The 70,836-nt window shown below is 51.0% G+C and overlaps 2 protein-coding genes across 3 annotated transcripts; one reads left to right on the forward strand and one right to left on the reverse strand.

The window, feature by feature from the left end:
* The first annotated feature begins 11,740 nt into the window (after window positions 1-11,740).
* Window positions 11,741-16,191, forward strand: LOC112060693 (uncharacterized). The gene is made up of 3 exons (XM_024112340.3): window positions 11,741-11,822; window positions 12,361-12,482; window positions 15,279-16,191. The coding sequence occupies exons 1-3, from the start codon at window positions 11,811-11,813 to the stop codon at window positions 16,189-16,191; spliced, it is 1,047 nt and encodes a 348-aa protein (XP_023968108.2). The 5' UTR covers window positions 11,741-11,810.
* Window positions 16,192-23,395: 7,204 nt separating this feature from the next.
* LOC101932660 (epididymal sperm-binding protein 1-like) lies at window positions 23,396-37,880 on the reverse strand. 2 transcript variants are annotated; one of them, XM_065571738.1, is made up of 9 exons: window positions 37,401-37,880; window positions 34,980-35,126; window positions 34,294-34,458; window positions 33,726-33,881; window positions 30,159-30,323; window positions 29,572-29,736; window positions 27,903-28,067; window positions 26,879-27,032; window positions 23,396-24,679 (listed from the first exon to the last, which is right to left on the reverse strand). In XM_065571738.1, exons 1-8 carry the CDS (start codon window positions 37,408-37,410, stop codon window positions 26,884-26,886), a joined length of 1,122 nt encoding a protein of 373 aa, XP_065427810.1. In that variant the 5' UTR covers window positions 37,411-37,880; the 3' UTR covers window positions 23,396-24,679; window positions 26,879-26,883. The 2 variants fall into 2 exon arrangements, with proteins under 2 accessions (XP_065427810.1, XP_023968112.3); XM_024112344.3 differs by lacking the exon at window positions 37,401-37,880 and adding an exon at window positions 36,721-36,982.
* Between the last annotated feature and the right edge of the window lie 32,956 nt (window positions 37,881-70,836).

Raw genomic sequence — 70,836 nt, forward strand, 5'->3', positions numbered from 1 at the left:
TCCTTTGGGATCGAGAGAACCTTTTTTCTTTTACTGGGGTATTGGTTTTCATAACCATTTGTCCCCATAACGAGTGGCACTGGTGGTGATACTGGGAAACTGGAGTGTCTAAGGGAATTGCTTGTGGTTAGCCAGTGGAGTGAGACCAAAGTCCTCTTAGTCTGGCTGGTTTGGTTTGCCCAAGAGGTGGAAAAACCCCAGCCTTGGGCTGTAACTGCCCTGTTTAAGCAATTTGTCCTGAATTGGCACTCTCAGTTGGGTCCCCCAGAACCAGCATCGTTACAGGGGACCTGGGGAAGGAGGTGCACCTGAGGCAGAAGTCCATGGGCAGGACTCATAGTTGGGTGGGGGTCCCAGGGCAGGGGACAGCATCGGCTGGGGGTGGGGGGGTCTCAGGGCAGGTGTTCCATGGGGTTGGGTGTCTCCAGGCAGCAGGTGCAGAGGGTTGCTGGTTCCAGGGCAGAGGGTGCAGTCGGGTTGGGGGTCCCTAGGGAAGGGGGTGCCATCGGGGTAGTGTCATGAGCAGTTTCCATCACACTCTGTTCATTACATGTGTGATGGATGAAGTTGCTGATTCTCTGCCTGGCGACCGAGGCCAATAAAGCTCCCATGGTCCCGGCCCCTGGCATCTCTGCCCGGAGGTTGGATGCCAGGACATCTTCATCCAGCTCTGCCCAGAAAATCTCTTCCCGGGCTGGCTCCCAAGTGGCAGCAGCTTGTGCCTGTAGTGCAGGAGACCCAACTCAGCCCCTGGCACGGTGGCCGGGACAGCAGCCGGCCCATCAGCACCTGGCCCAATAGACCAGCTTCTGTTTATGATCCAGGGGTTGAGTCAGACGGGTACGTGCTGTGTGAGACGCCCGTCACTTGTTCCCTGGTTCTGACCCAGGCCAAAGACCATTCCAGCTGAATTCCTCTGGAGGGGGTCGGGTGAGCAGATGTCCCGATTTTATAGGGACAGTCCTGATTTTGGGGGGAATTTTCTTATATAGGTGCCTATTACACACCCCCCCCCCCCGCTCCCTGTATTGATTTTTCATACTTGCTATCTGGTCACTCTAGGAGGGGGCTGGGGGCAGGGCGGTCCCTTTGTCCCCACAGAAAGGATGAGGGGCTTGGGAGTGAGGCCCTCGCCCGCTGCCCACTCCCTGCCACATACAAGGTCACCAGAGTCTGGTCCCTCAGGGGCTGGAGGCTGTCGGCCCCGCGGCTCTTGTGCCACCAGCACGGCCACAAGGGCCGTTTCTTTCTCAAACCAAGGTTAGGCCACAGGGGAAGCTCAGCCAGGGCTGAGGCGAGGGGTTGGCGTAAGGCTCAGGAGCGAGGCCTCCCAGCCACACAGCTCTTGCACCACCGTCACCACCGCAAGGGGCCGTTTACTTCGCAAGCCGCATTTGCGACAGCGGGGGGAGCTTGGCCAGTGGGGACGCCCTGTGTCTGGCATGATGTGGTGGTGGGGGTCTCAACTGGGCAGGCTAGGCCATGAATCCCTTTGTCAGGGCAAGCACCCCACCAGGACAGGCCCCAGCCCTGCCAATGAGTGACACGAACCTCCCTGCCCCATTGTCCCAGCCGGGGGCCTGCCTCCCACCCACAGTCTCCCTGGGGTGGGGGCACCGGTTGGGTGCAGATGGGGGACACAGCATGATGGCTCCCTGGTGGTCCCCACAGAGATGTCATTGGCAGGGACAGCACCAGGAGCTCCTGGAGGGTGGGGGGCTGGCGGGGAGCCCAGCCAGCATCCTGATCTCAGTGCGGGGTCCACGGCCAGGACAGGGCTGGAACCATCCAGCCGGACTCCTGCGTCCTGGGCCTGCTTCCCCTGCATCCAGCCCAGGCCTTGGGCACAGCCAGAGCGACAACACTATTTACCTCTCTCCATTCTGAAAACTGACCATTTATTCCTACCCTTTGTTTCCTATCTTTTAACCAGTTACTGATCCACCAGAGAACCTTCCCTCTTATCCCATGGCAGCTTACTTTGCTTAAGAGCCTTTGGTGAGGGACTTTGTCAAAGGCTTCCTGAAAATCTAAATACACTATATCCACTGGATCTCCTTTGTCCGCATGCTTGTTGACCCCCTCAAAGAATGCTAGTAGAATGGTGAGGCGTGATTTCCCTTTACAAAAACTATGTTGACTATTTCCCAATAAATTATGTTCATCTATGTGTTTGACAATTTTGTTCTTTATGATAGTTTCAACCAATTTGCCCGGTACTGAAGTAAGGCTTACTGGCCTCTAGTTGCCAGGGTCACCTCTGGAGCCCTTTTTAAAAATTGGCATCACATTAGCTATCCTCCAGTCATTTGGTACAGAAGCTGATTTAAACCTAGTGACAGAGGATGTGGAAAAAGCTAATGTATTCAATGCTTTTTTGCTTCTGTCTTCATGAACAAGGTCAGCTCCCAGACTACTGCCCTGGGCAGCACAGCATGGCAGGGGGTGACCAGCCCTCTGTGGATAAAGAAGTGGTTCAGGATTATTTAGAAAAACTGGACGAGCACAAGTCCATGGGGCCGGATGCGGTGCATCCGAGGGTGCTAAAGGAGTTGGTGGATGTGATTGCAGAGCCATTGGCCATCATCTTTGAAAACTCATGGCGATCGGGGGAGGACCCGGATGACTGGAAAAAGGCTAATGTAGTGCCCATCTTTAAAAAAGGGAAGAAAGAGGATCCGGGGAACTACAGGCCAGTCAGCCTCACCTCAGTCCCTGGAAAAATCATGGAGCAGGTCCTCAAGGAATCAATTCTGAAGCACTTAGAGGAAAGTGATCAGGAACAGTCAGCATGGATTCACCAAGGGCAAATCATGCCTGACTAACCTAATTGCCTTCTATGATGAGATAACTGGGTCTGTGGATGAGGGGAAAGCAGCGGATGTAGCAAAGCTTTTGATACGGTCTCCCACATTATTCTTGCTGGCAAGTTAAAGAAGTATGGGCTGGATGAATGGACTATAAGGTAGATAGAAAGCTGGCTAGATCATTGGGCTCAGTGGGTAGTGATCACTGGCTCCATGTCTAGTTGGCAGCTGGTATCAAGTGGAGTGCCCCAAGGGTCGGTCCTGGGGCTGGTTTTGTTCAATATCTTCATTAATGATCTGGAGGATGGCGTGGACTGCACCCTCAGCAAGTTTGCTGATGACAATAAACTAGGAGGAGTGGTAGATATGCTGAGGGTAAGTAGAATACAGAGGGACCTAGACAAATTAGAGGATTGGGCCAAAAGAAACCTGATGAGGTTCAACAAAGACAAGTGCAGAGTCCTGCACTTAGGACCGAAGAATCCCATGCACTGCTATAGACTAGGGACTGAATGGCTAGGCAGCAGTTCTGCAGAAAAGGACCTAAGGGTTACAGTGGACAAGAAGCTGGATATGAGTCAACAGTGTGCTCTTGTTGCCAAGAAGGCTAATGGTATTTTGGGTTGTATAAGTAGGGGTGTTGCCAGCAGATCGAGGGACGTGATCCTTCCCCTCTATTCAACATTGGTGAGGCCTCATCTGGAGTACTGTGTCCAGTTTTGGGCCCCACACTACAAGAAGGATGTGGAAAAATTGGAAAGTGTCCAGCAGAGGGCAACAAAAATGATTAGGGGGCTGGAGCACATGACTTATGAGGAGAGGCTGAGGGAACTGGGATTGTTTAGTCTGCAGAAGAGAAGAATGAGGGGGGATTTCAACTACCTGAACGGGGGTTCCAAAGAGGATGGATCTAGACTGTTCTCAGTGGTACCAGATGACAGAACAAGGAGTAATGGTCTCAAGTTGCAGTGCAGGAAGTTTAGGTTGGATATTAGGAAAAACTTTTTCACTAGGAGGGTGGTGAAGCACTGGAATGGGTTACCTAGGGAGGTGGTGGAATCTCCTTCCTTAGAGGTTTTTAAGGTCAGGCTTGACAAAGCACTGGCTGGGATGATTTAGTTCGGGATTGGTCCTGCTTTGAGCAGGCGGTTGGACTAGATGACCTCCTGAGGTCCCTTACAACCCTGATATTCTATGATTCTAAATGATAGGCTACAGGTGACAGTTAGTAGTCCTGCAATTTCACATTTGAGTTCCTTCAGAACTCTTGGGTGAATACCATCAGGTCCTGGAGACTTATTACTGTTTAGTTTATCAATTTGTTCCAAAACTTCCTGTAATGACACCTCAGTTTGGGACAGTTCCTCAGATCTGTCACCCAAAAAGAATGGCTCAGGTTTGGGAATCTCCCTCACATCCTCAACAGTGAAGACCAATGCACAGAATTCATTTAGTTTCTCTGCAGTGGCCTTATTGTCTTTGAGTGCTCCTTTAGCATCTCGGTCGTCCAGTGGCCCCACTGGTCGTTTAGCAGCTTTCTGCTTCTAATGTATTTTTTAAAAAATTTGCTATTACTTTTGGAGTCTTTGGCTTCCTCAGATTCTTTTTTGGCCTTCCTAATTGTATTTTTACACTTCATTTGCCAGAGCTTATACTCCTTTCTATTTTCCTCACTAGGATTTAATTTTCACTTTTTAAAGGATGGCTTTTTGCCTCTCACTGCTTCTTTTACTTTGTTGTTTAACCACGGTGGCTCTTTTTTTGGTTCTCTTACTATGTCTTTTAAATTGGGGGATACATTTAAGTTGAGCCTCTATTATGATGTCTTTAAAAAGTTTCCACGCAGCTTGCAGGGATTTTACTTTTGGCGCTGTACCTTTTAATTTCTGTTTCATTAACCGCCTCATTTTTGTTAGTTCCCCTTTCTGAAATTAAATGCTACAGTGCTGGGCCACTGTGGAGTTTTCCCCGCCACAGGGATGTTAAATTTAATTATATTATGGTTACTATTACCAAGCGGTCTAGCTATATTCACCTCTTGGACCAGATCCTGTGCTCCACTTAGGACTAAATCAAGAATTGCCTCTCCTCTGGTGGGTTCCAGGACCAGCTGCTCCAAGAAGCAGTCATTTAAGGTGTCAAGAAATTTTATCTCAGCATCCCTTCCTGAGGTGATATGTACCCAGTCAATATGGGGATAGTTGAAATCCCCCATTATTATTATTTTTTTATTTTAATAGCCTCTCTAATCTCCCTGAGCATTTCAGAGTCACTAACACCATGCTGGTCAGGTGGTCTGTAATATAGCCCTACTGCTATAGTCTTATTTTTCAAGCAGACTGAAAACTAAAATCAGACAGGAAGAGCAACAGGAAATTTAGGAATAGAGAAAGTATCAGACGCAAACACAGTTGCCAAAAATTCAGGGGAGGGGGAAGCGGGGAATCTGAAAAAGCTGTTAGTGGGGAAAAAAAAGCAGGTCACAGCCAGTGTTAGTGAAAGTTTTGATCAAAACTTTATTAAAGGATTAAACCAGAAAATAAAGATAACGACAATTAATATCTATTGTGAAAGAGTGGGGGGAAAAGAACAAAAATGGGAAAGCCAAATATCTTGCAAGCCCATCCACAACAGGGTCATTTATTGCAAGAAACTCAGGGAACTGTAGAAGTTGCTGTAAAAGCCTGTAAGGATGAAATTCTGGATATCAGTATCTCTCAAGAAAGACAAAAGTCTTTGCACTCTAAAAGTAACTGTAATATCGCTAAGCCAATCAAGTCAGAAGCCATAATAAAAAGAACAAGTGGCATCATTCAGTTTAAATCTAACATGTCCATTGTACCCCAAGACACTTTAGAGCCCAAACCAGAGCCTCCACAGAAACCCATGCCACTGCCGGACTTTTCAAAGGTGCAGGCACCTACCCCAGCCAAACGAAAATGTAAAGGGTTCCAGCAAAATTCCCTACCTAAATTGTCCACTGTTAAGTTGCCCAAACTTGGGAGATACCAATTCCTCTAGAGGAAGAGGAACCCAGGCTCCCCAATGTAACTGTAACAGAGAAAAAAGAATCAATTTCTAATGTGGAATCTATAGAACCCAGTAACCATGTCTCTCCAATAGCCGTAGTAAGAAGTATAAAATCCTTAGAAGACGACTTCAGAATGGTGGGGCCAAAAAAAAAAAAAGCAAATCTGGTGGCTGCTCACACAGTACATTTAGAAACTGTAGTCACATTGTTTCAGGTAGATGAAGAAGACAAAGTTAAGATTTTACAGTTAACTGCAGACGGGGCTTTATGAAATACACTGCCCCCAAAGTTTCAAAACAAGACAAGTCATTTAAAGACACCGTAGGGTTGTTAAAAAGCAACATGTCCCCAGGCCAGGCAGGAGTGACTTTGGTAGCTTACATGAAGCAATGGGAAGGCAAGTCACCACATACATTTCACAATAGATTTTCAGCCGCTTGGCTCTCTAATGAAATGCCTGGTCAGGAAACAAACCCACAATGTATTAATTTGTTTGTTAACAATTCTTTACCAGCAGTTCGGGGTAAAGTAATAATGCATGTTAACCCTGGAAGCACTCTTCCAGAAGTGCTGGACTTATTGTCTAAAGCTTAGAGTTATATTGAAACCCAACAAAAAAATCCCAAGAAAAATCGTCCTCCTGTAGCAACTGTTCAAGGAGCTTCTGATAAAGCAATAGTTAAAGTAGAAGGCTCACAGACTGAGACACAAGGCCAATCGTCTAGTCCAAGAGGGTTAAATAATATAAAAATCAAATCAGACCAAAAAGGGGCCATATCACGACATCCCCAACTTCAAAATCCCAGATATTATAACCCTAGAAACATGAATGATGGGACAGGGACATGCTCCGTACCATCTTCACCAATCACAAGCAGGAAACAATTCATGCCTGACATGAATCGTTACCGCTTCCGTCTGAGAAGCCCAATTGATCAACCCCCCTAGTCCAAAAGACCCCATGTAAAATTATAGCCTCATTAGAAAGAAATGTAAATGGAAAAGCTACATTCTCAGCAATGGTGAGGGGTCACCATTTTCAATTTATTATTGATACTAAAGCCTCAATCAACATAATCAATGACAAAAATCCAGAATTATCCCCTTTATCATCAGGACAACCCGAAGTGTTAGCAACCTTTGCAAGTAACCAGATCACAACTGTATTATCAAAACCAGTGGTGATAAAAATAGAAGACTTAAAAAGGAAATGTTTGCACTAGCAAATCTAAAAGAACCTTATAACTTACTGGGAATAAACTTTCTAAGGAAACATGGATACATTATGGATCTGACCAGTTACTTGGTATGGTTTCTGCACAAAACAAATTCCTACCCCCACAAAAAATGCTCCTTTAAGATCTCAAATATATAAGCGCCCATGGCAAGCTTTTCAAAATGATTTTGTGGGATCTTTACCAAAAACTCCAAGGGAAAACCAAAACCTTTTGGTTATTATTAACTCAAGTGGGTAAAAGCATTTCCTTTAAAAGCAAATACTGTTGTAGCTACTGCAAAATTCTTGACTGAACAAATATTTTCTCGCTGGGGACTCCCTGCTGGGGTAGAGTCAGACAGAGGAACACATTTGACTGAACAAGTGTTTCCAAAATGCCTACAATTATTGGAAGTGCAACAAAAATTGCATATTCCATATAGACCTCAATCATCAGGGATGGCAAAGCAAACAAATCGCACCATCAAACTTATGCTGCGAAAACTGGTAGATGCCAGTAAATGGAACGGGAACACCCTAATTCCTCTCATTTTAATGGCCGTCAGGGCAACTCCAGCTGCCTCCACAGATCACACACCCTTTGAGGTGATAACTAAACAAACTATGCGAATGCCAGAGCATCTTTTGTGGTATACCAGTGACTCAGAGGGAGAGGAAATAAAATTAAAAGCCTACCTGGAAGCATTACAAAAACATTTAGATCAAGCAAGATTGGATTGCGGCTGTCTGTGCCAGCAGCACTGTGCAACGAAATGGGACGTCGGTCAGGTCCCACCGTGTGCCAATTGGCCCCAAGCCATTGGATTAAATGGGGCAGGTCCCAGTGGGTGCCAATCGGCCCCGAGCTATTGGAGACAATGGGGCAGGTCCCAGCGGGTGCCATTTGGCCCTGACCTCAGTGGAGCTGCTCCAGCTGGGAATCCTCACTCCAAGTTCACCCCGGGGTGGGGAGAGGTTCTAGCGGGGAGCTTGGAGTGAAGTGGGGTGGGGGTTCTAGACTGGAGTTCAACACGTGCTCGGGGAAGGGGCAGAGGTTCTAGACTGAAGCACAGAGGTCGATAAGAAGTGAAGGGGTTCTAGACTGGAGTGTGGGACAGAGTCAGGATGGGGTGTGGGTTCTAGATTTGAGCCAGGCGCACACTCCGGATGGGACAGTGGCTCTAGATAGGAGCCACATTAACATGGAGGCAGGGGTTCTAGATCGGAGCCAGGTGCACACTCAGGAGGGGCAGGGGTTCTAGACTGGAGGCTGTTACACACTCGGGGAGGAGGGGTTCTAGATTGGAGCCTGGCACATATGTGTGGGTTCCATACTGGTGCTCAGCAGGGGCAGATTTTCCCTCTGGAAAGCGCCCTGCAGGGATTGGCAGAAACGCAGCACCACCTTTGCCAAACCAGACGGCGTTTCGCTAGGATCCAGGACTGACAGAGGTTTTGGGAGGGTCCAGGACAGAGAAATGTAACCAAGAACCCCACGCCAGCAGCATCTCCGCCCCCTACCGCCTCCTGGGGATATTGGGATGAAGGTTTGGCTTGTGATGGTCACAAGCTTCCCCTGCTGGCGCAACCACAGCTTGAGAAATAAACGACCCTTGTGGCCATGGTGGTGGAACAAGAGCCGTGGGGCCGGCAGCCTCCACTCCTGAAGGACCAGCCACTGGTGGCCTTGTCTGTGGCAGGGAGTGGGGAGCAGGCCAGGGCTTCCCTCCTGAGCCCCTCACCCTTCCTCTGGGGGCAAAGGGACCCCCCCCCAAGGAGAATGTGGCCGGGATCCGGGTGAGAAGGAGGGACCAGGGCGGAGTGAGGATGCCCAGTGGGCTGGACAAGAGGGGGTATAGCAGCACGGTGATGGGGTCTCCGTAGGGATGCGGAAAAGGTATTTCTGGCAGTTTGGGGGAGAGCAGGAGGCTGGGGGCAGAGTAGGGGGCATGGAGGAGAGCAGGAAATGTGGGTGTTGCTCAGTCTGCCCCGCAGTCCCTCAGCTTGGTCCCTGGCTCCCAGCCTGGCCGCCCCTTCCCAGGAGGGGAGCTGTGACCCCTGAGGATCCCTTCCCCTGGGCCCTGGCCACCTGGAGCAGGGCCCCAGGGCTCTCGAGTTCCTGTGGAGCCAGGTGCCCATGGGCCAGCGTGGGGAATCGGGTTTCTATGTTTACTATGGTTCCACGTGTTCTTTATGGTTTCATGTGTTTTCTATGGTCCTGGGGTTTGGCACCAGATCGGTCGCCTTTCATTCTATTTAACGTTAATCACATTTCCTTGGGTTCAGCTCTGGTGGCTACAGTCTCAGGTTCAACAGAATTGTCTGACTGTTCTCAGTGGTACCAGATGACAGAACAAGGAGTAATGGTCTCAAGTTGCAGTGGGGGAAGTTTAGGTTGGATATTAGGAAAAACGTTTTCACTAGGAGGGTGGTGAAGCACTGGAATGGGTTACCTAGGGAGGTGGTGGAATCTCCTTCCTTAGAGGTTTTTAAGGTCAGGCTTGACAAAGCCCTGGCTGGGATGATTTAATTGGGAATTGGTCCTGCTTTGAGCAGGGGGTTGGACTAGATGACCTCCTGAGGTCCCTTCCAACCCTGATATTCTATGATTCTATTTCTCTGTTCTAGATTTGGGACCCACAGGAAACCACAGGCAAGTAACACATACAATTACAAGAGCATCTATTTTTTAGTAGTTTTATTAAAGTTGCCAATAAAATCAAAAACTTTACGACACATATAATTCCAAATCAAGATATGTGCCATGCACTAATTATAACTATAGACATAATTCCATCCTCCTAGGTGGCGTTAGAATCTGTCGGCCCTCTCAAAGTCTGTCGGCCCTCGCATGGATTGATTGTCAATATGGGAGTGGTTTCTGCTGGAGTTTCCCATAGGAAGCTCAATTTGCCTACTTTGGGCATCCTTTTTGATACTGTGACTCTGTCTATACCTACCTTCTGCACATGTACATGACAGCAGCGTCCCTCTCTTTCTTATCGGTCTATATTCCCTGCAGACACAAGGGACCCCAAATTCTATAGGCTGGGTAGGTCGATGTACCGCCTTGGTCTTGCGGTTTAAGGCACGTGTTATAAGCTCATTTTGTTGTTACAGCATTTTTATGGTTTAAATTTAACTTTCCCACTTTTACTTTCTCAATATTACCAGTTTCTGCCTCTTTTCTTAGAATTTTAGGGGATCCGGTTATTTTTAGGTCGCCAGCTTGTATCCAAGGCGTAAAATAGCTAAGCTAAAGTCTATCAGCCGGCCTCAGCTTTCAGTCTTCTTGTGTTTCAGCTTGTCTGACTTATTACCTAGTTCCTCGAAATATTGCTTAATCTTATACTATTATAATCCTATAAATCAATTCTGATTAACATATAATGAGCATATAGAATGTAATCGTAACATCACGCGATAAATGAATACCAAACTGTAATCATTGGCTACACCCGATAGATGGTCTAGTTCCTCAGTGCATAGGCTGGGATTCTCCTTTGCAGCCTGAAACCACCTCCCCTGTTCACAGTCTTTGTTCTACCACCTAGGGAGGTGGTGGAATCTCCTTCCTTAGAGGTTTTTAAGGTCAGGCTTGACAAAGCTGGGATGTTTTAGTTGGGGATTGGTCCTGCTTTGAGCAGGGGATTGGACTAGAACCTCCTGAGGTCCCTTCCAACCCTGATATTCTATGATTCTCCAGACGTGCTTCCAGATGTTGAGTTGTGGGGGGCGAGAGGCCAAAAGTCACTTTCCTTCCTTTATAGGTTCTTCCAGCTTGCTGGAAAGATCTTTTGCTATGACATGAATCAAGCCATGTCCATCGTCTACGGGCTCCCTCTGAGAAGCCTTCATTGAACACATGTGATAGTCCTTGGGAGTGTGCATTCCCCTTAATGGGCCATCAGCACTGTCTGGCTTCTCCACTGTTGTCCCTGAAAGACTGGTTGTGGGTGTTCCCAACCTCACAATATTTTCCAGTGACACACACCGAGCACAACTTCATAACTGCCCATACAATGACAGCACATAGAATCCACCAGGACATTAATGTTGAACAGATCAAGCCTTTGTGAATGATGCCTCACAAGGCTCCCTGTGTACAAAATATAGCATAATTATATCACCATGATAACTATGGGGGCGCCGGGGTGCTACTTTGGAGCACAGAGGGTCACAGCGCCAGGGACAGGGACAGAGATGTGAGGCCCCAGGCCTTGCTCATGAGGAGGAGAATCAGGAACTTCATCCCGTTGACCCCCAGCGTGAGATAAACCAACCCCACCCGGACAGGGCCAACGCTCCAGCCTGGAGTGTGCCCTGGCCGGCCTTCACCACCGCCCATCCCCCACTGCTTTTTGCCCTGGCCCTCACCAGGCCCCATCTCTCACCCCCATCTGTACTAGCCCTCATCACCTCTCCTCCCTCTCCCCATCTGCCCCGCCACCTCCCATCCCCCACCGTGTCTGCCCTCCCCCTGGCCACCTTCCATCCCATTCCCCTGTCTGCCCCACCCCTCCTGGCTCAGCCCCATGGAGTTTTCTTTCAAGGAAATATTGAATGAAGTAGCTGAGTCCCACTTCCCCTGCTGCTGGGCTGGGCACGGGGACAGCAGGAGTGGGCACCACCCCTCTGCAGCAAGGGAGGGGGGAGAATGGGGCTATAAGAAGAGGGGCTGGGAGCTGAGAGCCCATCACTGGGGATCCGGTGTGAGCCTCTGCCAGTGAGGGACAGCACCCCCTGCTCCGGCACCATGGAAACCCTAGTGAGTCCTCCCTGACCCCACCTCCTCCTGCCCCATAGAAACCCTGGTGAGTCCCTGCTGCCCCTCACCTCCTGCCCCATGGCAACCCTCATGAGTCCCTCCCGCCTCCTCCTGCCCCACAGAAACCCTGGTGAGTCCCTGCTGCCCCTCACCTCCTGCCCCATGGCAACCCTTGTGAGTCCCTCCCGCCTCCTCCAGCCCCACGGAAACCCTGGTGAGGCGTCCCCCCCACCTCCTACCCCATGGAAACCCTGGAGAGGCATCCCCCACACCTCCTGCCCCACGGAAACCCTGGTGAGGCATCCCCCCCCCACCTCCTGCTCCATGTAAATCCTGGTGAGTTGCCCCTGCCTCCTGCCCCATGGAAACCCTGGTGAATCCCCACCGCCTCCTCCTGCCCTATGGAATCCCAGGTGAATCCCCCTTGTCCCCCACTCCTGGCCCATGGAGCCCCACAGAAGACCTGTCTGCCATTCACACCCCACCCCATCAATCTCCACCAGGCTCGGGGGTGCTGACGCTGTGGGGTCCCGTGCAGGTGTCAGGATGGCTGCCCAGGGCTGGACTCCTGCTGCTGCCCCTTCTCCTCTGCTTTGGGCCAGAGACCACCAGGAGCATCAACCCGGCTGCACTCAGAGACATTGTGGATCATGCAGATAAGTGAGTGAGCATTTCCCATGTGACCCCTCTGCTCTCTCCGGGTGGTAAATGAAGGAAGATGCTTCACATTTGCCCTATGTGATTTTCTATGGCACAGGTGGCTCAGTGCATGGCAGAGCTGGGAGGGGTGATTCTGGGGTGCAGGGGGAGCTGGGGCTTGGAGCTGGGAGGGGTGATTCTGGGGTGTAGGGGGAGCTGGGGCTTGGAGCTGGGAGGGGTGATTCTGGGGTACAGGGGGAGATGGATCCTGGAGCTGGGAGAGGGGTAATTCTAGGGGTGCATGGGGGTAGGGGGTGGGTCTCATTACTATTGTTAAAAACTGGTTGGAAACTGGAATTCCAATTGCCTCGGAAATTCTAAAATTTCTATTTTCTTTTCAGTCCGAATTAGTACTAAACTTTGAAAACTTACACGGAACGGGAATTCCAAATTTTGTTTTGGAAAAATTAAAAACAGATTTCAGTTGGACCATATCTGAATATTTCATTTCAGTAAGATCAAAATATTTCCATTTCAGCTTTAGCAACTTGAGTTTCCTGCTATATAATATAATATAATATAATATAATATAATATAATATAATATAATATGAAAGTCCAGATGTTTCCACCTGTATATTATAAACAGTAATATAACATAACAAAAGTAAAAAAAAAATAAAGTCATAACCAAATGTTTCAATCCAAACAAATTGTTCTGATAATTTTTCATCAGAAAATTACACAAAATCGATGTATTCCCTTGGAATGATCAGATTTTGTAGAATCAGCCTTTCCCTAAGGAAAACTGTTCTGTCAGAAAAAATTTGACCAGCGATAGTCATGTGCTTGCTGTACACTCCCTTTGGAATAAATGAGGACCAGATACCTTGCACCCAGGACTCTGAAAAAAACTGGCCTGTAGGATAAGTGCCCCCCCCCCCCCCCGCCAGTGTTATCAGGGTGAGGAGGTTAGATTTGGACATGGGAGCCTGAGCATTAGCATGAATATTCGTGATCGCGCTCAGGCCCTATAATAGGACAAACCACCATGAACCCAGCTTCATTCACACCCCCTGCTCCAGAGGCTGGTGGCTGCAGGGGGGGGGGAGCTCAGTTTAGGGGATGAAGGTCTGCAGGGCTCACCCTGCCCCCACAGGTGACACCTGTGCTCCCCCAAGCCCATGCTGTGTCCACCCAGAGCAAGATTCCCTCCCAGTACATGGTAGCTAAGGCGAAGGTGCACTGGGCTGGGAGCCAGGAGCTCTGCTCCCATGTCTGCTGTCTAGTGCACATCACAGCCCTTGTTACTGATTTGTTACCTGCACACTCCACCCACCTTTACCCTTCTGTGGGCTCAAGGCGTAACCCGGTTCATTTAGGTACCCCCAACCTTTCCCACTTCCTAGGGCTCAGGGCCTAATTTTCTGCAGGTTTGTGGGGCCTTTTACCAGTGAAAGAGCCTTGCACAGTCATATCCTTAACCTCTATTTACGAACAGCTACCCAAACAGAACACACAGGGGAAGCAGACAATGCTCACCACTCCCAATAAGGCAGACGGACTTTTCCTGGGGGCCAGCCAGTGTCAGGTCATCTGGGGCTCCAGCTGCTGCATTGAGGGCTGGCGGGGTGCTGAGGTCGGGCAGCTCTGACCTTGGGCTGTGCCCTGGAGTTAGCGTCCAACGAATTTCCTTTTGGACCCCAGTTTCTATAGTGAAACTTGAGTCCTGCTCAGTTGTACCTGACCCAATCATTGTAAACTGAAATACTGCAACATCGTGTTTTTCACCCATCCTAGCCCATTACAAAACAATTCTTTACCCAATCGTAACCAGCCACCTTCGTTGATTTAAATCTTGCACAATTAGTCATGCAACTGACAGAAACAATCAAAGAACCAGACAGAGTCCACCTAGATAAACAGTAGAGAAGTGGGGGACTATAAAGGCAAAACGATAGACGTACAGATTGAACAGTGACAACTGCTGATAAATGGTTTCTTGCCAGACTGCTGAATGCTGTCAAACAAAGTTTTGATTAAAGATCTTAAGACCTGGTGATGGTGGGGACTGTGAGGACAGAAGCGCCTCCTTAACAACCCGATGTTGCATTGTTTTTTATAATGAGGATGTGACTCTCTGTTTCCTGGCTCACGGCTGCCACTGTTTATTGCCGAAAAAGGCCTCAGACCTTACAGATTAGTGCCCTGTCCTCAGTCAGTTATGAGCCCCGAACCCTCCCCAATTCGGCTGCACAAGGCCACTTCAGGCAGAGGTGGGATGAGAACCCAGCTCTCTAACGTAGCAGACACAGAGCCTGTCACACTGAATGTGCCACATATATGTGCCATTGTTAGCCTCCCTTTAACCACAGTCACAGTCCCCTCCCAGAGCTGGGGGGAGAAATGAGGAGCCCCGATCTCCAGTATTCTTCAGCTCTCCAGCAAATCGCTGTGTGTCCCGGGGCCAACTGTGTGTCACGTCCCTCTCTTGGGGTGGCTCCGTGTAAAAGCTCCGGCTTGCTCCTGGAGCTCAAGCGATAACACTCAGCCCTGTGGCGCTGACGGACCAAAGCTCACACCGGGCTGATGATCCCTGGGGGCACCTGTGGCAGTTTCTTTTTAAAACCGCCCTCCACGTTTATTTCATTCTCCCAGGGCACAAACATCCCTTGACCCAGGCTGGAGCCCTGAGAGCCTAGAACCGGCCAGTGACGGCGCCATGTGTGACCCAGCCCAAGTTTGCCGCTCAGGGCTGGGGGCAGAGCTGTTCAGAGCCCCGCGTCCCCTCACTGCCCTTTGCTTTGCCTTCCCTTAGGGATGGGTTGGCTGTTGAATACGCCTTCGCCGTCAGCCTGGAGAAAGCCAGTTGTGAGAACCCATCTGGTCTGGAACAGATGCTGCCCAGGAACAAACTGTGGGAGATGCAGGCAGCCATTAACGCAGAGGGCAGCCTGTATGACCCAGACGAAGGGCCCATTGTGGCTGCCTGGATGAAGCACCTGGGCAGGGGAGGGGAACACGCCGAGTGGCGCCTGCTCCAGGGCGACCAGAACAGCCCCGTGCAGAAGCTCCTAGCCCGGCCCTACAACGAGAGAAGCTGCCTGATCTTCTTCACCGTCCGCTCGCCCTGCGCGGGGACGTGCCTGCTGGTGAAGAGGCCCCACAACATCCTACAGATGGTGAGTGACACCTTCCGCCCCATCGACCACAACTACAAGGCCTTCGTCTTCCGGCAGATCTACCGGCAGGACCGGGACCTGGATCCCCAAAGCCTGCTGGAGGCCTGGCACCGGCTGCCCGACGTGCCCCTGCTGCGCTGTGACACCAAGGGCTGCAGGGACTGCAGAGGGAACGACCCCAACACCGACACCAACGCCTGCCTGGACGAGATGCGAGCCATGAGGCAGCCGCTGCACCCACCTGGCAGGGGGCAGAAGGGAGAGCAAGGGGTAGAGGGGAGAGCAGAGGATGTAGGGGAGAGCATGGGACACCTTCAGAGGGCTGGGGAGATGGTGGGGCAAGGGGCACCATTGGAGGGTTGGGGGAACGGCAGGGCCGGTGGTGCCATCATAACATTGGGGGGATGGCCGGACATTGAGCTTCATCGGAGGCATGGGCAATGGAGGGGTGGGGGGCACCGTTGGGACTGTAAGCCATGGTTGGGCATAGGGCGGAATCCGTGGTGTGGAAGACGGTGGGGCAGGAGGCTTGGGGGATGGCAGGGCTGATGGCACCACTGGAGGGTTGGGGGGATGGCGGGCCAGGGGTTGCCATTGGGGGAAAGTTGGATGGAGGGTTAGGAGGTTCCATTGGAGGGTTGGGGGGGCTATGGGGCAGGGGACACTGTCAGGGGTTGGGGCAGCAGCCACCGTTGGAGGGTTCAGGGACATGGGGGGATGCAGGGAATGGAGGGAGTGGGACATTTCTTCTCTCAAGGCCTGTGATTTTGCAGAGTCCCCCCATCCTGAATGATTAACACGAATAAAGTGTTGGAGCCTCCTGGGGCCTCGTGTCTCTGTCCATGTGTCTGTCTCCCTCCTCTCTGTCCGTGTGTCTGGACTTTCCTCAGTGTGGGAGGCCCCCCAGTCTCCCTGGCAGTGCCCCCTTCATCAGGCCAGGCCTGGGCCCCCACTTGTTGCCTCAGGCTCCCCCTGAGCCCAGACCCCTGGCACGGAGTCACCCCTTGGGAGAGAGGCAGGGCACCCTTTGCCAGACACCCAGCTCGCTATGGAATCTCCTGCCATCTGCTGGTGATGTGGAGATAGACACATGAAAAACACAATGGGCAGACCTCAGTTTGGGGCTCCAGCACTGGGCGCACGTCCACCTGCAGTGGGACGTGTAGGTGGCCCATCACTCCACGGGGACCTGCAGCTCCCCAGACTGATGGGACGAGGTTCCAGTCAGTGGCTGGAGGCTCTGAGGTGCTGCGCTGGGGATGGGGGATGGGAACAGGGGGCAGGAGAGCCAGTTAGACAGAAACCTGGCCCTGCCCGGGCTTGGTGAGTCGTACATGCCTGTTCGTTTCTTCAGCTTCTCTCCTTGAGCCATATTCACCTGCTTGTTAGCCAGGCAGGGATCCGCTGACGTGGACAGGTGTGTGACAAAGGCCACGGCTAGGGTCAGGTACCTGTCGCTAAAGCCCAGGCTTCATAAGACAATTCAGAGGAGAAGAAACAGGTTTCTGTTCCATGAAGGCGGCTCTAATCAAACACAAGAGAAACCCGATAAAGCTTTAAAATCTGGGCAATGCGCAGGGAAGGGATTGTAGCAATCAGAACGAATTCTATTCAATGGAAAATTACAAGGATCATTCAATCGCCCAGGTAGGAAATGACAGGGAAAGACTTGTGCGTCCCTCCCCACCTTCCCATTGCCCACAAGGCTGCCCAAAACTCGCCTTTCACGGCCTTCCCCGACAGACACCGAAGAACAATCCGTCCCCAGCTCCACCGAACCTGCAGGGAAGGCAGCACCGTCAAAGTGACCTCTGCTGGGTCCGGGCACAAGGATGGTGCCAGTGCATGCAGTGTGTGGCTGTGGGACGGGCTGCTGTAATGGAGATACAAGCAGAGGGGTCACTGTTCAGAGGCTGCATTAGTGGGGCACGTATTGCATAATCACTCACCTCCCAAAGCGCTCAGGGAAATTAGCTACGGTCAGGCGCAGCCGGGCCTGCGCGGCACCAGCCCATCTGCCCGGGCTCTCCCCTGCCCTCCCATGTGAACCAAACCTTACCCCCTTGGAGCAGGCTAATGAGGGACACCTGCCACTGGGCTGGCTGCCGCCAAGGCCAACACTAGGAACTGGACCAACAACTCCAGGCTCCCAGGCTGAGCCTTGTCACAGACTCCCCGGGTCTGCGTGTGGGGCCCGGGACAGGAGGCCGACCACACACCCATGCTGGGGCTTCCACAGGCAAAGCGTGCGACAAACACCTGACGTGCATGTGTCAGTGATTCACACTGTAACTGACCCAGCGTCAGAGTTGTGAAGCACAAAACCTGTTTTCAAGGGGGCTTTTCACTGCGTGAATCACATGAAACTAGAGCGTGGTAGCACCTAGGACCCCAGTCCTGGACCAGGGCCCATCGTGCTAGGTGCTGTACAAGCCCAGAAGGAAAAGATACTCAGCCCCCACATAGATCAGCAGCAGGGTTTCAATCCCTCAGATCCCCAGGTTGTTCTCTGAGCTCCAGGAGTAATTACTAGCCCCTTCCTCAAGCAGCCACCGGAGAAGGACGTGAGCAATGCTGTCTCAGTGGGTTACCCAAGCATTCACTTGTCAGCAGTAGGAAGTTGGCACCCAGGAATCCTGGATTCTCTCCCCACCCTGGGTTCTGGGAGAGGAGTGTGGCTTAGTGGTTAGAAATCTGAGACTCCACCTTGGTTGGAAACTCTGACAGACCGGGTGGGGCAGCAGCAGATCAAAGAGGCTTCTGTCATTTTAGAGACCTGGGGCTTGGACATTTTTTGCCATTTTTCACACACCACAAAATTGAAATTTGGCAGCTTCAAACTGAGGCACAAAATTTACCATGCTCCCTTTAAATTATTTTAAAAAAACCACACGCAAGTACCTAACAATGGTATTCTTGGAGACCATAGATCTGGTCTGTGAACTATGATATCTACAAATGTCACACACACACACTCTCTCTCTGTCTCTGTCTCTCTCTCTCTCTCCATCACGGGCCAAAAATTACAACCCAGGTTTTGTTTTATTAGAACTCACTCAGCAACACAAGAGATTAACTATCCATGCCACTGCCCAAACACAAATGTGTTGCACAGAACCCTAGCTCTGGTGTCACTGCCACGGCACCTCATCCAGACAGATTCCAGCCCCTGGTTATGTTTTGCTTCTTGAAACTTGTTCAGGGCATGGACCAGACACCGGCCCTTCCACTGCGGAGGGTGGGAAGAATGATCCTGGGGGTGACACCTGGATCTGGGTGCTAGGACACCTCAGTTCCAACCTTAGCTCTGTGCCTGTCTTTGGCAGGTCCCCTCCTGTCTGGGTGCCTCAGTTTGCCCCTCTCTAAATTTGGATCTATAACGTTTGTGAGGTTTATAAGGGAGTTAACAACCAGCACAAATCTGAAGGCAGCTACGGAAATGACAACCCACCAGTGTGTGCACAGAGCCAGTGCCCACACGTGACTGACGTGACAGGTAAGTGTCTGCACAGCAACTGTAGCATTGCCAACTTTCTAATAGCAGAGAACTGAACCCCTTGACTCACCCCCTGACCTGCCCCATCTCCAAGCTCCTCCCCCACTCATTCCATCCCCCTCACTTGCTCTCCCCCACCCTTGCTCACTCGTTCATTTTATCCAGGCTGGGGTAGGGGGTTGGGGTGTGGGAGAGGGTTTGGGGACCAGGCTCTGGTGTGGGGGCAGTTGGCTGGGATGTGGGAGGGTGTACGGGCTCTGGCCTGGGGGTTCGGGCTCTGGGGTGGGGGCAGTAATGAGGAGTTTGGAGTGTGGGAGGGGGCTCCAGGCTGGGGTAGGCAGTTGGGGTACAGGAGGGGGCTTGGGGAGCGGGCTCTGCGTGGTGCTGATCTCAGGCAGCGCCAAGAAAGTTGCGACATCTTCCTCCAGCTCCTGGGGGGGGGCACGTCCCAGGGGCTCCACGTGCTGCCCCTGTCCACAGGCGCTGCCCTCACAGATACCAGTGGTCATGGTTCCTGGCCAGTGGGAGCTTTGGAGCCTGCATGGCTGCCCCTGTGCCTAGAGGCCGCACCCTGGAGGGACATGTCGGCTGCTTCCGGGAACTGCACGGAGCCGGGTAAGGAGCCTGCCTGCACCAGCAACCGGACTTTTAATGGAGCCACCAGGGTCCCTGTTTGACCAGGTGTTCCTGTGGAAAACCAGACACCTGGCATCGGGCAACACTGACTGGGAGGCGTGACTCTCAGCTCATGTAGAGGGACTCGTGCTAGTGCCTGTAAACATCCCAGCAGTGCCAGTTGTGTGATGAGTGCTTGGCCCAGCTGCCCAAGTAATCCATCACTGTGGTCAGACATCCCCTGTCACCAGACACATCCCCCTCCTACTCTCCCCTGTCTCATCCCCCCCTTCCCCCAGCCCAGGTTATTCCCCAGCACCCCTTCCAGAAGAAAAGACTTTCCTGGTTTTCTCAGGTGTTTGGTTTCTAACAAGGGTTTTAGATGAGAATTTTCTGCTCACAGTGATGGGGCCTCCTCCACCCCCAGGCCTGGCCCAATGTTTCAGATCACAAGCCATGAATGGCAGCAGAAGGGACACCAGGGATCCTTGGTTCGGGCTCTCAGGGCCCACAGTTTGAGGAGCAAGATCCAAAATAACGAGCTGTTCAAATTTAAGGGTTGCCAGGAGGGCTGTCAAGTGAATAAAAAAATTAATTGAATTAATGGCGCGATTAAAAAAATTAATCACGATTAATCGCACAGTTCATCATCGCCGCCCTCCCCCCGGCGGTGCCTCTGGCCGCTGCGGAGAGCGGAGCCCCGGCGGGTCTCGCCGCCCTCCCCCTGGCGCTCTGGCCGCTGGGGCTCCGCTCTCCCTGGCGGGGCTCGCGGCCCTCCCCTGCCGGGGGGGGGGAGGGGGGCGGCGGGAGGCTTTTTGGCCTGGGGCGGCAAAAAAGCCAGAGCCGGCCCTGCTTGTTTATAATGTCACCTAAAAGTGAGAACAGGCATTCACATGGCATTCTTGTAGCTGGTGTCACAAGATTTTTACCTGCCAGATACACTAAAGCAGTGGATCTGGAACTTGGGGTCATGACCCCTCAGGGCGTCATGAGGTTATTATGTGGGGGGTCGTGAGCTGTCAGCCTCCACCCCAAACCCCGCTTTGCCTCCAGCATTTATAATAGAGTTCAATATAAAAAAGTGTTTTTAATTTATAAGGGGGTGTCACACTCAAGAGGTTTGCTGGGTGAAAGGGGTCACCAATACAAAAGTTTGAGAACCACTGCGCTAAAGAGTCATATGTCCCTTCATGCTTCAACCACCATTCCAGAGGACGTGCGGCCATGCTGATGACGGGTTCTGCTCGAGAACGAGCCAAAGCAGAGCGGCCCGACACATGTTCATTTTCATCATCAGAGTCAACTGCCACCTGCAGAAACTTGATTTTCTTTTTTGGTGGTTCGGATTCTATAGTTTCCGCATCAGAGTGTTGCTCTTTTATGACTTCTGAAAGCATGCTCCACACCTCGTTCCTCTCAGATTTTGGATGGCACTTCAAATTCTTAAACCTTAGGTCAAGTGCTGTAGCTATTTTTAGAAATCTCATATTGGTACTGCAGTGGGGTGTCTGCTCCACTCCATGAGTAATTGGGCTGCAATAGGCCAGAGAGGCTGCGCAGCCCAGCAGCCTATCGGCAAGGGCCTGTGGGGAGCCAATCAGGGCCAAGAAAGAGGCAGCCAATCAGGGCCAGGCTGGGCCCTATATAAAGATTGCCTAGCAGAGGAGCAGGCAGTCTCTCCCTGACTAGCAAGAAGGACTGGCTCCTGAGGAAAGGAGGTAGCACCTTGGACAGAGCAGTGCTGGGCAGGCTCTGGGGGAAACAGAGGAGAGCTCTGGCCCAATTACCTGTCAGGCTGCGGCCCCTGCTAAAAAGGGTTGAGAAGGTGCATGGGGCCAAAGGGGAAGTGGCCCAGGGAAAATAGGAGGACAAGAGGGGAGTAAAGGAGGGAACAGAGAGGCTGCCGTTAGAGGGTCCTTGCGTCGGGACCCAGAGTAGCAGGTGGGCCTGGGTCCCCCCTTTACACTGTACCTGGCCACAGAGGAGTGTGGCCAAGATAGACTGCAACTGACTCCTGAGAGAAGGGGCTAGACTTTGGGGTTGTGGTTGGCCACCAAGGCAGGTGCAAGCTGAAAGACCGCTGTTAACACCCCTGGAAGGGGGTGAGACTGGAGTAGTGGGCACTGCCAGAGGGCAGTGTCCTGAAGTGAGGAGCAACGCGGTTCCCAAAGCAGCAGAGCAGGCGACGGATGAGACACCACGCGTCGAGGGCGCTCCATGACTGACAAGAGCTAATTCCCAGAGCAACCAGCGGGAGGCGCCAGCGGTGATGAGTCAATACCCCGTTACAGTACTGCCTGCATTTTGTCAAATCTGCAGTGAAAGTGTCTTAAATGAACAACATGTGCTGGGTCATCATCCGAGACTGCTATAACATGAAATATATGAGAGAATGTGGGTAAAACAGAGCAGGAGACATACAATTCTCCCCCAAGAAGTTCAAAAAAGTCACAGATTTAATAAACACATTTTTTTAATGAGCATCATCAGCATGGAAGCATGTCCTCTGGAATGGTGGGTGAAGCATGAAGGGGGATATGAATGTTTAGCATATTTGGATATAAATTCCTTGCAACACCAGCTACAAAAGTGCCATGCGAACGCCTGTTCTCACTTTCAGGTGACATTGTAAATAAGAAGCAGGCAGCAGTATCTCCCGTACTTAGGTAAAGCACTCGGTTTTGTCTGAGCGATTGGCTGAACAAGAAGTAGGACTGAGTGGATTTGCAGGCTCTAAAGTTTTATACTTTTTTTTTAAAGTGCAGTTATGTAAAAAACCCCTCTACATTTCTAAGTTACACTTTCACCATAAAGAGATTGCACTGTAGTACCTGTTTGAGATGAACTGAAAAATACTATTTTTTTGTTTATCATTTTTACAGTGCAAATATTTTTAATAAAAATGATAATATAAAGTGAGCGCTGTACACTTTGTATTCTGTGTTGAAATAGAAATCAATATATTTGAAAATGTAGAATAACATCCAAAAATATTTAATGAATTTGAATTGGTATTCTGTTGTTTAACAGCGAGTTTAATCACGATTCATTTTTAATTGCTTTTTTTTTTAATCACATGAGTTTTAGTTAATCACATGCGCATTACCTCAATACGGTGCACATAACGAAATTCATTCCACACAAGTCTGGAAAAAATTAGAGGGAAAATTGCTGATAGCCCCGGTGCTTCAAACCAGGTCCCATTCCATGCCTCCCCATTTATCCCCCCTCCATAATCCCCCCACCTCTCACTGCGCCCTATCCCCCCTGTGGTGGGTTATCACCCCTGGGGTGCAGTCTGGGAGGTGCAGGAACCACTGTGGGCTTTGCTGGAAATAACAGGCCCTGAGGAGGCTGAGTGTATCACCCAACATGACAGCAGGTGGTGCCACAAGCCCAAATGACTTAACTGAGTGCTTTACCTAAGCCACTACAGGACATACAATCAAGTGTCCCAGCTTTGCACCCCTGCTGGAGTATAAACCCAGAATTATACTGACTTGCACTGAACAAGGATCTGTACAATGTAGCATATTAATATAGTTTGCTCTATAGTTCCCTCAATGTGGGAAAAATATACACAACAAGCTTGTGTTAACCAAGCTGAGATTTTCCCCAGACACTTCAATCAAAACACATTGATAAAGAGAAAACATAAAACAAGTTTATTAACTACAGAAAAATAGATTTTACGTGACAGCAAACAGATCAAGGCAGATTATCTAGCAAAACAAAACAAAACAAAACAAAAAATGCCAATTAAGCTTAACATACTAGATGACTAGGATTTGAATTAGCAATTTCTCACCCTGACTAATGATACAAGCAGTCCATCAAGTTTTCATACACAGGCTAGAAATCCCTTTAGCCTGCGACCAGCACTTCCCCCAGTTCAGTCTTTGGTCCTCAGGTGTTTCCAGGAGTTCTTTTGTGAGGGGAGTGAGGCCCTGAGATGATGTCACATCCTGCCTTCTATAGATTTTCCATATGGCAGGAACCTTTTGTTCCAAACTCAGTTCCCAATCCAGTTTGTGGAAAAATACAGGTACCAAAATGGAGTTTAGTGTCATGTGGGCTGGTCAAATGCCCTTGCATGTCATAGCAGCCATTATCCATAGGCTGTCTGGAGCATTTTCAGGAAGGCTCACCAGGTGTGGAATACGCTTCTTCAAAGGCCTATTGTTTCCCCTAATGGACCGCTACCTTGAATAGGCCCTTCACAACCAGCTGTCTAAACTGGAAGCATCTCTCCTAGTGGGTGTCAGCCCGGTGTGTCTACATGGACTATAAGGGGTCTACATGACCCACACTTTGCATAATTATAGTAGGACCTCAGAGTTATATTTCATACTTCTAGTTTCAGATACAAGAATGATACATTCTTGCAAATAGGATGACCACATTCAGTAGATTATAAGCTTTGTAATGATACCTTACAAGAGACCTTTTGCATGAAGCATATTCCAGTTACATTATATTCATACTCATTTCCATATTTTCATAAAATCACATGGAGTGCAACGTCACACTGATCACTAAGAATGATCATCTTCAACCCTGAAGCAAGAGGATTTATAACCCTTCCAATAAGCCATGTTCATTGGGAAATGACCAATATGCATCAGAAGCAAAAGCCATCACACTGTCATCCTCACCCCAGGGAAACGGACAGGTCATTTATTGCCCTCTGCCCGGACACAGAACTCGCAGACGCCGTGTTTCAGAAGATGCTTTATTTGAATTTACTAAAATCAACTAGAGAAATGAGCACATTTGGATTTGGATTCAAGGGTGATTATGCCACTGGCATCTGTTGATCAGAAGCGATCTCTGTTGGGAGAGCAGAGGTGTCCAGAGCGGGGCTCATTCCTTTCATTTAATTTCTAATGTCATCGTTCTGTCTCCTCCCAGATCTGGAGCTGTCACCTGAAAAGGACAGAAGGACAGACCTTCAGCGCCACTTTACTAGCTAGGCAGCAGGATGGCAGAAAAGGATCTAGGTGTTAGGGTGGATCACAAATTGAATATGAGTTGACAGCATGGTGAGGCTGTGAAAAAGGCAAATATAATTCTGAGGTGTATTAACGGGAGCATCATGTGTCAGACATGGGAGGTCATTGTCCTGCTGTAGTTGGCAATGGTGAGGTCTCAGCTGGAGGACAGTGTCCAGTTTCGGGTACTGCACTTGAAGAAAGATGTCGGCAAATTGAAGAGAATCCAGAGAAGAGCAACCAAAATGATCAGAGATTTAGAAAACCTGACCTAGGAGGGGAGGTTGAAAAAATTGGGCAGGTTGAGTCTTGAGAAGAGAAGGCTGAGGGGGGAACCTGATAATCTTCCAATATGTGAAAGGTTGCTAGAAAGAGGATGGAGAACAATTGTTCTCCATGGCCACCAAGGGACAGACAAGGAGGAATTGGCTGAGTTTGCAGCTAGGGAGAGTTAGGTTAGATACTAGGAAAAACTTGATAGCTGTATGGATAATTCGGCTCTGGAGCAGGTTACCTAGGAGAGGTTGTGGCATCCCCATCATTGGAGGTTGGACAAACACCTGTCAGAGATGGTTTAGGTATATTTGGTCCTGCCTCAGCATGGGGCAGGGGGAGGGAGGCTCTTCAGGTCCCTTCCAGCCCTATATCACTATGATTCCATAGTTGGGTACCTGGTGGATGTGTATGGGGATCGTTGGGTGGGTGACTGTGGATAGGGATGTATGAGTGGGTGGATGGATGCCTATGGGAATGTATGGATGGGTGTGTATGGGGAAGGATGGATGGATGCATGTGGTGATAGATGGATGGACACAAAGTCGCCAGATTGGGGCCCTGTTGCACCAGGCACTGCCGAGACACAGAGACACAGGTGCTGCAGAACGACCCAGCCTGGAAGAGCTCCGAGTGTAAACAGACAAAAGAAGGAGGATCATCCTGTGATGTTGCACTCCACATGCTTTATGGAAATATGCTTAAGAATATGGCATAACTGGAATAAATACTCCTTCTATGGTGTCATTAGAAAGCTTGTAATCTACTAAGTGTGTTCATCCTATTTGTTTGCATGTATTATTTCTATATCTGGAGTTAGGAGAATAAGATATAAACATGAATCACTGATGTAAACATATTAAGTGGAGGCCATTAAGGGCGCTCCAGAAACAATCAGTTGTAAATGGCCTTAGTTACTTGAAAGCCTTCCTGTGTACGTGTGGGCCAGCCCATGAGTAATGGAGACTAGGGGTCTTACATGTGACCATGTCACCTGATAATGAAATCCATCTTCAATCTGGTACTTTTCCATTTAGAAGGAGGGGTGGGGACCCACAGAGACAAAAGATTCCCGCCTTGTGCCAAAGCTATAAAAGGGGGTGGAACAGAACAAAAGAGGCTGCAGTCATGAGAAAACCCCTAGTTTCCACCTGAGATGTCTGCTGGAACTAACAAGGACTGTACCAGGGGAAAGGATTGGGCCCAGACTAGGAAGGAGTCTAGTCTGTGAAAGAAGCTTATTGGAACATCTCTGAGGGTGTGATTTTACCTGTAATCAGTTTCTTAATGTATTAGGCCTAGACTTGCGTGTTTTTGCTTTATTTTGCTTGGTGGCTTACTTTGTTCTGTCTGTTATTACTTGAAACCAATTGAATCATACTTTTTATACTTAATAAAATCACTTTTGTTCATAAATAAACCCAGAGTAAGTGATTATTACCTGGGGGAGCAAACAGCTCTGCATATCTCTCTATCAGTGTTATAGATGGTGGATAATGTAGGAGTTTACCCTGTATATGCTTTATACAGAGTAAAAGAGATTTATTTGGGGTTTGGTTCCCACTGGGAGCTGGGCGTCTGGGTACTGGAGATAGGTGACCTGCTGAGCAGTTTTCAGTTAAAGTCTGCAGCTTTGGGGGTGTGGTTTAGACTGAGTCGGCGTTTGCAGCAGGCTAGCGTGTCTGGCTCAAGAAGGCAGGGTTCTGGAAGTCCCAAGCTGGCACTGGAAAATGGGCTCAGAGGTAATTTCAGCACATCAGGTGACAGTCCCAAGGGGATCTCTGTGACTGAACCCATTACACACACCCCTGGTCTAGATGGGGATGCCATAATCAGAGACCATCCCATTGCCCTGTCCTACCTGTCTCAGGTAGGGCAGAAGCTCCACTGATGATCCCGGTCATAGTTGTCTGTGGTGGAACACCAGAACTTCCCCTTGGCCTCTGCCAGGTTGGTGCAGGTGAGGAATTTAAAATTCTTGTAGATGAAGGGGAAGACACAGGGCTTGTCAAAGTCTGCAGACCAAACATACCACCAGCAGGTGAGAACCATGGCCGGAATCACAGGCAGCACATAGCAAATGCAGGCAACATCGGACTGGAAGCAAACACTTTGTTAGATAGTTCCCCACACAGCTTAGGGCTACGGGAGAGAGCGCGGCCCCATGACAGGGGTGTCAGGCAGAGCAATGAGAGACTTGGGTGCTATGCCTGGCTCTGCTAGGTGACCTTTAGCAAGGCACAGCCCAGCTCCATGCCTCAGTTTACCCAATTCTGCAACATGGGGCTAACGATCCAAAGATGTCAAGGGGACAGGCAAACAATGTCTCTGCTGTTGGGGGTTACATATGCAAAATGGGTCTGTGGGCATTTTATGTCCATTTAGGCAGTTTATACAGGCACAGGTGGTTAGACACAGCCACACTCCAGATGTGTTTTCGGGATACATCCTCTGTGGTTATTACGTGCATTAGTCAAGGCGTCTAGATACTAGCCTCAGAGTCAATGAGATCGGGGCCCCATCGCGCCAGGCGCTGCCCAGACACAGAATCACCAAGATCGGGGTTGTGCCAGGTGCTGCCCAGACAGATAGAGATGGACAGTCCCTGTCTCAAAGTGCTGCCAATCTAAACAGCCAATAGAAGGAGCCCCACCGCTCTAGGGCGATTTGGGGGATGGTTTTAAGAACTGCTGAACAGCTGCTACCCATGAACTTCAGCTTGCTCAGCTTTTCCTAAAGGGCGGAGGGTGGGGACCAAAAAACCAACCAACCTGCTCTTAAGCGACTCACCCAAGGAGTCTATGACAGAGCCAGGAATTGACCCAGGCCTTGGTGAGACAAACGCCTTAACCGCAAGGTTCAGCTTCCTCCATCCCCTGTCCTACCTGGCGTGGAGCAGTAAGTCCACTTCTTGTCCACGTCATAATTCCTGGTGGTGCTGCACCACAGTTTTCCTGAGCTCGCCCCGTCGCTGGTGCAGGTGTGGTACACTTTCTTCTTATAGACGAAGGGGAATGCACAGCTCTTTCCTACTGCATTCCCACCCAGGACTAGGGAGGCAAAGGGAGGTGGTTATAGACACCGCCAACACGCCCACCTGCCTATGGACTAATGGCTCCCGCATCCCACTCATCACCAACCCAGCTACCCATCACCAACAGCCAAGAAATCTCAGGTAGGCTTTCATAGATCCCAAGGCCAGAAGGGACCATTGTGATCATCTAGTCTGACCTGTAGAACACAGGCCAGTGAATTTCCCCTGGTTCTCTCTGTGTTGAACCCAATAACTTGGGTTTCACTCAAGTATCTTCTAGAACAGCATCCAGTCTGGATTTGAAGACATCATTGTGGCTAATGCTTCTTCCAGGAAAGCCAACACTGGGCTGGGACAGGAACCTGGATTTCCAAATCCCACTGAGGTTTGACCCTCCATCGATTCTGGATCTGATTCTATGGCTGCTCCTAAACCCTGGCTTTGAACCTTTCCTGAAGGAATCCTTAGAGGCTCCTTCAACTGCTGGGAGGGGTGTGTTGTAAGCCACTATCCCACCAACCAATCAGATAGACTCCCACTACCCAACTCCCATTGGTATCAATGTGTCACAACTCCTCATTGGCTCAGGGGCACAGCAGAGATGTGATGAGATCATACAGGAGATCTGGAGGCCCCTGGACAACTGGGTAAATAGAGGTGTATGAAACTTTTCAGATGAAATGTTTTTGGCGAAAAGTAAGGTTTCAGTGAAGCCAAAATGTGTTGTGAATTTGTGTCAGTTTTGTGGGATTGTTCGTGTTGGAAAAATGACCAAAAATGCAGAAAATGTCAATTCTTCAATTTCAAACAACTTCTGCTTTCAAAATCTCCTTCTATTTTATTAAAACCAAAATTTAAAAAGTTTAAAAAATGCTCAAGATTTAAACAAAATGTTTCATTCAACCCAAAGGGATTTTTTTCCTTAAATTTTCAGTTCAATGACAATTTAAAACAAATAATTTTTGGGATCCACCCAAAACAATTTTGTTTCCTGATTTTTTAATTCATGAAAAGTATCAAAGAAAATTTCAATTCCAGGATCCACCCAAAATGTTTTTTCCCCGGTCTTACAAATGATGGAAATTTTTGAACAAGTTTGTTTCTGGGCTCCTCCCAAAACACATTGTCCCCTGATTTTTTTTGATTAATTAAAAACTGAAATATTTCAGTTTCTGGACAACCCGAGACAAATTTTTTTCTAATTTTTTGATTCACTGAAAATTTCAGAAATTTCGTTTTAGGAACGCACTCTAAACCATTTTTATGACTTTGCAATGCAATGACAATTTTAGAAAAAATGAACTTTCACGAGCTACCTGAAATGACCTCCCTCCCCCCATTTTTTGATTCAATGACAATTTCAAAAAAAAATTCATGGTAATCCAAGACAAGCTCCTCCCCTCACCCCGGTTTTTCAGAATCACCAGCAAACCACAAATTAGTTATTTTCCCGGCTGTATGGGAAAAGCCAGAGTCAGATCTGCCCCAGAGGGAATATACGAAGAGACTGGATACATTACTGATATCTGGACAGTAGCTCCACAGCTTATCCTCATTGTAGTTCTTGGTTGTAGCACACCAGAAATTTCCCATCTTGTCTCCAGCGTTGGTGCAGCTGTGATATAGCTGGGATTTGTAGACAAAAGGAAATATGCAGCGCTGGCCATTCGAGTTCCCCCCATAGGCTGCAAAGGCAATGAGTAAATCAGAGTGAACAGCAGGAATGCCAAAGAGAGAGACCGTCGTGGCCGTTTTCTTAAGGAAAAAGAAAAGCCGGGGTAGGGGTGTCTCATCTCACTACTGTGGCGAAAGCCAAAGATAATTTTTTAAAGTGGGTGAATGGCGTTGCGCCTAGGAGCATGGGATCACCCCGGGGCCCATCTAGCCTGGCATCCCGTCTCTGACGGCCGCATCACAAGGAGGTGCCAGGCAATCTGGCTGCACAGGGGAAGCCATTTGTAGCACGCAGCCCCTCCAGCGAGCTCATTTGACCCGCAAGACTGGGTGACAGCACTCCCTGTTCTAGAGCTCCACGTACCGGCATGTCCTCCACAAACCCTTTCCCCCTGTGCCGACACGGAGCGCTCTGGTCGTGACCAGGACTCACCCTTGCTCAAGCAGAAGCGCCAGAGATGGTCTTTGTCGTAGTTGGAAGTGGTAGCACACCAGGGCCGTCCCATCTGGTCATCGACTGCCGTACAGCTGTGGTAGGTCTTGCCCCTATAGATGAAAGGGAAGACGCAAGGGGAGCTGTCTGATTTTCCCCCTGCCGCTGGTGGAAAAAGAGGCAAGGGAGGAAAGGGTTAAAAACAGGGCAGAAGGCAGGACGCAGGGCAGAACTGGGCGCAAATTTTCCCAACAAAACAATTTTTTTAAGTGGAAAAAATGCCAATTCATGGGAATCGAAGTATTTGAGGATGAAAGTTGCTGGTTTTGAAGCATTTCCCTACTTGAAAAAAATGTTGAGGGAAAAAAGCGTGGAAACATTTAGACATGTTTGATATGGAAAAAAAAAATCTGGGTTCTCGGTTGGGAGCACCTTTTTGTTTTGAAATGTAAGCAGAGTCCAAATGAGCTCTCCCCTGACATCTAGTGGTGAGCTGGGGAAGAGGACTTCAGGAGCTGATCTCACTTGCATGGACACACCCACCCTGCCTAGGTGCTCAGCATGATGGGATTGCTGGTCCAAATGGTCCTTTTGGCTGGTGTGGGGGATCCTCAGTCTCCTTGTTTTTGGGGCAGGAGTAATAAAGGGTTGTTATCCTTGCTTGAACCGAGGGCAGCAGAACTATACTTGGCATATCCCAATGGTGGGACTCACCTTCAACGAAACAGCACTCGCTAGGACAGGGACATGGGTTCCAAAGCCCAGTGAACTGAAGGAGGATGGGGATAGGTGCTTGTGTGTGGGCTGTGTCCAAGGCCCCCAGATACCCTGACTCTTCTTCTCTCCACTGTGTAATAATAACACAGCTAATCTGAACTTGATTGAGGGTCTTGTTACATGCTGCAAAGCTAAAATCACTGATATCTATTAGGCTTTGTAGTGAGTCCCCTTACTGGAAACAACTGGGGGGTGGGCGGGTGCCCTGGAAGGGGAAGATCCCATCCGGAGGCTGGAGACAGTGGAGCCAGGGAGTTCTGAGTCTGCCCCTCATAGGGTCAGGCAGCAACCCGGAAGTATAAAACCAGGCCCTCAGAACTCAGTCTGGCCCCAGCAGCCGGAGAGACCAGACGTCTCCAGCCTAGCTTGGGGCTGGGAAACCTCCACAGCCTGCCCTGCGCCCGCTACCCCGAGAAGCCGCCGGGCCTGCCCTGTGCCTCCTATCCGGAGGAGCTCCCGGACTTTCCAAACGATCCCTGGCCAGACGAATCCATGGTCCAGGATCCCCCCGAGGCCGACGCCAGCACCCAGGTAGGTCCAAAGGGGGGGGTCTGGAAGTAGCCCGGGGGCAGCCGACCCCAGTCTGGCTGCAGCACTGCCAGAGCCCATGTCAGTGTGTTGCGGCCAGGATCCCCACTGACACAGCAGCAGGGATTCTGCCGCTGCTAGGGCCCCGGGCTGTGACGCAGTGGAGTGGGAGGGCCTGCATCCCCCCTGCCACCCAACCCGTGGGTGGCAGTCTCCCCCTCTCCCAGGCCTGTTGAGGCTCAGGCCTATTATTGTGGCTCAGCCCTGCCTGAGGGCCTGAGCTCTGCCTCTGTGTTTGTTGCCCTGACCTGACCTAGGGCCTGGGCTAAATACTTTATTTACTGTTGCTCAACCCTGACTAAGGGTCTGAGCCCTGACCGAACGCTGGTGCCCGCCCTGAACCGGGGTCGGGCTGCCTGTATCTTTCAGGACTGCAAGGGCTGCCGGGCGAGACCCTGCAGCCAGACAAAGCACTCAAGCCCCAGCAGGTAGTGAGTCGGTGTGGCTCCCCGCCGCCCAGGAGCGGGTCGAGCCCCAGCCAACTAGTGTACAGGCCTGCTTTGGGACAGTGCTTCTGATGCAAGAGACTGACCCATGTGCACCAGCAGTGAGGCTCCCCCACTAACAGCTGAAATCACTGAAAGCTGTGTTAAGTGATGGGCCCTTAGTGAGTGGCCAGCAGGGCAGCTGGTGGAGAGGGCCAGAGCAGAGCCCCGCAGAGAGGGGCAGTGAGTGAGTGCCTGAGCAGTGGAACAAGTAAGGTGCCTCTTTACCCACCCTCCCTCCACACAGGATGGGAGGTGAACTCTGCAGATGCACGTCTGAACTCTACATCTGCACTGGCCAAGGATAACAACTGTGAGTGGGGTGCAGAGAAGGGATGGGCATGTTAAAGGAACTTTTGGTTGCTGGACTTAAGACCCTGAGAGGAAAAGGACACCCCACAACTTACTTGGGGTGGGTCTTTTGCTCATTGTTTGTGTTTGAGCCCTGTTTGTGGTGTTTTCCTAAATTAACACAGAGTTACTTCCCTCCTTTTATTAAAAGTTTTTGCTACACTCAGACTCTGTGCTTGTGAGTGGGGAAGTTTTGCCTCTTAGGGGCGCCCAGGGGGTGGTGTGTAATTTGTCCCAGGTCACTGGGTGGGGGCTCAAGCTTGTTCTGTGTTGTATTGTTGAAAAGGAACCCCTACATACTGAACCCGGCCCTTGTTACTGCCAGCTCTGACTGGCAGAAGGGTTACAAGAATTTAAGCTAAATTAGAGTAAAAACAAATTAAAAAAAGAAAAAAAGGTTGAAATTGAAACAGAACATTTCAAAACAAAACTTTTTAACTGAGCCGAACTGAAAGAGAGTTTGGCTTTTCAGTTCATGAATATTTTCGAGGTCTCATTTTTTCCCCCTCCAACCCAGAGGGGAAAAATGTTGAATTCCCAAAAATATTTCTAGGCTAGGGAAAAGATCCAAGGTGTCAATTGGCAGCACTGGGCAAAATTTTGGTGTGGTTCAATATGGGCACTGAGATGTTCCTTGCTCCTACAGGACCTATATACAAATGAATGCTTCTTGTCCACTCCTTTTGTTTAGCTGTTCAGATACCACAGTAATGGAGACACACATAGAATAGAATAGAGTAGAATAGAGCATTGCCCAGACACAGTCATTGAGATCGGGGCCCCATCATGCCCGGTGCTGCATAGAAACAGAGCCAAAACCAGGAATGTTGGCAATTAATTGACCTTTGATTATTAGCAGGTAAATATGCCCAATGGTCTGTGATGGGATGTTAGATGGGCTGGGATCTGAGTTACTACAGAGAATTCTTTCCTGGGTGTCTGGCTGGTGAGTCTTGCCCACATGCTCAGGGTTTAGCTGATCACCATATTTGGGGTGGGGAAGGAATTTTCCTCCAGGGCAGATTGGCAGAGGCCCTGGAGGTTTTTCGCCTTCCTCTGCAGCGTGGGGCATGGGTCACTTGCTGGAGGATTTTCTGCACCTTGAGGTCTTTAAACCACGATTTCAGGACTTCAATAACTCAGACATAGGTTAGGGGTTTGTTACAGCAGCAGGTGGGTGAGATTCTGTGGCCTGCATTGTGCAGGCAATCAGACTAGATGATCATAATGGTCCCTTCTGACCTTAAGGTCTATGAGTCTATGAGGAATAGAACGCATGTGTCCTGATTTCCCCCCACCTCCCAGTCTGTGCACATAGCAGCTACAAAGCAAACCCATCCCTTAAGCCTCTCCTGGCCCCACATACCTGCCGTGCCGCAGTACCTCCATTTATGGTCTGCTTCATAGTTGCTAGTGGTGGCACACCAGGGCCGCTTGCTGTCATCCAAGGTACAAGCCGTGTAACTCCTGCCTTTGTAGCTGAATGGGAAGGTACAGGGCTCCTCCGAGTTCCCGCCAAGCACTGGGGGAGATGGGGTTGGGGAGAGAGATGGGATGTGGGAGGCAGAAGAGTCAGAGAGCATGCTGGGTAACACGGCTCACTTTCAAATCAGAATCACCACAAGTTGAGCCCATTTCCAGGTAAATAAAACCCCTTCTCTCCCCTGAGCCCCACAGCAGCCTAGCCACCGCCCCCAACAACCGTGGGGTAGTGCAAGGAATGGGGGACTGGGTTATGGGACACTGGCAGAGCTGTGAGGAGGGTGAGCCCAGGGCTGGGCTAGCAGGGGCAGTGGGTCGGGAGTGAGGGGCAAAGGCAGAGCTGGGGGTGAGCCCAGGGCTGGGCTAGCAGGGGCTGCGGGGCAGGAGTGAAGGGCACCAGCAGGGCTGGGTGCGTGGGGGGACACTGGGCGGGGCCCCCGGAGGCACCATACTTGTGTCGGGACAGTAGCTCCAGCGCTGATCCATGTCGTAGTTTGCCGTGGTGGCGCACCAGGGCTGGGTCCCGTGGCGCTGCTCCGTGATGCAGGTGTGGAAGGTGCTGCCCTTGTACACGAAGGGGAAGAAGCAGGGCTGGCCTTCCGAGTTCCCCCCATAGGCTGAGTGGAAACACAGACAGTGACTGTCAGGGGGTGGGACACCCTGGGTTTAGTGCAGACGGGTGCGGACCCCTCACCCCACCCTGGACAGAGCCTGTGGGGGCGGAGGGGGGGTAAGGCCCACCAGAGATGGGGACTCTGCTGCCACCCTGCAAGGGTCTGACCCATAGACAGACAGACAGACAGACAGATGGGTGAGGTTGTATTGGGCTAGTCAAACAGACCAAGTGGGTGGCTCTCCCCTGCCCAGCTCTGGAGACGTCGCTGGGGCAGGTGGCAGGAAGACAGTGGCCAAGCACCTGGACATTGGCCAGACCCGCCAGCTCTGGGCATGTGGTATCACAAACTGGGAACATGACGCTCCTCCATGCTGCCCCGTGCTGCCCCCCGTTCCCATCCCATCCGCCGGCTTCTTCCCAATCCCCATCCCTGAATCGTGCCCTAGCCACCCCCTTTCCCCATCCCATCCCCCGGCTTCCCTCCCATCCCGTCCCCCAGCTGTCCCACCCCTGGGCACTCACCCGCCTCGGAGCAGACCCTGTAGGCCTTGTCCCGGTCATAGTTGGCGGTGGTGGCGCACCAGGGCCGGTCACGGTCCTCGGTTGTGCAGGCCGTGTAGACCTTGCCCTTGTAGGTGAAGGGGAAGACGCAGCGGGCAGGGTCCGCACCTGGCCATGAACAAGGGGCAGAGATCAGAAAAGGGGACAACGGCTGCCAGCGGGCCCCTCAAAGCCTAGCAGGGAGAGACCTGGCAGGGGTCAGGACGCCTGGGTTCTAGCCGCAGCTCAGGGAGGAAAGGGGACGTTGTGTTTTGAGCAGGGGGGCTGAGAGCCAGAACTCCTGGGTTCTCTCCCTGGCTCTGGGAGGGGAGGGGGTCTGGTGGGGGGGTCTGGGGGCCAGGACTCCTGCTGTCCATCTCCGACCTCCTGCCAGGCTGGTATATTTTACACCGCTTTACAAAACACACTGTGCTACTCTACACAACGACAGCACATCCCTCCACACACACTGCACTACACATGTGTGACGAAGTGGAACTGTTCTTAAGGTTTCCTCTGAATACTAATAAATTTGTTAGTCTCTAAGGTGCCACAAGTACTCCTGTTCTTTTTGGGATACAGACTAACACGGCTGCTACTCTGAAACCTCTGAATACTGTGTGGGTGCCTCAGTTTCCCCTATGCATTTCTTAAGTCTCTAGGTGGTGGGGAAAGGCCAGTGTGCATAAATCACTGACACTCTGTCTCCCTGGCAACAAATGGCCAGGGCCCCTTCCCCCCCTGCAAGGAAATAGCTAAAGGTGAACAAAGAGATCAGGTGACCTCCTGGCTCAGGAAAGAGACAAAGCCAAGAGAAGGAGGGGCTGGAGGGGGTTTGGGAGTTGGAGCTACCTGGGGACTAGGAGTGAGGGCAGACGTGGGTGTCTGGCTCTCTGAACCCCATAATGGACCCAGCCGAGGGGTCCCGTTGCTGCTGTACCTACAAGCTCTGTTTTAGACCGTGTTCCTGTCATCTAATGAACCTCTGTTTTACTGGCTGGCTGAGAGTCCCGTCTGACTGCGAAGTGGGGGGTGCAGAACCCTTTGGCTTCCCCAGGACCCCACCTGGGGAAGCACACGGAGGGGCATATGCTGAATGCTGCCAGGAGAGACCCAGGAGGTGAAGCCGTGTGAGCTTCTTGCCCTGAAGACAGTCTGCTCCAAGGGAGAGGAGGCTCCCCAGGCCGGATGTGGCACACGGACCGGATTTGTTTGTCCAACTCCCGGCCCTTTAACTGTCGGTTCTCCGCCGGCGTCTAATTTTAGCAACAGGTTCTTGCGAACTGGTGCGAACCGGCTCCAGCTCACCACTGCACTGCTCCACAACATGCATTCTATTACACAACACAACACGCACTCCACTGCACAAGAGCACACTGATCGACAACACAACACACCGCTGCACAACATGCACTTCACTGCACTACGGTACACACTCTACTACACAACACGCACTCTAATACACTTCACAACAATACACTGCTCCACAACACAGCAACATACTGCTCCAAAACATGCACCCTACTCCACTCCACAACACACCACTTCAGAACATGCACTCCACTACAACACACTGCTCCACAACATGAACTTTACTACACAACACAGCACACTGCTCCACAACAACTTTCTACTACATACCAACACCCTGCTGCATAGCCACACACTCTACCACACTACACACCAACACACACCGACCTGAGACAGCCCCTGCCTCCCTTACCTTGGGTTCCCTCGCAGAGCAGTGCCAGGGCCCAGGCCAGGACACATGTGGCTGCGGGTGAAGCCATTGTCCCGTCCACACTGCCCCAGCCCTGAAGCCCCAGCCCCATATATACAGCCTCCCTTGGGGCTCCTCCCCTTGGCCGCCCCCTAGAGGATTTCCTGCTCGCCAGATGGCTTGCCACCACACCACCCTGCCACACCCATGGCAAATCATGAACCCTCTGCTTCCTGAAACCTGAGCTCCCTGGGTGCCAGAACCTGTCCCACCCTCCCGGCTTTGGAGCCCTCTACACACCTCACTCCTTGGTCATGACTGTTGTAGCCCAGAGGTCCAGCTTACCTCGGCTTTGCATTATAGTCTGCTTGATTATATCCAGCAGTATATAGACAGGCTTGGCTCCTGTAAGACATTGGCTTCAGCAGCTAGCATGAGGCTTGAGGCCTTTGGCATAGATAAACGTAGGTAATGGATACGTTTTGGAGAACTGGAAGAATGTAAGGGGGGATAATGACATCAGCCAACCACAGAAACTTGAACTGACACCAGCTTCTGGGAGGTTTTGGACAGAACATCCGACCACAAGATTGCCATGAGAGGGGAGATTGCCACCCCAGAAACCCGGCCAGACTGGGGTCAGGTGCCCCTGAGCCACTTGCTCCTCTCCCCTTGGGGTGTACCTGGATCCATGGGGGTCCTCCATCTCCTCAGGGTAGAAGGCCAGTGGCAGGCCCAGCGACTCCTCAGTGCCTTGGTCAGCAAGTGGCTCCAGCAGCTCTGGCCAGTCCTCGGCTCGGCGGGGTTCTGTTATGCAGCACAGTTTCCCCTAATACCCCCTGGGGCCAGCACTGACTGCTGGGGAGAGTGCCCCTACTGAGTCCCCACCCCCTCCCTATGAGCACAATGCCTCATATTACATACATTATGGACTGAAATTGGAGAGAGTCCAGCGGAGGGCAACAAAAACGATTAGGGGGCTGGGGCACATGACTTATGAGCAGTGGTGAACTGGAGCCGGTTCACAAGAACCGGTTGCTAAAATTAGACGCGGGTGGAGAGCCAGCAATTAAAGGGTCGGGGGTTGGACAAACAACTCCGGTCCGTGTGCCACGTCCGGCCTGCGGGACCGTCCTGTCTCCCACCTAAGCTCCCAGGAGTCCTAGCTGGGACCTCCCCCGGCCCCTCCCCTGCTTCCCCCCCGCCCCCAGAGCTGCAGCATGCCTAGCCGCCGGCAGCTCAGCTCCCCAGATCCCGCTTTGAGCAGCCGCTAGCAAGGTAAGGGGGCGGGGGGGGGCTGCGAGCTCCAGGGCCGAGGGGGGGCAAGTGGGGCAATTTGCCCGGGCCCCGCAGGGGCCCCCACAAGAAGCTCTGAGGCTCCCCCCGGCCCCGCCTTCCCCCCTACCTAACTCCCCCATTCCCTGTCCCCGACCGCCCCCAGAACCTCTGGCCCATCCAAGCCCCCCCTCCCTGTTCCCGGGACTCCCTGCCCCTGCCCCTTATCCAAACCCCCTGGCCCTGGCCTCTTACCATGCTGCCTACCCCCGCCTGGCCCCTCTCCCGGGGTGGCCCTGGACAGCTCTGCAGTGGCTTGGTGGGTCCAGCAGGACCTGAGCTTCCGCCGCTCAGAGCCATGTGGTAAGGCCGTGGCGGGGCTGCGAGCTCCGGGCCGAGTGGCGGGAGCTCAGGCCCCGCTGGAGCCACCACACCGCTGCAGCGCAGTCCAGGGCCGCTCCTGGATGCGGTATGCTATGGCTCCGGGAGAGGGGGCAGGTGGGGGTAAGCAGCATAGCAGGGGGCCGGGGCCGGTTGGATAAGGGGCAGGGTGTCCCGGGGACAGGAAGTTGGGGGGGAGTTGGATGGGGAAGAGGTTCTGGGGCGGCGATTAGGGGACTGGAAAGGGGGGGGATTGGATAGGCATGGGAGTTCCAGGGGTCTGTCGGGGTGGTGGTGGTGGATGGGGTTAGGGCAGTCAGGGGACAGGGAGCAGGGCGAGTTGGGTAGGGGGTGGGGTCCTGGATGGCAGTTAGGGTGGGTGGTCTCGGGAAGGAGTGGTCAGGGGACAAGGAGGGGGCATTGATGGGTTGCGGGTTCTGAGGGGGGCAGTCAGGGACAGGACATGGGTGGAGGTTAGGGGAGGGGGGGTGTACTCATTGGACGGTTCCCTACCAGGTCTTCAGCGGTGGGTCCTTCACTTGCTCTGGCACTGAAGGACCCGCCGCCACTGTGCCGTCGAAGACCCGGTAGGGAACCGGTTCCTAAGATTTTGGCAGATCATCACTGCTTATGAGGAGAGGCTGAGGGAACTGGGGTTATTTAGTCTGCACAAGAGAAGAGTGAGGGGGGGATTTGATAGCAGCCTTCAACTACCTGAAGGGGGGGAGGTGTTCCAAAGAGGATGGAGCTCAGCTGTTCTCAGTGGTGGTAGAGGTGCTCCGGTGCCAAGATAGGGATATGCGTTCCATCTATCGCCCCACCACAGTTAGGGAACCCCATTGCAGCAAAGCCGTCCACTATGACCTGCACATTTCCCAGCGTCACTACCCTGGTTAGCAGAAAGTCAGTGATTACATTGGCTACTTGGATCACAGCAGCCCCCACAGTAGATTTGCCCACTCCAAATAGATTCCCGACTGACCGGTAGCAATCAGGTGTTGCAAGCGCCCACAGGGCTGTCACCACTCACTTCTCAACTGTCAGGACAGCTCTCATCTTGGTATTCCTGCGCTTCAGGGTGGGGGAAAGCAACTCACAAAGTTCCAGGAAAGTGGTCTTACGCAAGCAAAAGTTTCGCAGCCACTGGGAATCATCCCATACCTGCCACAGTATGTGGTCCCACCAGTCTGTGCTTGTTTCCCGGGCCCAGAATCGGCGTTCCACTGTATCAACCTGCCCCAGTGCCGCCATGATGTCCCAATTGCCACATCCCATGCAGGGGCGGCTCCAGGCACAAGCACATGAAGCGCGTGCCTGGGGCAGCAAGCCGCAGGGGGCAGCCTGCTGGTTGCTGTGAGGGCGGCAGTCAGGGAGCCTTTGGTGGCGTGCCTGCGGGAGGTCCGCCGGTCCCACGGCTTTGGCGGCAATTCGGCGGCGGGTACGCCGAATCCGCGGGACCGGCGGACCTCCCGCAGGAATGCCACCGAATCTGTGTTACCAGCCAGACCTCCCACAGGCGTGCCGCCGAAAGCCGCCTGACTGTCGTGCTTGGGACGGCAAAATACATAGAGCCGCCCCTGATCCCATGCTTTCAGGAACATCTGTGTCCATGTCCTCCTCACAATTGTTCTCGTGCTGGCGTCTCCTAGCCAGGTCCTGCACATATTCAGGATAATGGGCGAGGTGTTTACAATGCTCACAACAGCAGGGTGAGCTGAGCGGGCTCCATGCTTGCCATGCTATGGCATCTGCACGGGTAACCCAGGAAAAAAGGCACAAAACGATTGTCTGCCATTACTTTCAAGGAGGGAGGGGAGATGACGACATGTACTCAAAACCACCCGTGACAATGTTTTTGCCCCATCAGGCATTGGGAGCTAAACCCAGAATTCCAATGGGCAGCTACGACTGCGGCGATCGTGGGATAGCTACCCACAGTGCACTGCTCCTTGAGTCGATGTTAGCCACAGTATTGAGGACACACTCCACTGACTTAATGCTCTTAGTGGGGACATACACAATCGACTGTATAAAATCTCTTTCTAAAGATCAACTTCTATAAAATCAACCTAATTTCATAGTGTAGACATACCCTTAGAAAAGGAAGTCATTCAGGAACACTTAAACTATGGATTGGCTCCACGCAATCTATCAGGTTTTAAGGCAATATGAAAATTCCCCACGGCCCATGTACATTTATGCTGACAGTCATTTTTGTGTAAAGGGAATACAGTTTTGGATACATGATTGGTATAGGAATGGGTAAAAAGCAGCAAATAAAAATAATATTGCATATTCAAAAAAATGAAAATAAATTTACCAGTGGGTAACCCTAAACAGTTAAAGGTGCGACCTGTAAAGGCACACAGTAAAGGAACGGGCAGGGCGGCCACCTGGAATAATCAGGTAGATACAATAGCCCGACAGCATGACATAGCAGTTGTAACTAGAAATCAGAAAAGAAATGTCTGTGCTGACACATCTGAGCCAACAAACGGCACTACAGATCATCCTATTGGAGTTCCAAGAAAAATAGAGACAAGAGTTACTTCATGTAGCCCATCAGTTTATGCATAAAAAAATAAAAGGAACTTTAAAAAGGCTAAAGCAAGTAGCAAAATAAAAGTGTCTAAAAATAATGATTAAACATGGGTGCAAAATTGTGTGCGGTGTGCTCAAAACAAGGCTCGTACTCCACACCGGCAACTCATAATGCACCACTGAAGGCTTGTTCCATGGCACAGGGTTCAAACTGATGTTATTAATAAATTGCCAGGAAATAAAAAAGAATTCCAGTATTTATTGGTGATAATTGATTCCTTTTCAGAATGGGTGGAGGCATTTCCTACTAAAAATAATAGCACCAGGGTAGTGGCCAAAAAGTTTTTTAAATGTAAATATGGCACCCCTAAAATAATAAATTCTGACAATGGGGGAGCCTTTGTAAAAAATTTTTTACCACAATGATGGAAGCCTTAAAAATTTAAGAAAAGTTCCATATACCAGACCGGCCTCAGTCCTCAGGCCAAGTGAAGCACATGAACTGCACTGTTAAGGAAGTACTCCAAAAAATAATAAATCACACACACACACACACACACACACACAAACTGGCTGGTTAAACTGCTTCTGATTTTGGCTGTCGTCCACAGCAGTAATACACTAAGGACGAAAATTTAACCCTTCTAAATTCTCTTTGAACATTCAATGCACCTAATAATTGATCCTAATGACTTGGCACAGGATCCGAAAAAAGCCCTAATATAATCCAGCATAATTATTTTCAATGGCTCAAACAATTACAAAAAAATAAAACCATCCTCCAGGATAGGGTTAATCAAGCCATCAAACACATAAACAACAAAATTCAAAAACAAAGGCCCACAAAGGCAGCCCTGTGGAATCATAGAATCAGAGACTAACATAACTAATGATGTTTAAATTCTTTGCAGAAAAGGACATCCTGAGCACGAATCGCTGCTTAATCACCACAATTTTAATCCACAGAAAATGAGACTCCAATGTAAGGTTTGGCTTTACCTGCTTCTGGGAACTTTTACTGCCCAAATAATTAGAACAATCATGGGAGAAGATGCAGCCCTCCTTATAAGCCAATATTTAAAAAAGAATTCCCTCCCCACCAACCAATCATGAATTCCTACCTGTGATCCAGTAATCCTCATAAAATAGTGTAATAAAAATACTAGAAAAAAGAACAGGCGTACTTGTGGCACCTTAGAGACTAACAAATTTATTAGAGCATAAGCTTTCGTGGGCTACAGCTCGCCACAAGTACGCCTGTTCTTTTTGCGGATACAGACTAACACGGCTGCTACTTTGAAACCTAAAAATACCAATCTGTATGCCTGGGAAGGGGATGTTGGACTTAAGGTTCATCTTATAAACACCACAAAAATACCAAACCACTGGGGAATAGGGGTTAAAATAAAAAGTCCCTCTGGGGATACCACCTAAAGTTCCAGCTACTCACAATTACCATATCAGTAAAATAAGCCTGTTAAAACAGGAACAATACTAACAGTTATTGTAAAGTATTGTCCAATACCCCGTAGTAAATTAAAACCTAAAAGTTCACCCTACTCACTTCCTATTATAACGGCCTAAATAAAAACACATCAAGACGCCAATGGCCAAGCAAAACAAAATGTAGTAAACACCATATTAGGAGGAGTTAAATTTAAAGCAAAAATTATAAACACTATAAACCTAAAGGTAATTAAGAATAACTTAAGTTTCTTGTCACAAGCAGGCAAATAATACTGTACATTTGGTACAAATAGGTCTGGGAAACCTAAAAGCAACATAAAATATGTGGCGGTGGCTAAACACCACCTCCTGGCTGCTGTATAAACAACAAATGCAATTAGAAAATAAAACTGCCTTGGTCATAAAATGTAAATTCTTAGTTTAGCATCACTTAAACACAAAATGTTTTGGGCAATATCTGGGAATGTTCAGGTATCTTTTAAAACAACAAAAAATGTCCTTGTTTAACACCTACAAATATTAATGAATGCAATATGTTTCCAGCATGGTTAAGCCTAATTTGTTATTAGGTGAAATTATTGTTAAAATTGCTCACCAACAGTCTGTGGAGACAGAGATATGGAAAGTGAGCCTGCTCCCAAAATTAACCATGGGATCCTTTTGGCTACTCTGGGTTATGGGTCAGTGGGCTAAAAAAGAGGAGAAATTATTAAATACCCGAGGGTGTACAAAATAAAGCCCTCAGAAATGGGTGTGCTTGTCCCTACCTGTCACCACAGAACCATGTAGCAAAGACACATCACTGGGAACATGTGTATGGGACGAACTAAAAAATATGACACGTGTGTAGTAAGAGGAGGCCCTGAAACACAAACCTTTATCAGAGGCCCAGTATGAGCCCTGAGGCCTGAACTAAAGTAATGGTCAAGACTTTGCTAACATAAAGCAAAGTTAAGCTGTGAGTCAGAGGCAGGCCCTGCTCACAGAAGCTGGCAAGGAAAGGGCTGATGCTGCAAAAAGAGACATACCTAAAACACCAGATATCAGAACATTCACATACTTGCACATTCCACACAGATAACAAGGAAGAAGCTGACCCATCCCAATGACAGGGTCAAAAGGGCAATATGATGGATAGAGTTGTTTTGTTCGAACCAACATGTACAAGGTGAGAGGCGGCACCTTACTACATAGAGGGGTTGTACCTTGCTACGTAGAGGGGTTGCACCTCAATATGTCAGGAGTGATGTGTAACTTGTTTGTACCTGTGTATAAGAATGCACCCCTGAGTGGATGTCTTTGTCCAGCCTAGGTGGCAAAGTCCCCCCACTGATTGAGCTGAGTCCATTGTCAGGGAGCATATATGTACTAGCTAGCAGCACCTAGGACTTCTATGCCAGGGAGCTGGAGACTGTGTTTCTCTTCGACAATAAACCTGGCCCGGGTGCCTTCGTACCTTATGAGAGTCTGTGGTCATTGGAGGTTCTCTCGGGATCTGCTCTTTTAGCAGGGCAACAGGTGGTCCAGACTCACAATATGCTCAAGCAAATAAAGCAGGAGAATAAAACATTGGAAATAGCTGCAAGGAACCTACAAAAAATACATGTGCCGTCCCCTGTTATAAATATTGGTGGTAAAGAGCAGGCTTCAGGTAGCTCCCCTGTGCCTGAAGAATGGGGACAGAAGTGGAAAAAGGTGGTCCTAGAAAAATTAAAAGATGAAACGGGGTCCATTACATGGCAACCACCACCTTATGATAAAAGCCAGGTTCCAGTTAAACTTAAACTGAGACCTAGACTGGTGCCTGTCAGAACGGGACAAGTAAGTGCACAGAAGGAAAGAGTAGCACACAATACTTTCACAGAATTGGTAAATCAGATGAAGGAAAATATGGAACAGTTCACAGAGCACATTAGGAGACAGGAGCTGCGACTCGATTGCAGGGGAGCGAATAAAAAAGAATTTCAAAGTAAAAAACCAAAATTAAGCAGGTTAACACCTAGAATTGATACATTAACACATGGAGTTCCCCAAACCAGTTAACTGCAGCAAAAAAAGTGCACTCCCACCATCCATTTGGCATGCACACAAAAGCAACAGATGCTGGAGGAACAAATTCAGATTTTACAAGGGCAGGTAACTACCCCCACTCTCCTCTCAGAGCCAGGATAAAAAACAGGGGCGCGATTCCCAACTGTTCAGGTTCCCAACTCCTTTGACCCACGGAACCACAGTCCGCACTCATATCTGAAAATAGAACCTTCTTTCTCAAATATTTTTACATACCGGTTAAGTGTTGTCCTTTATATGCTTTCTCAGTTTGCTAAACTTGCTGCTGCTGCTGCCTGTACTTTCAAATACAGTACCTTGATAGAGTCAATCTCTCTTGGCTCAGGTCTCGCTACCTTCCTAGGTTGCTCTTCACCCCTCCCCTTTCCCCGCCTCTCCTCACTTCTGCAAAATTCCTTGTTACCAAATTAATACAATACATTTGGCAAAAAATTGTATTTGATAAAAAATATATTAATATTTGCCAACAAGGTCTGCTGTGTCAGCTATCTGTGCAGAGCTGAGGGAACAGACACACACAGCCGATTGATATCAACATTGAACAGAGCACAGCACCACACCGGTAGCGTCTGACGACAACGTGTTTTATACAATGGACAATTTGTATGTGTTACATCCTAGGAAACAGTATTTTTGGAGAATGCAAGTGTCAAGGCTGCTTCCCCACTTTGAACTTTAGGGTACAAATGTGGGGGCCTGCATGAAAACTTCTAAGCTTAACTACCAGCTTAGATCTGGTCCGCTGCCACCCCTCCCAAAATGCTAATTCCCTTCCCTGGGTAGCCTTGAGAGACTCTTCACCAATTCCCTGGTGAATACAGATCCAAACCCCTTGGATCTTAAAACAAGGAGAAATTAACCATCCCCCTCCTTTCTCCCACCAACTCCTGGTGGATCAAGATCCAACCCCCTTGGATCTTAAAAACAAGGAAAAATCAATCAGGTTCTTAAAAAGAAGGCTTTTAATTAAAGAAAAAGGTAAAAATCATCTCTGTAAAATCAGGATGGAAAATAACTTTACAGGATAATCAAACCTAAAGAGCCCAGAGGAATCCTCTCTAGCCTTAGGTTCAAAGTTACAGCAAACTGAGATAAACACAAAGGTACATTTACAAGTTGAGAAAACAAAGATAAAAACTAACACGCCTTGCCTGGCTGTTTACTTACAAGTTTGAAATAGGAGAGGCTTGTTCAGAAAGATTTGGAGAACCTGGATTGATTTCTGGTCCCTCTCAGTCCCAAGAGCAAACACCCCCCAAAACAAAGAGCAGAAACAAAAGCCTTTCCCCCACCAAGATTTGAAAGTATCTTGTCCCCTTATTGGTCCTTTGGGTCAGATGCCAGCCAGGTTACCTGAGCTTCTTAACCCTTTACAGGGAAAAGGATTTTGGAGTCTCTGGCCAGGAGGGATTTTATAGTACTGTACACAGGAGGGCTGTTACCCTTCCCTTTATAGTTATGACAGCAAGTATTAGGCAACCCCCAGTAAATGAATGTAGATGTAATGCCCATGTATTATATACTAGCAATCACACATTCTATTTACCAAAAATAAAAAAAGCACAGAGCTCTATAACGGCTACCCTGGTTAATTTCTCTGTTACCCTTGGCCTAAATTGCCACAATCTAACTAATCACTTGTTGTCAAAAACAAAGGTAACTCAGTTTTTACATCAAACCACAAAAAAATATAAAAAAGCTTATCATTCAAATCTTGCATGCAAATAAAAACATGTTAAAAATTGCTAAGCCTAAAAAAAACCTAACAGCCTATCACTGGTATGATGTTTTTACAGGATGGTCCCCAACCTTTAAGGGCATATTGTCTATTATGTTTCACCCACTACTAGTTGTATTAATATTGTCCTGTGTTTGCTTGCTGGGAATGTGTTGGACGTGCTATTAAACAAACAAAAAAAAGTTTGTTAAAATACAACCACAAGCTCAAATTGTCTCTCATTATATTGCTATAAAATAATTATATAAAATATGACCCACTCAAGAATTGTTCTTGAGGGATCAAAAGGGGGACATGTAGTAGTAGGATTTTATATTTGTATTTTATATCATTTAAAATAAAAAATAAAAAGTAATAATCTAGCATGTATTAAATATATCGGTGTATGATTTAATCATATCCTGCCAGCCACCCTTTTTAAATAGCAGAAAGAAATAGCCTAATGGGCCATTGGTGGAAATACATCCAGAAATACAGCCAGAATCTGTGTCTGTGCTGATTTCAAGGCAGTGACAGACCTTTGAGGGTCACCAACTTGTTGTAAGTTGAGCATTTTAAAATAAGTATAAAAAATGCAATAATTGTTTTTCTTTTGCATTGCAATTTAATGTTCCTGTTCAAAATGTTCTGTGTCAATTAATTTTGTTTTGTGTGTGAATAAGAAATGTGTGTGTTAAAAGATAAGTGTGAAGGCCATCGCTGATCCAGATGGTCTAGGGAGGAACTGGACACAGACGCAAGGGTGCCAGAAGGCTATAACACGACCCTATTAAAATGTCAGAGGAGGGCAAATTAACGAGTCTAAAAATAAAACAGGCACCTATCAATGGGAACAAAATAGCCGTAATCAAAACCAGCATAAAATAACTCCCTGAGGAATTTAATAAAAACAAAACAAAATAAAAAATAAAAAAAACAATTTAAAATAACAAGCACTCATCAAAGAACAAAACAACATAATGGTGCAAAATTCCTTGCTCCCAATAAAAAAAAAAAATCACTATATGAACAGGGTGCCTTGCCATGAAACTTTGGGTTCATCCTGCCAAGACTTCCCCAGAGCATCGTGTTGTGACCAGCTCCTCCCTACCGGTGATCAACCCAGCTGACCGCTAGGTAGATCCAAACTCTAAACTGGTAACTATGACATCGACTGGTAGGACAGTGTGTGTGTGTGATATAATTAAATGCATACGCTAATTGTTGTATCTTCAATGGATGAGGCACATTGCCTTTTCCCCTAAAAACATTCCGTGTGCTTCTTATAAGCATAAGACACTGACCCCATGGGAGCAGTGCTGGCTCCTAACGGGGCTGATTTTGGCTGGATCTGTCCTTTATGTAAGGGGACTGTTGGCCCCTTAGTAAACTCGGTGCAGTTTTTGGTTGGGTAGCTCCAGGGGTGAGAGGGAGCCCAGGTTGGTGGCAGACAGGGCTTAGCGGTACCCCGGTTTGAGGTTGCACCCCCAGAAAACCCATCACAGGCGCCCGCATCTCCGTCCGTGTGTCCAGCTCTCTTCCACCCTGTCGGGCCAGTCACAGAGTGCTGGGGATGGGGCAGGAGGCCGAACATGCCCATTTGTCGCCCAACGAGATTGGACTGCGGCTGTCTGTGCCAGCAGCACTGTGCAATGAAATGGAACGTCAGCCAGGTCCCAGCGGGTGCCAATCGGCCCTGACATCAATGGAGCTGCTCCAGCTGGGAATTCTCTCTCCAAGCTAACCCCAGGCTGGGGAGAGGCTCCAGTGGGGAACTTAGACCATGCTCAGAGTCGGGGATATAGACTGGAGTTTAACACTTGCTCAGGGAAGGGGCAGAGGTTCTAGACTGAAGCAGAGAGGTCACTAAGAAGTGAGGGGAGGGTTCAAGATTGGAGTTTTGAGCAGTCAGGACAGGGTATGGATTCTAGATTTGAGCCAGGCACACCCTCCGGATGGGGTGGACATTCTAGACAGGAGCCACATGGACATAGAGGCTGGGTGTTCTAGACCGGAGCCAGGTGCACACTCAGGAGGGGTAGGGATTCTAGACTGGAGGCTGTTACACACTCTGGGAAGAGGGGGTTCTAGATTGGAGCCTGACACATAGTATGGGTTCCATACTGGTGCTCAGCAGGGGCAGATATTCCCTCTGGAAAGTGCACCATGCCCCACAGAGACAGGCAGAAATGCAGCACAGCCCTTGCCAAACCAGCCAGCGTTTCTCAGTCACTAGGATCCAGGACTGATGGAGGTTTGAGGTAGGTCTGCGACAGAGAAATGTAACCGAGAGCCCCATGCCAGCAGCATCTCCGCCCCCTACAGCCTCCTGGGGACATTAGGATGAAGGAAAGACCCACTGAGTGTCTGACACACCTGGGGAGATCGCCAGTCTGCGTGTTCCTTCTGCGCCCAAGTGGTGCCCCCCCCAGGACAAAGGGGCTGGGCAAGTCATGCCCTTTGGCAGCTATGCTGGTTCCTGTGGGGCACTCGCCCTGGGAAGGGGGTTCATAACCCAGCCTGGCTGAGTGGGACTCTCCCTCCCACTCCCCAAGCTGCCATCAGCCCTGGTCCAGCTCCCCCTGCTAGTGCAACTGCAGCTTGAAAAATAAATGACACTTGCAAGTGTGATGGTAGCACAAGAGTCATGGGGCCAGCAGCCTCCAGCCACTGGGGGAGCAGCCTCTGGTGACCTCGTCTGCGGCAGGGAGTAGGGAGCAGTCGAGTCCCTCCCTCCCAAGCCCCTCACCCTTCCTCTGGGGGTGAAGGGACCTCCCTGGCCCCAGCCATGAGCCCCCAGGAGAATGTGGCCAGGATCCAGGTTAGAAGGAGGGAACAGGGCGGAGCAGGAGTCTCCAGCAGGCAGGAGGGAGGTAGAACAGCACAGTGAGGGTGTCTACGGGCTGGGGTGCTCCTGGCCTGGACGCCCCTCCCAAGGAGGGAGCCATAACCCATGAGGGTCCTTTCCCCTGACTGGTCGGAGCAGGGCCACAGCCACTGGCTGGGCTCCAGGGCACTGGGGTCCTTGGGGAGCCAGGTGCCCAGGGTCCAGCAGGGGGAATTGGGCTGGGGTGGCTTCCCGGAGGGATGGGGCGATTCCCTGTTACTGTTGCTCCATGTTGCTCTCACTCTGGCTGAGCCTAATGCCTGGGCAGGATGCAGGGGCCCTTGTCCTGGCTGTGAACCCTGCGCTGAGGGCAGGACACTGGCTGGGTTCCCTGCCAGCCCCCCATCCTCCAGGAGCTCCCGGTGCCATCCCTGCCAGTAACGGCTTCGTGGGGACGGGCTGGACATGTGGTGAAGAGGCTGTTTGGGGTCAGGGCTTGGAAGGGAGGCACTGAGCCCCTCACAATCAGGGAGCCATCAGGCTGCGTGTACTATCTCTGCCCAATCAGCACCCCCGCCCCACGGAGGCTGCGTGTGGGAGCGGGACCCCCGCTGGGAACAATGGGACAGGGCTGGGTCATGTCACTCGTTGGCTGGGCTGGGGCCTCTCCCTCTGGGGTGCTCACCCTGGCAAAGGGGTTCATGGCCCAGTCTGGGTGGGTGACACCCCATCCCAACTCCCCACACCTGGCCAGGCACAGGGCAGCTCCACTGATCAAGTTCCCCCTTCTGTTGCAAATGCAGGTTGGGAAATAAACAGCTCCTTGTGGTGATGATGGTGGCACAAGAACTGTGCGGCCGGGAGCCCTCACTCCTGAGTCTCACACCTACCAGTCACCTCAGCCCTGGCTGGGCTTCCCCCATGCACACAACTGCAGCTTGAGAAATAAACGGCCCTTGCGGCCTTGGTGGCACAAGAGCTGCAGGGCCCCCGGCCTGAGCCCCTGAGGGAGCAGCCGCTGGCAGCCTCATCTCCGGCAGGGAGCAGGCCAGGGCCTCCCTCCCGAGCCCCTCAGCCTTTCTGTGGGGGAAGGGACTACTCGGCCGGTGGCTAGGGCTGGATTAACCTTTTGTTGGCCTGGCACCAAACATATTTGTGAGCCCCCATGGGGAACATGTGTAAAAGCCAGGAGATGGGCACAGCCTTGGACCCCCACCCCAACTGCACCCCCTGTGCCAGGACAGGGCTGGCTCTAGGCACCAGCAAAACAAGCAGGTGCTTGGGGTGGCACATGTGCAGGGGGCTTGAGCACTCCTGAATGTTGAGGGTGTTCAAACCTGGAGAGCAGGTGCTAGATTCCCTTTCTGAATATTGGCTAAATCTGGAAAGGAAAAGTCAATTTCTGCTTCCATAGCTCAGAAGTGTAAATCCTCCTACATGCCTGGTACTGTATCTAAAGCTGCTGAAGTCCCCTAACAGAGCCTCCCCTCCCTTACTTTTCATTTTAAATTCTAGTGGGATCCACGTACCTCCCTTGCTAGGCTTCAGATAGAGAGGTGCACTGTCCATTTAGTCCACCCAATTCTTTCTTTGGGGGCTGCTGCAAGGTGAGGTCACACCCAGGGCTGGCTCTAGGCACCAGCAAAGCAAGCAGGTGCTTGGGGCAGCAAATTTGCAGGGGCACAAGAATCCAGCATGGGAGCTGAGAACCAACAGGGAGCCCTGGGAGCTGTAGTTCATTGGTTAGCTCCCTGCCTATAGAGCCAGCCCTGGATCAGGGAAAGAACTACATTTCCCAGCATTCCCTTGGCTGCAATTAACAGGAAAGGGAGGGGGAAGGAGAGTGGAATTGAAACCTCATGTTGCAGCTTGCTGTGAATGGTAGGGACAGAGCCAGCTCTAGGTTTTTTGCTGTCCCCTCACCCCAGCTCTGGCACCCACCTGCACCCCCCTGCTGCCCCAGCCCTGGACTCTTCCCTGCCCACACTCCCTGCTGCTCCAGCTCTGGCCCCCACCCACACCTCCTACTGCCCCAGCCCTGGGCTCTCCCCTCACTCCCTTCCCACACCTCCTGCCACCCCGGCTCTCCCCCGCACCCGCACCCCCTGCCACCCCAGCTCTGGCCCCCACCCGCATCTCCTGCTGCTCCAGCCCTGGGCTCTTCTCCCCCCCTGCACCCGCACTCCCTGCTGCCCCAGCTCTTCCCCCCCCCCCGCACCTGCACCTCCTGCCACCCCAGCCCTGGGCTCTCCCCTCACTCCCTTCCCGCACCCCCTGCCACCCCGGCTCTCCCCCCCCCGCACCCCCTGCCACCCCAGCTCTGGTCCCCACCCGCATCTCCTGCTGCTCCAGCCCTGGGCTCTTCTCCCCCCCTGCACCCGCACTCCCTGCTGCCCCAGCTCTTCCCCCCCCCCGCACCTGCACCTCCTGCCACCCCAACCCTGGGCTCTCCCCTCACTCCCTTCCCGCACCCCCTGCCACCCCGGCTCTCCCCCCCCCGCACTACCTGCCACCCCAGCTCTGGCCCCTACCCGCACCCCCTGCTGCCCCAGCTCTGGCCCCCACCCGCACCTCCTGCTGCCCCAGCCCTGGGCTCTTCTCCCCCCCCTGCACCCACACTCCCTGCTGCCCCAGCTCTTCCTCCCCCCTGCACCTGCACCTCCTGCCGCCCCAGCCCTGGGCTATCCCCCAAAGAAAGAATTGGGTGGACTAAAAGGACATTGCCCCTCTCTATCTGAAGCCTAGCAAGGGAGGTACGTGGATCCCACTAGAATTTAAAATGAAAAGTAAGGGAGGGGAGGCTCTGCTAGACTGGGCAGCTTTAGATACAGTACCAGGCACGTAGGAGGATTTACACTTCTGAGCCATGGAAGCAGAAATGGACTTTTCCTTTCCAGATTTAGCTAATATTCAGAAAGGGAATCTAGCACCTGCCTTCCAGATTTGAACACCCTCAACATTCAGGAGTGCTCAAGCTCAATTTGGGCAGCTGTTACTTCATTTCTCCCAAATCAAATATACTGATCCACTGTAACTCGCTGTAGAAAAAGTAGGATAAAATTGAGCAAGAAATGCTTCCCAGTGGTTATTAGGACTGGAATTGCTATTTTCCACAGCCATTGCCTTTATTTATTTATTTATTTATTTTTAAGTTTTAGTTTTATTTGTTTAAAAGGAAGACCGTGATATTGCATTGGCAAATTCCCATAGAAACAAAGAGTGGAACAAAAGAATAATAAAGGCACCTCAACTTTTCCTCATTTATGGAGGACAGTCTTATAATATGCATCCAGATATCCTCCAATCACACAAGCTGAAATTGTTCCACTTTACTGCAGTTCTGTAACCACATGGGAACCAATCCTGTCTGTGTTCTGTGCACATCCAAAATTCCTGCTGAATGACCGCCCTGGGAGCGAGTTACCAGTGACCCAGGGCTGTGGCAGCAGGAGGGTGGGGGTAGGGCACTAGTGGGGGGGAAAGGAGGGAGCCCAGCACTGGGGCGGCAGGTGTGTGGGAGGGTGGGAGGAGAACCCAGGGCTGGGCAGCAGGGGGTTGTGGGGGGGAGCTCAGGGCTGGAGTGGGGGACAGCCAAAAAAATTTTTTCTTGGGGCAGCAAAAAACCTAGAGCTGGCCCTGGCCAGGGACCCCTATTCCAACTGCACCCCCTTCCCCTGGGGACCCAGACCGTGACTGCACCCCCTGCCCCTGTGGACCCCCATCCCGACTTCACCACCTGCCCCAGAGACCCCCAGCCTGACTGCACCTCCTGCCCTTGGACTTCTGGCTCAGGTGCACCTCCTTCCCCAGGATCCCCACCCCAATTCCATCCCCTTGTCTGGAGACCACTCCCCACTCTGACTCTGCCCCCCTGCCCCAGGAACTCTATCCCCACACAGATTCTGACCCCTGCCTGGGATGCCCACCTCAACTGCACCCGCTTCCCCAGGACCACCCAAACTGACTGTGCCCCTGCTCAGGGACCCCCAACCTCACTGTGCTCTCCACCCCAGAACCCTCATCACCAACATGGCCTCACCCCCCAGGTGTCATCCAGGGAGCAGCTCCCCCAATCCGTATCCATAACCCTCTCCCCTGCCCTAGCGTGCTGCAGGGTTTGATCATCTCCCTGTGCACCAGTGGAGGGGGCACTGGGACTTGCGACAAAGATGGGGAGCAGCGGCTTGTGTGGCTGGAGCAGCCACTGCTGGGAGATGCCCAGCGGCTGGCCCCAGGTCCTACCCAAGCAGCATCTGGTGCCGCTAGCCCCATGGATGGATGGAGTAGTGGACAGTGGGGCTGCCCCCCGGGTTCCCCAGAGCAGCAGCATCGAGAGTCCTCACAGAGGCCCACCAGAGCAGTAGCCCCAGGGGTCCCCCAGATAAGGTTTAGTCAGGGGTATTCATAATAAAGGTCATAGATAAGTCACGGCCCATGAATTTCTGTCAATTCCCCATGACCTGTGCAGGACTTTTACTAAAAGCACTGTGACAAAATGGCTGATGATTGGTATAGTGGGTCCCGCTCTTTTCTTGCAGCAAGCTAGGACATCATTCCTTGTCCCTGCTCTTGGGGCACCGAGGGCCCCGCTAGTGGCCCAGGAAGGTGGTGGAGAAGGGAAACAGGGAAGGGATCTGGGTCTGAGCCCCAGCCCCTCTCAACCCCTGCAGGTTTCTAACCCTCCTCCCCCCCAATTAGGGTTACCCTTGGTTCTTGACACTGGGGGAGGGAGTCTCCCTGCTCTGCTGGGACAGGGTCTCCCTTCCTCCAATTCTCTGATCTTTCAAATCTCAGCAACACACCTCCAATTCCAGTCCTCTCTCCTTCCTCACTGCCCCGTCTGCCTGAAGCAGAGGGGAAGGGGGGGTTATTAGGTTCCTGACAGGGCCTTAATTTGCTTCAAACACTTCAATTTGCCTACAGGGAACCATTCCTTAATTAGGCTGCTGAGTGACATTAGGTTCCTGACTGGGGGTATGTCTACACTACGAAATTAGGTCAAATTTGTAGAAGTCGATTGTTTAGAAATCATTTTATAAGGTAGAATGTGTGTGTCCCCACACAAAATGCTCTAAGTGCATTAAGTCAGTGGACTGCGTCCACAGTACCGAGGCTAGCGTCGACTTCCAGAGCATTGCACTGTGGGTAGCTATCCCACAGTTCCCGCAGTCTCCGTCACCCATTGGAATTCTGGGTTGAGATCCCAATGCCTGATGGGGCAAAAACAGTGTTGCAGGGGATTCTGGGTACATGTCGTCAGGCCCCCCCCCCCCCCCCTTGAAAGCAATGGCAGACAATCGTTTCGCGCCCTTTTTCCTGGGTTACGTGTGCAGACAACATACCACGGCAAGCATGGAGCCCGCTCAGCTCAGCTCAGCTCACCGTCACCATATGTCATCTGGGTGCCGGCAGACGTGGTACTGCATTGCTACACAGCAGCAGCTAATTGCCTTTTGGCGGTAGACGGTGCAGTATGACTGGTAGCCGTCATTGGCTATCTGGGTGCTGGCAGACGTGGGACTGCATTGCTCATGGTATTTTAGCAGCTGATGGTGTATTACGATTGATATCCGTCGTTTTACTCCTCAGTGAGTTCAGTCAGAGGTGCCTGGACAGACATGTTTTGTCTCCTGGAGACTCAGTCCTGCCGGCAGTCCTATTGAACCGTCTTGATGATGATGATGGCTAGCAATTGTAATGCAGCATCTTCTGCCAAGCACCCAGAAGATGCCGATGGCTATCAGTCATGCTGCACCGTCTGCTGCGAGCCTAAGATGTAAAAGATAGATGGAGTGGGTCCAAACAGTAAATGGACCAGATTTGTTCTGTATTCATTTGCTTCCCCCTCCCTCCGTGAAATCAGTGGCCTGCTAAACCCAGGGTTTTGATTTCAATCTTTGGGGGGGCCATTCTGTGTGACAGTTGTTTGTGTTTCTCCCTGATGCACAGCCACCTTTGTTGATTTTAATTCCCTGTAAGACATGTCGTCACTCGCCCCTCCCTCCCTCCCTCCCTCAGACAATAGTTTCGTGCCTTTTTTCAGCCCAGACGCCATAGCACTGGGATCATGGAGCCTGCTCAGATCACCGCGGTAATTATGAGCATTTTGAACACCACACGCATGGTCCTGGAGTATATGCAGAGCCAGAACATGCCAAAGCAAAACCAGGTGAGGAGGCGATTGCAGTGCGGCGACGAGAGTGATAAAGAAATTGACATGGACATAGACCTCTCACAAAGTATGGGCCCCAGCAATGTGCAAATCATGGTGTTACTGGGGCAGATTCATGCCATGGAACGCCGATTCTGGGCCTGGGAAACAAGCACCGACTGGTGGGACCGCATTGTGTTTCAGGTGTGGGATGATTTCCAGTGGCTGCAAAACTTTCGTATGCGTAAGGGCACTTTCATGGAACTTTGTGACTTGCTTTCCCCTGCCTTGAAGCACCAGAATACCAGGATGAGAGCAGCCCTCACAGTTGAGAAGCGAGTGGCAATAGCCCTGTGGAAGCTTGCAACGCCAGACAGCTACCGGTCAGTCGGGAATCAATTTGGAGTGGGCAAATCTACTGTGGGGGCTGCTGTTATCCAAGTAGCTAACACAATCAAAGTCCTGCTGATATCAAGGGTAGTGACTCTGGGAAACGTGCAGGTCATAGTGGATGGGTTTGCTGCAATGGGATTCCCTAACTGTGGTGAGGCGATAGACGGAACCCATATCCCTATCTTTTCACCGGAGCAACAAGCCACTGAGTACATAAACCGAAAAGGGTACTTTTCAATGCTGCTGCAAGCCCTGGTGGATTCATAGATTCTAGGACTGGAAGGGACCTCGAGAGGTCATTGAGTCCAGTCTCCTGCCCGCATGGCAGGACCAAATACTGTCTAGACCATCCCTGATAGACATTTATCTAACGTACTCTTAAATATCTCCAGAGATGGAGATTCCACAACCTCCCTAGGCAATTTATTCCAGTGTTTAACCACCCTGACAGTTAGGAACTTTTTCCTAATGTCCAACCTAGACACAAGGATCACAAGGGACTTTTCACTAATATCAACATCGGATGTCCGGAAAAGGTACATGATGCTCGCTGCGCGTGGAACTCTGGTCTGTTTCAAAGCTGGAGGAAGGGACTTTCTTCCCAGACCAGAAAATAACCATTGGGAATGTTGAAATGCCCTATAGTTATCCCTGGGGACCCAGCCTATCCCTTAATGCCATGGCTCATGAAGCCGTACACAGGCAGCCTGGACAGTAGTCAGGAGCTGTTCAACTATAGGCTGAGCAAGGGCAGAATGGTGGTAAAATGTGCATTTGGACGTTTAAAAGCGCGCTGGTGCAGTTTACTGACTCGGATAGACCTCAGCGAAACCAATATTCCAATTGTTATTGCTGCTTGCTGTGCGCTCCACAATGTCTATGAGAGTAAGGGGGGAGACATTTATGGCGGGCTGGGAGGTTGAGGCAAATCACATGGCCGCTGATTACGTGCAGCCAGAGACCAGGGGTGGTTAGAAGAGTACAGCAGGGCGCGGTGCGCATCAGAGAAGCTTTGAAAACCAGTTTTGGTACTGGCCAGGCTACGGTGTGAAACTTCTGTTTGTTTCTCCTTGATGAACCCCGCATCCCCGGTTCACTCTACTTCCCTGTAAGCTAACCACCCTCCCCTCCCACCTTCGAGCCCTGCTTGCAGAGGCAATAAAGTCATTGTTACTTCACATTCATGCATTCTTTATTAATTCATCACACAACTAGGGGGATAACTGCCAAGGTAGCCCGGGAGGGGTGGGGGAGGAGGGAAGCGCCGGTGGGGTGGGGGAGGAGGGAAGGACAAGGACACACTGCAGTTTAAAACTTTAAAACTTTAACTCTTATTGAAGGCAAGCCTTCTGAAGCCTGGGCAATCGTCTAGGGTGGAGTGGCTGGGTGGACGGAGGCCCCCCCACCACATTCTTGGGCGTCTGGGTGAGGAGGCTATGCAGCTTGGGGAGGAGGGCTGTTGGTTACACAGGGGCTGTAGCAGTGGTTTCTGCTCCTGCTGCCTTTCCTGCAGCTCAGCCATAGGCTGGAGCATATCAATTTGATGCTCCAGCAGCCGGAGCATCGACTCTTGCCTTCTGTCAGCAATCTGACGCCACCTAGCCTCTTCAGCCCGCCACTTGCTCTCTTCAGCCCGCGATTCAGCCCGCCACCTCTCCTCTCGTTCATATTGTGCTTTTTTGCACTCTGACATTGACTGCCTCCACTCATTCTACTGTGCTCTGTCAGCGTGGGAGGACATCTGGAGCTCCGAGAACATATCATCCCGAGTCCACCGTTTTCTCCTTCTAATCTTCACTAGCCTCTGCAAAGGAGAAACATTTGCAGTTGGTGGAGGAGAAAGGAGAGGTGGTTAAAAAGACACATTTTAGAGAACAATGGGTACACTCTTTCACATTAAATTTTGCTGTTCACATTACACAGCACATGTGCTTTCATTACAAAGTCGCATTTTTCCTCTTATATTGAGAGCCTGCCAGTTTGGTGTGAGAGATCACTCATGCAGTGCCAGGCAACAGAATTCGGCTTGCAGGCAGCCATGGTAAGCCACAGTCTTTTGGCTTTTTTAACCTTCATAACATGTGGGAATGGTTTCAAACAGCAGCGCCCTCATTTCCCATACCAAGCACCCGTTGGGTTGGCCATTTAAAATGGGTTTGCAATGTAAAAGGAGGGGCTGCAGTTTCCGGGTTAACATGCAGCACAAACCCAACTAACCCTCCTCCCCTCCCACACCCAATTCTCTGGGATGATCACTTCACCCCTCCCCCCACCTTGTGGCTAACAGCGGGGAATATTTCTGTTCAGCCAAGCAGGAACGGGCACCTCTGAATGTCCCCTTAATAAAATCACCCCATTTCAACCAGGTGACTGTGAATGATATTACTCTCCTGAGGATAACAAAGAGAGATAAGGAATGGATGTTGTCTGCATGCCAGCAAACACCGGGACCATACGCTGCCATGCTTTGTTATGCAATGATTCCAGACTACGTGCTACTGGCCTGGTGTGGTAAAGTGTCCTACCATGGCGGACGGGATAAGGCAGCTCTCCCCAGAAACCTTTTGCAAAGGCTTTGGGAGTACATGAAGGAGAGCTTTCTGGAGATGTCCCTGGAGGATTTCCGTTCCATCCCCATACACATTAACCGACTTTTCCAGTAGCTGTACTGGCCGCGATTGCCAGGGCAAATTAATCATTAATCATTAAACACGCTTGCTTTTAAATCATGTGTAATATTTACAAAGGTACACTCACCAGAGGTCCCTTGTGCACCCTCAGGGTCTGGGAGCACACCTCGGGTGAGTTCGGGGGTTACTGGTTCCAGCTCAAGGGTGATAAATGTATCTTGGCTGTTGGGGAAACCGGTTTCTCTGCTTCCTTGCTGTGAGCTATCTTCATTGTCTTCATCATCATCTTCCTCGTACCCCAAGCCCGCTTCCCTGTTGCGTGATTCTCCATTGATGGACTCAAAGCACAGGGTTGGGGTAGTGGTGGCTGCACCCCCTAGCATGGCATGCAGCTCCGCGTAGAAGCGGCATGTTTGCGGCTCTGCCCCGGACGTTCCATTTGCTTCTCTGGCTTTGTGGTAGGCTTGCCGTAGCTCCTTAATTTTCACGCGGCACTGCTGTGTGTCCCTGTTATGGCCTCTGTCCTTCATGGCTTTGGAGAACTTTTCTAATATTTTGCCATTTCTTTTACTGCTACGGAGTTCAGCTAGCACTGATTCATCTCCCCATATGGCGAGCAGAGCCCGTACCTCCCGTTCGGTCCATGCTGGAGCTCTTTTGCGATCCTGGGACTGCATCACGGTTACCTGTGCTGATGAGCTCTGCGTGGTTACCTGTGCTGTCCATGCTGGGCAAACAGGAAATGAAATTCAAATGTTCGCGGGGCTTTTCCTGTCTACCTGGTCAGTGCATCTGAGTTGAGAGTGCTGTCCAGAGCGGTCACAATGAGGCACTGTGGGATAGCTCCCGGAGGCCAATAACGTCGAATTCCGTCCACACTACCCCAATTCCGACCCACAAAGGCCGATTTTATCGCCAATCCCCTCATCGAAGGTGGTGTAAAGAAACCAGTTTAAAGGGCCCTTTAAATCGAAAGACAGGGCTTCGTCGTGTGAAAGTGTCCAGGCTTAATTCGATTTAACGCTGCTAAAGTCGACCTAAACTCGTAGTGTAGACCGGGCCTTAGAGAGTTAAACAGGCTGTAGGTCTCCTCCTGCAGCAACAGAACGGGCCTGTCCCAAGAGCCCCTCCCTGCCACTGAGTCCTGAAGGCCTTTGATCAGGGCCAGGTGCCTGACAGACAATCATCTGCCCTACATGGGCTCTTTGCTTTTAAATCAGCTTCCCCTACGTAGCCTGGGCCCAGACTCCACTTAAAGGGACCAGCAACGCCATGACACCTCTGCACTGACATTCGTTCGTCTACATGGAGCTATTTATCTAGGTTTCTCAGCTGGTGCCCATCACCACAGTATCTGAGGGCCAAGTATCTGAGTGTCATTTGTCCTGTGGGGAGGCAATCTCTGTTCCCCCGTAACAAGAGACTGACTTTTTTGTTCTAATTCAATATAAAGGTGCACTAGTGATAGTGAGCAGGGGCTTGTTTACACTAAAAAGTTGTAGTGCTTGAGCTCTACTAGTATAGTTCAAGCAGTTCAACCCCCCTAGTATGGGGACAGTCCTATCAGTATAACGGTGCTTTATACCAGTACAGTGAGGGGAATAAGCTATATTGGTGTAAGACACTTGTATGAGGATAGAACTGTGTGGACAGTAGAAGTTGTGCTGGGACAACTATTAAGGGAGATGTAAATAAATGCATCCCTACCCAAAATAGTTCTAGAGCTACCAAGAACTGTGAGCAGACCAGGCCTTTAAACGTTAGGAAACACCAGAATGAAGGTTGCTTGTACGACCTTAGCACGGTTTCGTTGTGCATATGTCTTATGATACAGACTCACAGGTGTGGCCTTGGGGTCAGTTCCCTTCCCCTCTCTGCATCAGTTTCCTCCAAACTACCAGGGGAAGTGGTGGTTTCTCCATCTCTTGATGTCTTCCAATGAAGACTAGATGCCTTTCTGGAGTGTGCTTTGGTCCAAAACTAGCCACTGTGCTATACAAGAGGTCTGTGATATCTAGCCACTGTGCTATACAAGATGATATACAAGAGGCGGGGAGGGGAGGGCTCAGATTATATGATCTAATGGTCTCTTCTGGCCTTAAAGTCTAGAAATCTCTGAAAACCGGATTGTGGCACACTGAGCAGCCTCTGATGTTTTCATGAGTAGCCTGATTGATCCCCAGAGCTAACAGTGAGTGGGGGGGGGGGGGCGATACAGGGGGAGCAGCTCAAAGATCCAAAGGCGCTGGCCAGGAGCAGGACATTAGCCCCACAGGGCAGGGGTGGGTGTGGCAGTGACATCACAAGGGCCTTTTGCAGCACCTCGGCTGATTGGTGAAAAGAGGTTGGGAGACGGTGACCTCACAGAGAGTCCATGGCAATGGGCAGGCAGGACAGGCTGCAGGGCAGGGGCAATCTCAGAGACCCCCCCTTGGTTTGCTGCAGCCAGTCTCCTTCCCGAGGTCTCCCCTTGAGGCCTGAGGGAGAATTCAGGTTCAGGTACGTGAGCGCGAGGAGGAGCCTCTTCGGAGTTTCCCCCTTTCCCACTACTGATTTAGCTGGAAAACAGCCGTCCCTGTGGAGAAGGTCAGAGCCTCAGAGCGGTTTGGAACCTGTTCAGCCTGAGCCATCTGGTGCCAGCCAAATTCTAGGCATGGAAAACACTAGGTTAAGGTGGGAGAATTTCCCCCCCACTTAGGCCTTTGTCCCTTAGAGTCACTGGGGACACTGGGGTTTGTGTCTCTTTTGTTTTCCCTTTTCCCTTCTTCTCTCCCTCCACAGGCGAGGAGGGGGCTGCTCTCCAGCCCTCATTGTGGGAGGCCCTCACAAAGCCATGGGACAGGAAGAGTGCTCTGACAGTGATCCCCACAGGTGAGCTGGGCCATCCTTTGGGCTATGTGGTGAGAGCCTTCAGCCTCCCGCCCCGCAGAGTCTCAATGCTGATTGGCTGAGCTGGGGGCTAAAGCTGGACCCTTTCTACTCCATCAGTTTACCTGACAGCTTAGAGAGTTAAACAGGCTGTAGGTCTTGTCCTGCAGCAAGAGAACGGGCCTGTCCCAAGAGCCCCTCCTTGCCACTGAGTCCTGATGGCCTTTGATCAGGGCCAGGTGCCTGACAGACAATCATCTGCCCTACATGGGCTCTTTGCCTTTAAATTAGCTAGGGTTACCATATTTCAGCAAGCAAAAAAGAGGATGGGAGGAGCCCCGCCCTAGCCCCGCCCCTGCCCCTCCCACTTCCCGCCCCCCCAGAACCCCCAACCCTCCCCCCGTTCCTTGTCCCCTGACTGCCCCCTCCTGGGACCCCTGCCCCTAACTGCCCCCCAGGACTCCACTCCCTATCTAAGCCTCCCTGCCTCTTGTCCCCTGACTGCCCCAACCCTTATCCACACCCCCACCCCCAGACAGACCCCTGGGACTCCCACGCCCCATCCAACCACTCCCCACCCCCTGACAGCCCCCCCCCAGAACTCCCAACCCATCTAAACCCCTCTGCTCCCTGTCCCCTGACTGCTCCGATCCCTCTCCCCACTCCTGCCCCCTGACAGCCGCCCCCAGAACTCCCAACCCATCTAAACCCCTCTGCTCCCTGTCCCCTGACTGCTCTGATCCCTCTCCACACTCCTGCCCCCTGACAGCCCCCCCCAGAACTCCCAACCCATCTAAACCCCTCTGCTCCCTGTCCCCTGACTGCTCCGATTCCTCTCCCCACTCCTGCCCCCTGACAGCTCCCCCCCAGAACTCTCAGCCCCCCACCCCGCTCCTTGTCCCCTGACTGCCCCCTCCTGGGACCCCTGCTCCTAACTGCCCTCCAGAACCCCACCCCCTACCTAAGATTCCCTGTTCCTTGTCCCCTAACTGCCCCCTCCTAAGACCCCCCCCAACTGCCCCCCAGGACCCTACCCCCTACCTGTACCCTGACTGCCCAAAACTTTCTCCACTCCCCCCAAAAAGCCCCCCCCCCCGTTTCTTGACTGCCACCTCCAGAACCTTCCTGCCCCCTGGCCCCCTTACCCTGCTGCTCAGAACAGGGTGTTGGGCTCTGTGCGAGCCGGACACGTGGCTGAGCTCCCCAGCACAACAAAACCCGGTCCCTGGCCCGGACCGGACTGCAGGGGAGAGCTGCCCTTGTATCAGCACAAAGTGCTCTCGCTCCCGTTTTGCTACGCTGCATGGCAGAAACCGCTCCCAGTTGCAAAAGGGGAGGGCTGCACTTTGTGCTGATACACTTGCTCAGAATGCAGGGCAGATCCGGCTCCTCTACAGCTGCTCCGGAGTCCAGCCCGGGACTTCCCTGCAGCCCTCCCAGCCGCTCGGTCTGCTCTGCCTGAGGGGGAAATCCCGGACATTGTGAGTGCTTTACAAATTCCCCCCGGACGCTATTTTTAGTACAAAAAGGAGGACATGTCCGGGTAAATCCGGACGAATGGTAACCCTAAATTAGCTTCCCATACATAGCCTGGCCCAGACTCCACTTAAAGGGACCAGCAACGCCATGACACCTCTGCACTGACATTCGTTCATCTACATGGAGCTATTTATCTAGGTTTCTCAGTTGGTGCCCATCACCACAGTGTCTGAGGGCCAAGTATCTGAGTGTCATTTGTCCTGTGTGGAGGCAATCTCTGTTCCCCCGTAACAAGAGACTGACTTTTTTGTTCTAATTCAATAGAAAGGTGCACGAGTGATAGTGAGCAGGGGCTTGTTTACACTAGAAAGTTGTAGTGCTTGAGCTCTACTAGTATAGTTGAAGCAGTACAACCCCCCTAGTATGGGGACAGTCCTATCAGTATAACGGTGCTTTATACCAGTACAGTGAGGGGAATAAGCTATATTGGTGTAAGACACTTGTATGAGGATAGAACTGTGTGGACAGTAGAAGTTGTGCTGGGACAACTATTAAGGGAGATGTAAATAAATGCATCCCTACCCAAAATAGTTCTAGAACTACCAAGAACTGTGAGCAGACCAGGCCTTTAAACGTTAGGAAACACCAGAATGAAGGTTGCTTGTACGACCTTAGCACGGTGTCGTTGTGCATATGTCTTATGATACAGACTCACAGGTGTGGCCTTGGGGTCAGTTCCCTTCCCCTCTCTGCATCAGTTTCCTCCAAACTACCAGGGGAAGTGGTGGTTTCTCCATCTCTTGATATCTTCCAACAAAGACTAGATGCCTTTCTGGAGTGTGCTTTGTTCCAAAACTAGCCACTGTGCTATACAAGAGGTCTGTGATATCTAGCCACTGTGCTATACAAGATGATATACAAGAGGCGGGGAGGGGAGGGCTCAGATTATATGATCTAATGGTCTCTTCTGGCCTTAAAGTCTAGAAATCTCTGAAAACCGGATTGTGGCACACTGAGCAGCCTCTGATGTTTTCATGAGTAGCCTGATTGATCCCCAGAGCTAACAGTGAGTGTGGGGGGGGGCGATACAGGGGGAGCAGCTCAAAGATCCAAAGGCGCTGGCCAGGAGCAGGACATTAGCCCCACAGGGCAGGGGTGGGTGTGGCAGTGACATCACAAGGGCCTTTTGCAGCACCTCGGCTGATTGGTGAAAAGAGGTTGGGAGACGGTGACCTCACAGAGAGTCCATGGCAACGGGCAGGCAGGACAGGCTGCAGGGCAGGGGCAATCTCAGAGACCCCCCCTTGGTTTGCTGCAGCCAGTCTCCTTCCCGAGGTCTCCCCTTGAGGCCTGAGGGAGAATTCAGGTTCAGGTACGTGAGCGCGAGGAGGAGCCTCTTCGGAGTTTCCCCCTTTCCCACTACTGATTTAGCTGGAAAACAGCCGTCCCTGTGGAGAAGGTCAGAGCCTCAGAGTGGTTTGGAACCTGTTCAGCCTGAGCCATCTGGTGCCGGCCAAATTCTAGGTGTAAGCGGGGGAATGGTCCCGCTATTGTGGGGAAATTTCCTGACTTCTGCACTACCCCGGTGAGGTGGGCAAGCGAAAGGATCTGAGTCCCCGCTCCCACTTCCTTTACCCAGAGGCCTCCCTGCCCTTGAGGGCTCCCCTTCCACTCTCCTGTCTGGCTGAGTCCTCGTAACCCCAACAAGGCTGGGCCCAGGATTCCTGGGGGGCTCGACCCCCAACCCTGCTGTGGTCACCTAGGACAGGGGCTAGGGTGTCCCCACTCCGGGGTACTCTCTTTACACTGGGCACCTCCCTGACCCACTGATTATTCCATACAATTTAAAGCAAATACAAGTTGTTTAATTAACAATTAATCTAAAGAAAAGAACAAGGAAAAATGGGAAAGGTTAAAGGAAAACACATCACCCTGCTCTGTGGCAGGGAACATCACAAACAATGTCTCTGGAATGTCAGGGCAGGTCACAGTCTGCTTCTTGTAGGTCCCAGGCCTCCTTCTCAGGCCCAGGCCGTGCTGCAGAGACGCTGCGGGTCGGACACTTGCAATGGTGGTGGCCACACACCTCCGGGCTTTAAGTGGTGGGACTCTTCTTCCCAGCGTCAGCCCCCCGTAGGGTTAAGGTCCCCCTCCTGGTCTGGCCTGCAAGGGCCCTTGTCTGGGGGTGTCTTTCTGTGCTGGGCCCTTTGCCCAGGTTCCCCCTTGGCTGGCCCCACTTGCTCACCACACCTGGCTCTGTGGCTGCAGCTCTGCTCCCAGCACAGGATCTGCTCTCCCTGGGCTGCGTCTTTGGCTCTGTGGCTGCAGCTCTGCCCCCAGCACAGGATCTGCTCTCCCTGGGCTGCGTCTCTGGCTCTGTGGCTGCAGCTCCGCTCCCAGCACAGGATCTGCTCTCCCTGGGCTGCGTCTCTGGCTCTGCGGCTGCAGCTCTGCTCCCAGCACAGGATCTGCTCTCCCTGGGCTGCGTCTCTGGCTCTGGATCTGGCACGGTTCTGCTCTCCAGCTCAGCTTGGGCCCCTGCTCTCTCCTTAGCTCGGCTCCACTCAGTCTGACTCAGGCCATTCCAGTTCACACGAAGGACGGGACCCCCTCTGGCCTCCTGACTCCCTGATTAGCCTGCCCGCCCTGTCAATCAGGCTGATCTGGAGCATTGGCCTCTCCCCATGGTTCCTGGGGACTGTCAGTCTCAGGCTCCTGATTTGCCCTCGACCCTTCCCCTTTTAGTGCTGTGAGCTAGCCAACCAAAACACCCCCACTGAATGTTAGTAAGGGGGCAACAGTCCCCTTACATAGGCATGGTAAATACTAGGTTAAGGTGGGAGAATTTTCCCCACACTTAGGCCTTTGTCCCTTAGAGTCACTGGGGACATTGGGGTTTGTGTCTCTTTTGTTTTCCCTTTTCCCTTCTTCTCTCCCTCCACAGGCGAGGAGGGGGCTGCTCTCCAGCCCTCATTGTGGGAGGCCCTCACAAAGCCATGGGACAGGAAGAGTGCTCTGACAGTGATCCCCACTGGTGAGCTGGGCCATCCTTTGGGCCATGTGGTGAGACCCCTCAGCCTCCTGCCCTCCAGAGTCTCAATGTTGATTGGCTGAGCTGGGGGCTAAAGCTGGACCTTTTCTACTCCATCAGTTTACCTGACAACTTAGAGAGTTAAACAGGCTGTAGGTCTCGTCCTGCAGCAACAGAACGGGCCTGTCCCAAGAGCCCCTCCTTGCCACTGAGTCCTCATGGCCTTTGATCAGGGCCAGGTGCCTGACAGACAATCATCTGCCCTACATGGGCTCTTTGCTTTTAAATTAGCTTCCCTTACGTAGCCTGGGCCCAGACTCCACTTAAAGGGACCAGCAACCCCATGACACCTCTGCACTGACATTCGTTCGTCTACATGGAGCTATTTATCTAGGTTTCTCAGTTGGTGCCCATCACCACAGTATCTGTGGGCCAAGTATCTGAGTGTCATTTGTCCTGTGGGGAGGCAATCTCTGTTCCCCCGTAACAAGAGACTGACTTTTTTGTTCTAATTCAATAGAAAGGTGCACGAGTGATAGTGAGCAGGGGCTTGTTTACACTAGAAAGTTGTAGTGCTTGAGCTCTACTAGTATAGTTGAAGCAGTACAACCCCCCTAGTATGGGGACAGTCCTATCAGTATAACGGTGCTTTATACCAGTACAGTGAGGGGAATAAGCTATATTGGTGTAAGACACTTGTATGAGGATAGAACTGTGTGCACAGTAGAAGTTGTGCTGGGACAACTATTAAGGGAGATGTAAATAAATGCATCCCTACCCAAAATAGTTCTAGAACTACCAAGAACTGTGTGCAGACCAGGCCTTTAAACGTTAGGAAACACCAGAATGAAGGTTGCTTGTACGACCTTATCACGGTGTCGTTGTGCGTATGTCTTATGCAGGGGCGGCTCTAGGCACCAGCAAAGCAAGCACATGCTTGGGGTAGCGCATTTGCAGGGGTGGCAGGGATCCGGCATGGGAGCTGAGAACCCACAGGGGGCCCTGGGAGCTGAAGTTCCTTGGTTAGCTCCCTGCCTATAGAGCCAGCCCTGGAGCAGGGAAAGAACTACATTTCCCAGCATTCCCTTGGCCACTAGCAACAGGAAAGAGGGGGAGGGAGGGAGGTACCTGAGACCTCATGCTGCAGTGAATGGAGAGCTGCACTGTGAATAGGGATTCCATATTTTAACATTCAAAAAATAGGACACTCCATGGGGAGGGAGGGTAGCCCACCCTGCTACCATCCACTCCCTCCGACGGCCCCCCACAGAAACCCCAACCCATCCAACCCCCCTGTTCCCTGTCCCCTGATCGCCCCTTCCCGGGACCCCTGCTCCCACTGCCGCCCAGGATCCCACCCCCTATCTAAGCCCCACTGGTCCTTGTCCCCAACTGTCCCCTCCTGAGACCCCCCCCAACTTCTCCCCTAAGACCCCACCCCCTACCTGTCCCCTGACAAACCCCTGGGACTCCCATGCCTATCCAACTGCTGACTGTCCCCTGACTGCCCCCTCCAAACCCCTGACCCATCTAACCTCCCCTTCCTCCTGTCCCTTGACTGCCCCCCCAGAACCTCCTACCCCTTCTCCAGCTCCCCAGCCCCCTCACCGTGCCACTCAGACCAGCGTGTCTGGCTTTGCGCAGCGCCAGACACGCTGCTGCATACATGCTGCCGTGCTCCCCTGCGGAGCCACAGCGCTGCCCCCCGCCCAGCACCTGCCTTCCAGATTTGAACACCTCAAAATTCAGGCGTGCTCAAGCTCAGTTTGAGCAACTGTTACTTCATTTCTCCCAAATAGGGTGACCAGATGTCCCGATTTTATAGGGACAGTCCTGATATTTGAGGCTTTGTCTTCTATAGGTTCCTATTACCCCCCAGCCCCTGTCCCGATTTTTCACGCTTGCTGTCTGGTCACCCTACTCCCAAATCAAATATACTGATCCACTGTAACTTGCTGTAGAAAAAGTAGGATAAAATTGAGCAAGAAATGCTTCCCAGTGGTTATTAGGACTGGAATTGCTATTTTCAACAGCCATTGCCTTTTTTTTGTTTGTTTGTTTAAAAGGAAGACAGTGATATTGCCTTGGGAAATTCCCCATAGAAAGAAAGTGGAACAAAAGAATAATAAAGGCACCTCAACTTTTCCTCATTTATGTAGGACAGTCTTATAATATGCATCCAGATATCCTCCAATCACACAAGCTGAAAATTGTTCCACTTTATTGCAGTTCTGTAACCATATGGGAACCAATCCTGTCTGTGTTCTGTGCACATCTAAAATTCCTGCTGAATGACCTGTCCTGGGAGTGAGTTACCAGTGACCTGGGGCTGTGGCGGAAGGAGGGTGCAGGTTGGGTGGAGGTGAGCCCAGGGCTGCGGCCGCAGGAAATGTGTGTTGGGGGCAATGGTGGGAGGGGAGGTAGGGGGAATCCAGAGCTGGGTTGGCAGGATGTGTGTGTGTGTGTGAGAGAGAGAGACCAGGGCTGGAGCGGCAGGGGGGTGCGGGTCGGGTGTGTGTGTGAGAGCCCAGGGCTGGGGTGGCAGGGGGGTGCGGTTCTGGGGGGTGAGAGCCCAGGGCTGGGGAGGCAGGGGGGTGCGGATCATAGGGTGAGAGCCCAGGGCTGGTGCGGCAGGGGTGTGCGGCAAGGAGCCCAGGGCTGGGACGGGGGTAGCCAAAATTTTTTTTGCTTGGGGCGGCAAAAAATCTAGAGCCGGCCCTGGTCTTATGATACAGACTCACAGGTGTGTCGTTGGGGTCAGTTCCCTTCCCCTCTCTGCATCAGTTTCCTCCAAACTACCAGGGAAGGTGGTGGTTTCTCCATCTCTTGATGTCTTCCAATGAAGACTAGATGCCTTTCTGGAGTGTGCCTTGGTCCAAAACTAGCCACTGTGCTATACAAGAGGTCTGTGATATCTAGCCACTGTGCTATACAAGATGCTACACAAGAGGCGGGAGGGGAGGGGTCAGATTATATCAGAGGTTCCCAAACTTATTTGGCCTACCACCCCCTTTTCAGAAAAAAAATTACTCAGCGCCCCCCTGGAAATCTACCTTCTTTAAGCGAACAAACAAAAAGATGCAGTGACAAATTTGCGTTCTTTTATGTATCTATATTTCTACCTACGTCCTACAATATAGTAAAGAAAGATGTGTTATTAGAATATCGCCCACGACATCAGGTATACAGTGGTTTTTGCATAAGACGACAAAAGACAACCAAACTAAAATACTAATGAAACTAATAAACTGGGTTTTGTTCTTTGCTCAGCATTAGATATATGTATTTGATATTGAATTGTCAAATATCAAACTAAATTTATCAAGAAATAATTAATTTAAAAAATAATCAATATGCAATTAAAAATCAGTTAATAGTTTTAACTTAGTTTGCCCTTATTTAAATAATTGTTCCTTATTAACACACGCCTTATTTACCACTTAACACAGATGATTTGATAGATATAAATAAATGTTAATAGTTAACAGTTTTTTTACGATTTCATTCCCCCATTTTTGTTAATATTGTAATAAAATATGACAAATATATTGACTGTACACTTCAAATAGTACTGTACCGACACAAGCCTGCTACGATTTTATTAGTAAGCACTAGAGACACAGAAATGTACGGTAGATATGTAAGAAAATGTATAAAAATACTCACGTGTAAATTGCTGTTTTATTGAAACAACAATAATACAATTTGCTTTGTATGTGATCCGTAATCCGTAAAGCTCAAAGGTATCGAATATGAATAAAAAATTTTAGATACTTATTGCACTATTGTTAACTGCTTTTTACGCAAGTCAGAAACAATCTAAATTAGATTTCATACATGTCGCCTATTTATAGTATTGTATTGTAAAAAAGTCTTTACACGCACATATTCCTGCCGATGCATGCTGGACTTCCCGACAATGCGCGACACGCTCACCTGCCAACACCTGCTTGTTAAGAGCTGTTGGCGGACTTGACACCTGATCGGTTATAATTTGTGAATTTATTTGGAAAATAAAGTAATCACTATAACTTTAACTCTAGGTTACACAACAGATGAAACATGTACGAACGTTTTTTCAAAATTTTCTTATATTCTCTTTATGCTTCCACCGCCCCCTTATTTTTATTCAACGCCCCCCAATTGCACCCAAGGCAACTACGGCCCCCCTGGATCGTTCCAGCGCCCCCCAGGGGGCAGTATCGTCCACTTTGGGAACCTCTGGATTATATGATCTAATGGTCTCTTCTGGCCTTAAAGTCTAGAAATCTCTGAAAACCGGAGTGTGGCACATTAAGCAGCCTCTGATGTTTTCATGAGTAGCCTGATTGATCCCCAGAGCTAACAGTGAGTGTGTGTGTGTGTGGGGGGGGCGATACAGGGGGAGCAGCTGAAACATGGAAAGGGGCTGTCCAGGAGCAGGACATTAGCCCCACAGGGCAGGGGTGGGTGTGGCAGTGACATCACAAGGGCCTTTTGCAGCACCTCGGCTGATTGGTGAAAAGAGGTTGGGAGGCGGTGACCTCACAGAGAGTCCATGGCAACGGGCAGGCAGGACAGGCTGCAGGGCAGGGGCAATCTCAGAGACCCCCCTTGGTTTGCTGCAGCCAGTCTCCTTCCCGAGGTCTCCCCTTGAGGCCTGAGGGAGAATTCAGGTTCAGGTACGTGAGCGCGAGGAGGAGCCTCTTCGGAGTTTCCCCCTTTCCCACTACTGATTTAGCTGGAAAACAGCCGTCCCTGTTGAGAAGGTCAGAGCCTCAGAGCGGTTTGGAACCTGTTCAGCCTGAGCCATCTGGTGCCGGCCAAATTCTAGGCATGGAAAACACGAGGTTAAGAATTTTGGGAAGAATTTTCCCCCCACTTAGGCCTTTGTCCCTTAGAGTCACTGGGGACATTGGGGTTTGTGTCTCTTTTGTTTTCCCTTTTCCCTTCTTCCCTCCCTCCACAGGCGAGGAGGGGGCTGCTCTCCAGCCCTCATTGTGGGAGGCCCTCACAAAGCCATGGGACAGGAAGAGTGCTCTGACAGTGATCCCCACTGGTGAGCTGGGCCATCCTTTGGGCCAGGTGGTGAGACCCCTCAGCCTCCTGCCCCGCAGAGTCTCAATGCTGATTGGCTGAGCTGGGGGCTAAAGCTGGACCCTTTCTACTCCATCAGTTTACCTGACAGCTTAGAGAGTTAAACAGGCTGTAGGTCTCCTCCTGCAGCAACAGAACGGGCCTGTCCCAAGAGCCCCTCCTTGCCACTGAGTCCTGATGGCCTTTGATCAGGGCCAGGTGCCTGACAGACAA

Source organism: Chrysemys picta, chromosome 17 (genome assembly GCF_011386835.1).
Source record: "Chrysemys picta bellii isolate R12L10 chromosome 17, ASM1138683v2, whole genome shotgun sequence".
Lineage (NCBI taxonomy): Eukaryota > Metazoa > Chordata > Testudines > Emydidae > Chrysemys > Chrysemys picta.

Coding starts and splice junctions, on each gene's coding strand:
- LOC112060693 (XM_024112340.3), top strand. Junction 12,483..15,278: donor ATTGTGGATCATGCAGATAA/GTGAGTGAGCAT, acceptor GCCTTCCCTTAG/GGATGGGTTGGCTGTTGAAT.
- LOC101932660 (XM_024112344.3), bottom strand. CDS start 36,829: ATGGGGCTGGGGCTTCAGGGCTGGGGCAGTGTGGACGGGACAATGGCT. Junction 34,459..34,979: donor CAGGGTCTGCTCCGAGGCGG/GTGAGTGCCCAG, acceptor GTTTCCACTCAG/CCTATGGGGGGAACTCGGAA. Junction 30,324..33,725: donor GAGGTACTGCGGCACGGCAG/GTATGTGGGGCC, acceptor TTTTTCCACCAG/CGGCAGGGGGAAAATCAGAC.